This window comes from Durotheca rogersii, assembly GCF_024521655.1.
Source record: "Durotheca rogersii strain YMJ 92031201 chromosome Unknown GGS23scaffold_41, whole genome shotgun sequence".
Taxonomy (NCBI): domain Eukaryota; kingdom Fungi; phylum Ascomycota; class Sordariomycetes; order Xylariales; family Xylariaceae; genus Durotheca; species Durotheca rogersii.
In genome coordinates this window covers 221,169-293,257 of record NW_026251272.1, presented here as the reverse complement: position 1 = coordinate 293,257, position 72,089 = coordinate 221,169, and the positions used below count along the sequence as shown (strand labels likewise).

The window sequence follows — 72,089 nt, the reverse complement described above, 5'->3', positions numbered from 1 at the left end:
CCTACCGATCGGTAGCCTATCGTTTAGTACGGGTCTACTTCGAAGGCCGCCTTTTAGCCTTTAAGGTCGTAATTAATTATAGTATAAAAGACGCGGATATCTTCGTTAGTAAGGTAATCGTAACGGGCGAGGCATACGAAAGAGTTAGCTAGGGTTACCCTCGTTTACTTTTATAGCTATTAGTTTATGGTTCGGGATCGATTAGTAAATAGCCGGAAGGCCTAAGCTATATCGGATCCTAGCTCGATCGGACCCTTTCCCGAATCGTAATTATTAAAGTACTAAGCTAATATTCCTTTATATTACTCTAGTTATCTTTACTACCGTAAATCTCCCGTAGGAGTTTAATTAAGTCGGCTAGATCGGCGCGACGTACGTTTTATGAACGGAGGGAAGGGAGAAGGAGGGGGGATTCCGGCGGAGCGAGGGAAAGATATAATAAAAATAAAAAAATAAAAAAAGAATTAAGGGAAGGGGAAGAAAAGATAATAAATTAAAGGTAAAAATAAGAATTTAAATTAATAATAAGAAAGGTAGGCTAAAGATTAGTAAGAATATAATAATTATAAGGGGGGGGGTTTTCGAAATAAGATACCTAAAGAGGAAAAAGAAAGGGAGGGAGGAAGACGTATTAACGATATAGTTAGATATACCTTTACGGCTAACGCTTTAGGAAAGCGCGTTCCCCCGTATACGTATAAAGCTATAGCAGGAAACGCGTTAGCTTATAGCTTCTTATTATATGCTTTTAGTAAAGTAATAAATACGTACGTTCGTAGACTCGTAATTAAACGTAGGCTAAGGTAGGTATTATCGAGACTCTCCTAAGTACGGTACTTACGACCTAAATAACGTATTCGATTCTTTCGTTTTCGTCCGACCTTTCCTTTTATTTCTCGCTATTCTACGGTTCCGATCTACTTCCTTTCTTTTATTCCTTAGGTCCTCTATCTTCGTTTTAATTCGTTTTTCGATTTTTCTTAATTCTAGATTTATAATTTCGTCGTCCTTATCTTTCTTTCTCTTATATATATATATATAATAAATCTTATTATCCAGAAGTAACTCCTTAAACTAAACCGGGCGACCGCCTTTAAACTACTCGAATAATTAAAGGCTACGGGAATTACCGACGAAGAAATTACCGGGGCGTTTAAAAAGGCTAAGAAGGATAAGAAAAAAGCTATAACGTATTAATAGGCTAAGTCGATACCGCCGCCGGTAAACCTAATAAATAAATAGCCCGACGAATCCTTCCGCCGCCTATCCTTTACCGAGGAGTTCCGGGACGTTAATCGGCTAATCCCTAAGCCTTAGTAAGTACCGTACGCCCCGTATTCCCGCCCGTTAAACTAAAGCCCGAAAGTAATTATCGGCCGGTAGCTCCGGAACATCGAAGGAATTCGGGTAATAAACTAATAGCGCTAGGTATATAGTTCTTAATATTAATAAGATTTATTAATCGAGGGTTATATTAACTAATAATAAGATAATTCGTAACGTCCGGTTTTATTTTCTAAGTAAGCCGGCGGCCGGCCGGTATATCGTATAAGAAATTATAAGTAAGGACTTTTAGGAAGTCGCCTACCTCTAGAGCTACGTTATATCCCTCGTCCGTTACGTTTAGTTCTTTCGCCGTCGGACGTTATTTATAAAGATTAATAATAAGGGCCCGGTTAGCGAGTATTTCCGTCGGTTAGCGACGGACCTTCGTTACGTCGTTAGCTTATTCGTTTAATAATATAAGGTATTTAACGAAGTACCTTATTAGTATTACGAGCGCCGGCTCGCTTCTTCCGATACCGCTAAGTACGCGGGTATATAGCCCTTCTTTTTCTATCGATTTCTAGCCTTCGATCGCGTCTTTAGGTATTCCTACGGTATCTACCTCTTTTCTATTAACGGGATACGTTATAAATTTCGTAACGAGCGGTTTACCTACCTACGAGCGAGGATAAATCGTAATCCCCTTTTAGTAGAGGATTTAAGCTAGGCCGTATACCCGCTTATAATACGGGTAACGGGAAAGGAGTTACTATTTATAATAGACTCGAAGATCGCTACTTTCCGGGGGTCGGAAAGTAAGTAAGTTTCTGGTTTTTTTAATAATTAGTAAGTAAAAGATGGAATAAGAGGGTAAAGAGGAAAAGAGAGGTATTAATCGGCGGGTATACGTTACTTCTAGCTTATTTTTAAACGCGTATTCCTTTTTTTTCCTTTTTCTTTTACTTTTATTAATATAAATTACTTTCCTTACTTTTCCTTTAAATATTAAAATATACCTATATTAAAATATAATAGTTACGTAATACTAGGATATTAATATCTCGGATTTCTAACGATAAACGTAAAGGATAACTTATTTAAGTATAAGAACGCGTTAATCGGCGTTAATAATCTATAGAAATATACTTTTTTTTAAGGTAAGAGATAGGGGAGGGCGTATCTATTAGTATTATAATTTAGGGTACTAATTTCGTATATAGGCTACCGGTTTAATAACTATATAGGGATAATTTCTTTCCTCTCTTACTTAGGAAAGTAATTATATATTAAGCTCCTAAGCTTTATTATTCTTCGATCGGTATAGGTAGGTTATTTTAGGGTACTATGGCCTTATCGTATTATAGTAAAAAGGTTATTTATTAAGTCGGGTCGATCTTCTTAGTCCGGGTTTATCGTTAGGTATAACTTCGTATCCTTTAAGCTTTTTATTTAGTATTTTTATTATAATTCGTACCTTATCGTTCGGGGCTAATTATTCTTCTTTTTCGTCGTCGATTACTAAGGGCATAGGCTCTAGGCCTTCTTTAGCTTAGGGGTCGTTAGTAATCGTCGATTCCTAGTCCTTATATTTAATCGGTAGTAAGCGTATAGTTTATTCGTCCTCCTCCGGGTTCTTTAGTTCTTAAAATCCGTTAATATCTTAAATGAATTTCCGTAATCTATGGCCTAAAACCGGGTATAATAACGTAACTTTATTCGGTTCTTTAAGCTTATAACGATTATAGCCTAAATCTTCGGCGATTAAGTACGGTTTCTTTTAGTAGTACTTTAGTTTTACGGCTATCGATTTATTTATATATCGTAGCGTATCGTATAATAGTACGAGATCGTCGGCTTTTAGGGGCTCTTTTCGTATCCGGTAAGCGTTTTTTTCGTCCTAGTACCGGATAACTTCTTTATATTTAGCCGCTAAAACCTTAGCTACGGTTAATATATCTTCCTAGCGTCTTTCGATTAATCGTACGCGTATAACTAAAAGCGATTCTCGGTCCGAGATATTCTTTTAGTTTATAATACGCTAGGTTAAGATAACGGTTTCTATAGGAATAATAGCCTTACGCTTATATATTAATTCGTATAACGACATTCCGTATAAGCGCGTCGAAGTTTTATTTACTTATATAATTATCCTTAATAGGTTCGTTTATCCCCGATCGCTACCGTTTATACCTTTTATAAGGCCTTCGCGAATTACTTTATACCTAACCTCGATTATACCCTAGGATTACGGGAAATAAGTAGTACCGACTTTAACTTTAGTACCGATTAGCTTTATTACTTTACGGACCTTCTTTTTATTCTCGGAATTACCATTATACTTAATTATTAGGGGTACGCCGTACTATAGGAATATTTACTCTTAAAAGAACTTACCGATCGTCTTAGAATCTATCTTTCTAATGGCTCGGGCTTCGAGAAAACCGGATAATTCGTTTCGTACTTCGATTATTACGATAAATCCGTTATTTATTAATATATATTATACGTTTATTACCTAATAAGTAAGAACGTTAACTAGCTTATTATATAAGGCGGGGTCGACTTTCCGGGTATTATTTTCTTTTTAATATCTAGGATACGATTTAACCTTTCGGGCGACGTATTCGAATATACCGCGTTAGTAATATAGTTTAATTATTCGATCGTAGGTCGAAGTACGTCCCCTATAGCCGAAATCCTTATAGTAATCCTTAACTATAGCTTTACGTAATTTCTCCTAGTCGATAACTCGTCGCATACCCTTATACTTTTCGGGCTTCCTCTATAAGATATCCTCTGAAACGACGTATTTAAGCGCTTCCTTCTTAAACCGGGTTTATCGCTTTTAATATCCTACTAATCGGTTATCTTTTAATCGGCTAAGTAATTAAAATCGCGTAAGAAACGTTACTATTTCCTGCGATTTTATCGACTATTTTTCCGGCGGTTATAACGGTAGGGCTTTATCGCTAGATTATTCGACGACGTTAAGTAATACGACTATATTTACGTATATTATATTAAGCTATATATTAATAAAGTCCTCTATATCGCCTTCTTATTAATCGTCGTCGTCGTCGCTTAGGCCGCTAGGTTTACGTAAGAAACCGTCCGTAGCGGAGTATCTCTTACCGGATATATATTAAATATCGAAGCTAAATATTTTAATATAAGTTATCTACTTAATAAGGATAGCGCCCGGGAGGCTAGAGAATCCGTCGTTAAGCTAGGCGATTAATACTTTAGCGTCGGTTTTAAATACGAAGTAGATACCGTAAAGGTAGTTTCGAAGCCGTCGTAGGAATTTAACGACTCCTAGATACTTTTATTTCGTAGCGTCGTAATTTAACTCCGCCCCTCTTTAAATCCCTAATTCGTATTTCGAAGGTTTAAAGTTACCTTTATCGTCATTTTAACTTAGTACGTAGCCTTAACCGTCTTTTAATACGTCGACTTTTACTCGGATTAGTTATTTAATAATATAATTTAAAATAATTAATACCGGTACGTTAATAAGAGTAATCTTAAGCGAATCTATAACATATTATTAATCGATACCTTAAATAAAGTATATTTCCTTACGTATTAATATAAAGATAGGTTTAGCGATTATAACGTAATAATCGATCTATATCCTAAAGAAAACCGTAATACCGATAAAAGACCTTACTTCGTTTATGTTTTTATATAATTTCTATTCTAAGATCTTAATTATTTTCGCTTCCGAGGACTTCCTATCGTTTATACCGTATAAATATCCGACGATTACCGTACTACCTTTATATTAAGTAGACTTAACGGCGCTAGTAGTAGTACCGGCTAATTTAAAGTTTAAAAAGACGGCGTCGATATTCTCTAAGTACTTTAGAATAAAGCGTCGTATTCCCGGAAAAACCTCCTGGTTATTATATCTCGATACCGGTTCTTTAATACCGACGTCGTCGAAGAAGGGCTCGTACTTAATAGGAACTAAATCGTAAAAAATTCGTATAACGGCTCGGAAAAAAGCGGTAACTAAGTTCGTCGCGCCTTATAATAGAGTCGTTATACGTAAAAGGCTAATAGAAGTAGCGAACGTAGTTAGGTTACGGTTCGTTTCCGTTAGCGTTACCTAGTCGTACCTAGAGAAAAAGTCGACGACTATAAGGATTAAATATATAGCGAATTCTTAGGCAAAGAAGTCTTTATTTCGGGGTAGGAAGGCGTCGCGAATAATCTAGGGGTTAAGTTTTATCGTAGAGTTAATAAGTCGTAAACTATTATCTTTCTTTTCGATTACGAACTACGTATTTCGATAAAGGCCGTAACTCTCTTCTAGGATTCCGTTCTTTAGTCGTATACGTAAGACTTCGATTACTCGTTCCTTAAGGAATATTAAGATAGGGATATCCTTAGCTTATTAGGCGTTATATAGTACCGTTTTAATCTTATAATCGGAGTAAACCTTAGGTCGGATTTTCCCGATTTTAAAGAAATCCTAGGCTAGGGCTATCTCTTTTCGGTATAGGATCTTAATAAGTACGTTTTTCTCTTAATCGGTTAATTCCGTATCTAATAAACCTACTTTAATAACGTTAAGTCTTTCCGTTATTAATCTAGTACCTCGGGGGTTACTAGCGAATCTTAATATAATATTTTTATAGGGTTTATCGCGCTATAATATATTTAATAGCTCGTATTTCGATTTAACTTCCCCTATTACTTAATCCTTTTAATCGAATATTCCTAACGGTGTTTAACCGTCTAACGGTACGTTATCTACGGACTAAACTTTACGCGACTTAAGCTTATATATAGTATTAATTAAAAACGTACGTTTAGCTTGGTAAGCTAATTCCGAAATAAGGGCTAGGTTTCGCTTATATTATTTCGACTCTTACGTCGTATATCAAATTACTTTCGTAACGGCTTTATTAAAGACGTAGAGGAATTCTTCGTCGCTTAATCTAGCGATCGCCTTATTTCCTTTATATAGATTAAATTCGAGGGCCGACGAATCCTTAGCTTCGGAAATAAATATTACCTTTATATCGTCGTTATAAAGGCGGGTATAATTAATTTTAACTTAAAGGCTAGCGTCGGTTTCTAGGTATTCGGCTAGGAACGCGTTTTTAGGCCTATATACGTCATTAAAGCGGCCTAAGGTATTAATAGTATCTAGTTTTTTTAATCGCCGAATATAAGACTTAGTAGCGTATCGCTTCTTAAGTTAATAGCGAGAGGGATTATTATCCGGGCCGAGCTAAAGTTAACGGTTCCTATGAAGGTACTTCCGTCGAATTCGAGTTTTATACGGAACTAAAAAATAAAGTTCATACTAAGTAATAAGGAGCAACTAATAAACCTATCTTTAACGACGTAAATCGGTAAGCGAAGGTAATAATCGATAAGTTAGATAGAACCGTCGATTATTCCTATATATAAGGTTTCTATAAAGGATCTAAAACCTCGCTATATCGCCTTAGTATCGGTTATAAGGAGACGCTACTTCTTTATATAGCTTTTTACGATTATACTAGACTATGTCCTTATATCGATTACCGTAGATACGAGAGCTTCGTCTTTATTAGGTCTTACGTTAACTACTAGCTTAGGAAGAGGCCGGATATAGTTTTTAGTATCCTTCGCGATAACGGAATTTACCGTTATTTTATTTAAAGGGTTAATAAACGGGGCGGTAGTTTACGATACGCTAGGTATTTTAACGCTTTCTTCCCGATCCTTTTATACTTATTCCTTTGTAATTTTAATAACCTTAGGTTAACCTTCGTTAATCTTTATAGCGCGTATCGTAAGGTATTTAACTACTTATTCCGAAAACCCGGGTATGAATTTAATTAAGTCGTCCTACGAAACTTCGAAGCGTTTCCTGCTATTCTTATTAATCTTATCTAATTAAAACTCCCTTAATAACTCGTTAATAATCTTCGCTTTCTTAGCTAAGTCGTTCGTATTCGAAGTAATATTCTTACCGGCTTTAGTCGGTTTACGCTTAGGCTATAACGATAGGACTTCTATATCCTCTTAATCGGGTACTTCTCTTTCGATATATTCGCCGTTAGGACCTTTAGCTTACTTAATTACGTTAACTTCGACTAGGTCCGTCTTAATAATACCTTTATAATAATAGATACCTTCGTCGTCGATAAGATCCTTAATCTAATTATAACTTAAGATCCCCGTCTCGTATAATTCGTAGCTATATTTACGTTCGACTATCTAAATAACGTTAATCTCCGATATAGCTCTTAGTATTTCTTCCTACTTTAATACTACTTCCTCGTTCTTAAAGTATCGTAGGTTAAGGGGTATAAGCTTTAGCTTTCCGGTTAAGTAGTAGTATGCCATCTTACGTACTTACTCTAGAGATTCTTTACTTTAATATACGTAAAATAAGATATAATAAGCGATCGGTTCTCTTTTACGCTTAGCTTAGGTAATAATCGATCCTAGGACTAGTATTAACTCCGGCTTATCCGGGTTTCCGTTCTCGAGGTAGTATAATCGTTTATTATTCCTATAGTAGAACCGATTCTAGGTTATATTTATTAATAGCGGGTAGCGGCTATAGTTATAAAGCCGATTAAAAGTATTATAAAACTAGTATTCGAATTCCCTATAGTTACTCGTTTAGGTTAATAAAATCCTACTACGTATACCTCGGTAGTCTAGTATGGTATTACGTCTAGAACCTATTAAGGTTTTTCCGTTAGTTTATAGGTTATAAAGACTTAGGTTCCGAACCGCGTTTACTAGGAACGGGTTTTCCTATTAATATTACTAATCGGCGCCGTACGTACCCTTAAGGCTATAAGAGTTATTATTTTAACGGTAGTTCTACGAAGTTATCTTTATCTCTAGAGCGTTAAATCGGTCGTAGAGGGCCTATATATTAGCTTTTTAACTAGTACTTAGGTAGCCGTAAGAGGGTTTAGGCTACGAGAAAGGCGGTAGTAGAGGTATTTAAAGGCTAGGAGTCGCTAATCGTTAAACTATCTATATTATAGGCTTCTCGGGCTCTTTAAAAGTTACCGTTTTTTATTATCGTTATTCCTCGGCTTAGGTTCTATCGGTAATTTATATTACTATACGACGTTTTACTTACTTATAGAGCTAGGTATAAAGAGTCCGGTAATCGATATCTCCGATCTTATTATAGTTATAGTCTTCCGTTTTATAGAACTTTATAATTAAGGATATCCGGAGTTTATCGGTTAGGTATCCTACTTTCTAGGGAAGCTTTCCGTTATCGTTTATAAGCTTGGAAAGACGTTTATAGTTTATAAGATACGTAAAGATCGCCTTAGGATCGTTAATTACGTTGCCTCGTTCTAGCTATACGAGTTTACGTTTAACGTTAGCTTAGCCTGGTTTATTAGTAATCCTAAAGCGGTATTTTAGGGTTATAACGATAACTCTTTAGATCGTTTAATCCTTCGTAACGTCGTTAATACGCTTCCTAATAATCTTAATCGTAATCTATTCGCCGATCTTCTTAATCTTATCGTCGTCGCTTATACGGTAGCGGTTAAATAATCGATCTATCCTTTCTAGTTATTAAGTTACGTTATATTCGTTAAACTTAAGCCTAGGGTAATCGGTAGGGTTAGGGAATCTAATGGCTAGTATTACGATAGTCGGGATAGCTACCGGTATATTCTGGCTACTAAAGGCCCCGTTATTATTATTCTAAGATAATGCCATAAGGATTAACGGGATAAGTATAGAGCCGCGGTTAAGGAGTAATTAAATAAGAGTTTTATCGTCGTCCTCCTCCTTTTCGGGCGGATATAGGAGCGGAAAGCTAGTATCGACTCTTAAGGTCTTTATTAGTAATTTAATCTTTACTACTTTAGGTCCCGATAGCGATTTATTCCGTTTCCTAGCTATAGACTCCGTTTAGTTTAACGGTACGAGGTATAAAGTAAAAAGAAAAGTAGTAAGGATCTTATTATCTAACATAGGGGTAAAGGTACGATAGCTATTATCTATATCCTAATACTTTTCCTTTAGTATAGGTATATTATTATCTATTATATTATTCCGATCGATAGGATCCGGGTATTATACGAGCTTCTCTAGTCGGCTAACGCCTAATTAGAATACGATACGTATTCCTTAGACTAATAATTTAACTATTATAAATAAGTCGACGATAATTCCTCTTATTAAGGTTTAAAACTCCTAACGTATAACCTTCGTTAAGGTAATACGTATAAGGGATAAATCCCGAGTAAAAGATCGTATTAAATACGATACCGGTTATAGCCATAAGCCGGTTTCGATTTAACGGGAGCTATTTAATAGTATTAGCGGTATTACCGCTAGGCGTCGTTTTACGCCTATATTAATACTTCTCGCTATACTAGTTATTAATTAGTAATATAAGGCTAGCTTATATATAGGTATACCTATTAACTCGACTCTAGTTCCGTTTCCTTGATCCTTTATATTTACGTAGTTCTATTAATATTAATTCCTAGTTCTCTTTAAAACTATCGGTTACTAATAGCTATTAGTCTATTAATCCTATCTATACTATTAATGTAAATATCTATATTATATCGTATACTATATCGTCGAGTCGCTACGCCTAGGTATCCTAAAATACCTCTAGTATAATAAGTTATTAGTATTTATATATTTAATTTATATCGATTAATAAGTTTAGAGGGAAAAAGAAGCTATCGTAAGGTCGGTTAAGATATAATTACTATTAGCCTTTATCCGCTCTTAGTATTAATAAAAGAGCAGCGGGTCGTATAAGTTATCGTAATTTATATTAAGGCGCTCGTACGTTCTCTATATAGTAGGTAGATAATTATAAGGGGGCTACCCTAATCGCTATAAGCTTTATTTATTCGCACGAAATATACTATACTATTAGCGGTTCGAGGAAGCGGTTAGTATCGAAGGCTAAGTACTATCCCTAATAGCGGTAGTATTACGACGATAGTTTCCTAGGTTTTACGGGTTCCTCCGTATAGGTAGGTAAATAACGATACGAAGGATATCCTAATCGGTATAAACGCGGTTTAATCGTCGTATTATATCGTAGTATCGATAGCTTATTAATGTTATAAGTATTAAGGGCTAGGTAGTATCCTAACGGCTATAGTATCGTAGTAAAGGTTCCCGGGCTTATACGTACCTCCCCATAGTAAATAAATAACCATAAGGCGGGATACTTTATTTAACGTAAAACGTAGGCTATTTCGCGGGTTAAATAGCGGCGCCGACGGCGATCGGTATCCTCTAAATCCTAATAACGTAAGAAAAACTCCGTAGATTAAAGGTTAAGGGGTCGAAAAAGTCATAGGATAGTCGCTACTAAGGAGGAATAGAGCGTATGCGATATTAAAAACCCGGATAGGTTTATTCGAAGGTATACTTTATCGAAGACTATAGTACGTACGATAGTCTAAGATAAATAAAACTAATATCGTTATATTAATCGAAAGGCAAGGAATCTAATGTAGTTATCGTATCTTAACCGTATCCTTTAGTCGTAAAGATATAATAGTCGCTAGCCCGAAGGTATAAGAGGTAAGGGAAGAAAAGAAATAAAACGCAAAAGTTACTTATTCGGCCATAGCGGTACGACGAAGTAACTTAAGCGCCTATAACTAAAATAGATATACTAATCGGAGAACGACGAATCTAATAATAAAAACGAATCTTTAATTAAGGTAAAAATAATAAAGATAGCAATCTGGCTATATAATAAACTGGATAATAAGCATAGCATATCCCGTACTTACGGGAGCTATGGTTACTCTATATAGGCATAAGGCCTATCGTAGCGTATTACGTGATGCATTAAGAGGGCATGTCTTACCGTACCACTACATTACTAAGTTTTTACGCAGATAAGCAACTACGGATACTCTCGCTTAAAACGATAGCTCTCTTATTAAACGTAAATAGATTTCGATTCCGACCCGTTCCCTTCGTAGCTCCCGTACTCGTAATAATCGCGCCCGTAATAAAGGTAGCCGATAGCGAGCTACCCGTACTTCTCGCCGGTCCGCTCGTCTCCGTTAAAGTATATAGATTAATATTAAATAAAGAGTTACTTCGGCCTAGAGCTTTATTCCCGCTACTACTAACCCGGATATTACCGGATTAAGCTTTAAATAATTATATATAGTTTAATAATAATAAAACTAATAATACCTTAATTTCGGTTAGGTTAAATAATCTAAAGAATAAATGTAACCTTAAAAAAGGTACTAAAGCCGGTAGCTCTAAAGGTTATTAAGTTTTCAAAAGTTTTAAGAATATTATACTAGCTTTATTATATAAGTTAGTTCTTTCGTTAAAGAAAGAAGTCTTATTACGCGTAGATTCTTTTTAGATTAATATTCTTACGTCGCTTTCGAGTAAAGTATATTATTCTAAGTTAATTCTTCTTATAATTAAATTAAAATCTTACGTTACTTTCGCATTATTTAAGAGCTTTAATATCGTTATTTTTCCTTTTATATTTTAGAGGTTAAGTAACGATTTAAAGTATTTAAATAATTAACGAAGAAGAGCTTTAGTTAATTTATCCGCCGGTATTTATCTTATAAGTAGATAAAGTACCTCGAAGGAGCCCTTTTATCGCTCTTATCGGAGCTATAAGTATTATATATTTATATAACGGAGCTTTATATTAACTCTTTTCTTATTTTCTACGATTAATTTAATGGCTTATTAATTATCGCTATAAATGGTTTATAACTCTCCTAGATTTAAGGTAATATCCTTAAAGAAGCGTTTAAAAGCTATCGTTTCCTTAGTTATATACTTTAATCTTAAAAGCTTAGCTTCCGTTATCGACGTCAAAACTATAGCTTAACGAGCTACCTTCTATATTATCAGGCCTTTAAAAAGCGATATAATATAGCCTTATAACGATTTTTTAATTTTTAGATCGTTTACGAAAGAAGCGTCGCTAGCGATTAATAGCGCTTATATATTATTACTCTTACCTTTATACCTAATACTAAAGTAATACGTAGTATAAAGGTATTTAATCGCTTAATTAACGGCTTTTATATATTAAGGTTCCGGGTTAGTAAGGAAGTGAAAAAGATATAACGTAATAAAAGCTACGTCCGGGCAGATTATAATTACGCTATAGAGTAACGATCCTACTTTTTCCTAATATTCTTTAATTTATTACTTCGACGCGACGCTTATAAATTTTATAAGCTCGATAATCGGTAGTAGTATTATAGGGAATTAGTTATTATCCGCTAAGTTAAAGCGACCTACGATCTTTTCGACGTAGGCGTCGTATATTAAAGTTATCGTCTAGTTTTCGTAATTAGGTATTACCTAAATTCCTAAATACTAGCTTACTAGCCCTAGCTTTTTTTACTATATAGGTCGTTTTTTATTCTAAAGCTACCTTTTAAGCTATAGAATTATTACTCTTATCGTATATAAGTAATAAATCGTCGACGTATATTAATACGAATACTTTCCTTATTAATATATAGAATATATATAGCTCTTCCGGAGAGCTTTAAAGTCTTAAACGGGTAAGGATACTCTCGAGTTCCCTAAACTAAAGTAGGGGTAAGTCTCGGAACCCGTATACTACTTTTATAACGAGCGCGTACTTCCCTTCTTATTTAAATCCGTTTAATAGCTTAATTAATATTAAGTCGTCTTCCGGTTAAGCTACGTTAAGAAAAGCGTTCTTAATATCGAACTAATCTACTTTAAGATTAAAATAAGCCGCGATTATTATTATTATTCAGAAAGATTTTACTACGAGCGTTACTATATACGCTAATTCGAGTAACTCCTTCGGAAGGAGATCTCCTCACATAACTAAGCGCGATTTATATTTATCGAGATAGTTATCTTTATCGAATTTATAATCGAAAACCTACTTTAACGGTATTATTTTAATTTAAGCTTAGTCGTAATTAATAACTTTCTAAATCCTAGAGCTTAAGAAGGTATTTATTTCCGACCTAGCGTTTTCCTTAAAACGATTCCCTAAGGGATAGCTATTAAACTCTTTTTACGTTTTTAAAAGCTTAATTAATTTACTATAATAAATTATTATCTTACCGGGCGCTACGCTTAATCGCTCGGTTTATACTTATATAAAGATAGTTATAATAATTAAATATAACGTAATAAAAGATTAATTATCTTACGTTCCGTCGAGCTAATTAAGTAAGAATGTAGAAGTAAATTCGAACTAATTACGGTCGTTCGTTAGGTCGATTAACCTACTCGGAATTATACTCGATATAAAGAGGCCGGTATTAGCCTATCTTTTATTTAATTCCTTTTCTTCGGGACTTTTTCCTCGCTTCCTCCGGCTATAGCGCGTAGCTAGGGAATATACTTTACGGTTATATTTCTTCCGTTCTTTTCTATATAATAGGGATAGATTTAATAACTCGTTAAGCTCGGATTAAATAGATAACTTTCGATTGTAAAGGGTATTAAGTTCTTTATTAATCGTCGCTCCGTTAGGATAATATATTTTCCGATCGGTATTAGTTTCTATGCGATTCTCCGTTACGATATCTCGCTTTAATCGCGAAAGACTTCCCGTAGGAACTCTTTAACCGCTAAACCGTCCCGAAGGAGATTTTAATATTAACCTAGGACTCGGGAGCCTACTAGGTTAATCCGATTTCTCCTTACTTCCTTACTTCGTTAGCTCTAAAGCTTAAGATTCCGCCTTAAGTTATTCTTATATTTCTTTTTCTTAATCGAATAGTTCCGGGGATTCTTCTATAAATTAAATTAAAGCGTTTAAAGGCGTCTACGATCGATCGTTTAAAGGTTAATCGTTTATAAATCTAACTTTCTTTTGGATTAAAGTAACGGATTTACCTTTTTCCGGAGCTTTTTCCGGTTTAGGTTTACCTACCCCCGAGTTCGGGTTAATAAACTAAGTTATATCTAAACTATCGCTCGGAATAAGCTCGTTACTCCCGAGTTAAGATAGCTCGCTAATAAATTCTATAATAAAGAAAGCTTACGAATCTTAGATATTTAAAGCTTTAATAATAACTTCCGTTATATAATTAGTAACTTTATCCGTAAGATCGATCCGGTTTAGCTCCTCTTAAGCGAGTTCCTCGGTTTATAGCTCTTCGGACTTATCGTAAAACGTTTCTTTATCGAAAACGACGTCTCTAGTTAACATTACTTTCCCTAGTCTAGGAACTTATATACGGTATAGGTTAAATATATAATATCTAATTAAATAACCGACGTAAGCTCTTAGTTTAACTTTAAACCCTCTTCTATCGAGATCTTAAGCGCGCTCTCTTAATAAAGGGTACGCGCGATATCCGTACGTATAAATTCCGTAGTAATTTAGCCTTAAGTCGCTCGTTAGCTTCCTTATAAACGTAGGTATATACTATCTAAAGTAAACGGTAAACTAGGTATTAAGTAATTTATAAGGCAAGCGAAGATCGTATATATAACTCGAGCTTATATTTATTAGATATACTATAGCCTTTACGTACTTAGGCTATAACTTTTCTAGAAGCCTTACTCCTATCCTTATCTTAATCGATTTAACGATAATAAATTATTTAACTCTCTTATCCTTACTAGTTAGTTCTTTAGTATTCGCCGGTAGTAACTTAAGGTTAATGCCTTTTTCCTAAGCCTAGATTTTATATCCGGTTAGGGCTTTAATTCTGATTATTACTCATTCGTTATCGTATCAGAACTTATAGATCGAGAGACGGAACTATCGTCGTACCTATCTTTTAAAGAATCGAATAATCTTCGTAACTAAGTAACTTTATTTATTCTTAAGGGTTTTTACCTAAAGTATTCCGCTATATTTATCTCTAATAATTAGTATTTATTTAAAGCCGTCGTATCCTTCCGGAAAGTTAAATAAATCCTAATATATATACTAAAAAGGACGTAGCGAGCGATATAATAATAATTAGCGCGAGATTACTCTCTTACCTATCGTAAGCTTATAATACTCGTACTTAATCGTAGGTATACCGTTAATTTCGATATTTTAGGCATGCTTTACGAGTACTTTAAGCCCCTCCGGGCTAAGGTACCTAGCTTTAAGATATTAGAAACACTCGGAGCCTTCTTTCGGTTTTATTTAATCTCTCGATTTTCTTTATTAGGTCTTTTTCCCTTTAGTAATCGGAATAATAACGAACGATACTACGCTATATAGTATTATTATAAGCGTACGTAACGATATTACGGGAAGAACTTACGAATAAACGAAGAACTACTTAAATTTAAAGAACACTAGGTTATAACGACGTTCGAGCTTTCTTATAATAAACCCGTTTTTAATCGACCCTTTACGAAAGGAGTAATTAAAACCATAGTACTAGATATTAATAACAAGAAGCTTTACTTCGGAAATAATATTAATATAAAAATCTTTAATAAAAATAACATCTTTAAGCGTAAGGTCGATCGTAAGCTTACCCGACTTATCCTAAAGGTAGTTCTTAATAATGCGAGTATTAGTATTAGTAATGGAAAAGCTCGTAATACTAGCTTCGATAGTTTATCCGTCTTTAGCGGAAATAAACGAACCTTTAACTAATAGATCCCGGTTATTAATAAGGTAAATAGCTTTATAGTTATCGAAAATAATACTCTCGGAAAGGAGGTATTATATTAAATCCATAATAGAAAATACCCCTACGCTAGAGGTTATATAAATAATACGTAGGTCGATTACCGTTACGTTAATATTACCGGACTATTTATTATTTTTATTACACTTATTCCGAGGTAGGTTATTTCCGGAGGAACTACCTTAACTAGGAGCGGTAATCTTTTATCCGTCGCTCTTAATAAAAGCTCGGAGTAAAGTAAAGTCGCTTAAGTTATACCGTTATTTAATAATTAGTTTTACGTCGTCGGGTATATACGAGATTTATCGTAGCGTTTTACCGGTAATAGCGAATTATAAGTTAACGCATGCCTCCGGAGCCTAACGGTATTATTTATTATATTAATACTTATTAGCTTTAGCGTTACCGATCGAGTTACTAAAGCTATTAACGCTAGTTCCTCCGGCTTTATATCTTAAAGTAGCTCTATAATACGTAGTTAAGATATAAAGGCCCGATTTATTTATTTTCTTATCCTCGGAAATAAAAGCTCCGAATACTTTACTTAGCTCTATAAAGGAAAGTAGCTATCGTTTAAGCCGGTCTACCGTAATTAGTTTAATAGTTACGCGAGTAGCTTAGTTTAAAGCGATCTTAGCTTAAATAACTTCGAAGAAATTCTTCGCTCCGAGTACGCTTCGGATCTCGTTAATATCGTAAGCAAAAGCTCGGTAGTAAGCTTTATTCTAAGCGGTAAAGAATTACTCGCCGTAGAAGGTACCCGCCTTTACCTTTTATAAAACCTTACGGTACTTTTAGCGAATAAACGTTTACGTAATAATAAAGATAAAAGCGAGGTAATCGCGGGGTAATTTTATAGTATTTTAAACGTTCGGCTTAAGTCCTTAAGCTTTAAGTTATATATCGACGAATTCGAAGTAATTAATAAAAACCGAAGATATAATTTAATAATAAAGAGCTCGGTAACTTTTACTAGCGATAATAGCTTAAAACTTCTAAGAGCGACTTTATTTAAGTAATTATTTATATTCTTCGATAAAGAGGTAACGCGGGTTTTCGGTTAGAGCTTTTAGCTTCTTCCTACGAATCTTAGGATCTTTCTTAGTCTATTCGTAAAGAGCTTAAAGGTATTACTTCCTCGCTCGCTCTTTTTCCTAAGTAATAAACTCTTCGAGCGATAGAAGTATCGCCGAGCTTAGCTTATAATCGTTCTCATTAAGATTAACGTCTTTTTAGATATCGAATTATTCGGCGTAGTTCTAGAAAGTAATAAACTATCGTAAATATTCGTCGAAGTTACGTAAGTTAATATTAATAAGTAGCTTCTTAATAGAGAAGTTTCCGCTAGTATTAGTAGTTACTATAGATATATTACTTAAGAGAAAAACGAAAGCGTTATAGACGAGAGCGACGTTTAAAAGAAAACGATTAATCGAAAGATTAAAGAGATAGAAATAAATAACAAGATTACTTGAAAGCTTATGTAGTAAGATCTTAGTTAACTTAGCTCCTTAGAAGGACTACCGGGCTTATAACTATTACGTAGATCGGGAGAGCTACGTAGGTACTAAGGTTACTTCTTAGGAGTAACGAAAGGTAGGAAGAAGAAGGTAAATTAACTAACTATCTAAGAAGGAAGGAGATAAATAAAGGAGATACGAGCTACCTATATATAAACGATAAGGAGCTACGAGCTATATTATATAAGCGAGCTAGGAGTTATGTTAGGTAAGCGAGTAACTGGAGAAGGAGTAGGGAGCCATGTATAGGTGGCTCTCTACGTGACAATTATCTATAGCGATAACTAATAAACCATTAAACTAATTATATAAAATAAGAAAACAATTAATATAAGGCTCTGTTATATAAATATATAATACTTATAGCTCCGATAAGAGCGATAAAAAGGCTCCTTCGAGATACTTTATTTACCTATAAGATAGATACCGGCGGACGGACTAACTAAAGCTCTTCTTCGTTAATTATTCGAATACTTTAAATCGTTACTTAACCTTTAAAACGTAAAAGGAGAGATAACGATATTAAAGCTCTTAAATAATGCGAAAGTAACGTAGGATTTTAGTTTAACTATAAAAAAACTAACTTAAAATAATATACTTTACTCGAGAGCGACGTAAGAATATTAATCTAAAAAGAATCTACGTGTAATAAGACTTTACCCCTTAACGAATGAACTAACTTATATAATAAAGTTAATATAATACTTTTAAAACTCCCGAAAACCTAACGACCTTTAGAGCTACCAGCTTTAGTACCTTTTCTAGGGTTATATTGTAGTGGTGCGGTGGATCTAGGCCACGTAGCCTTTTCGATGTATATTTATATGGGTCGCGTACTTATATTTTCATTAGTTAGACTTAGACTTATAGACATTACAGCCTATAGTTATTCACTCGTTTCTTACTATGCCTTTCTAGCTATCCTCGATTACCCTTTTCTAGTCCCCTTTTCCTAGCTGCCGTTTTTAGCTGGCCGATTAACCGATTATAGCTGTTTACAGCTGTGATCTTAGTTGATCGGCACTAGGCCAGTTATTAGTAGTTAGGCAGTCCCTTGTTTCGTGCCTTCATTATAGCGTGCCTACGCTGCTTCTGTTTAGTGGCGACCACCCAGTAGCTCGTCCTTACCTTAGCCTTAGGAGCGACCTTTTGATCGACCGTTTTGTAGTTAATAGGTTTAGGATATAACGATCAGGAGATTCCCTGTTTTTTAGTTGATTAGGAGCTGTTTTCGTGGCTCCAGAGCCGTTTTTCGTGGCTTTTGGCTTTTGAGCCTTTTCAGGTAGCTGGATCAATAGGAAGGGCAGACAACCATAGCGACTATTAATAACCTACGCCCTCCTATTAGCTTTTGATTAGCTTACCTGAAAGCTCGTTCGCCGATTAGTAGATCTATCTTATCCTCGTTTCTTAATTATCTCTTTTAAAGGAGCTATACCCGTTTTTACCCGGTTTTGCCTTCGTTTTTAATAGTACCTAGATGGTAGTTTTTCGCTCTTAGTTGATCTAACTAAGTTACCGCTACTACCCCTTTTTTATAATACGCGTTTAAAGGCATCCGTTCGTTATTAATTAGTTTATTTTAACCGTAAGAGGCTTGCTATCCGATCGCCCTTGTTTTATCCCTGCTAGCTAGTTACGGTACCTAGGGAGGTTTCTCCTCCCTAACCGATAAGGTACCACGATGCCCTTAATTACCATACGAAGATACCGATAGACCTTATACCTACGCTATAAGCCTGATCGGGGACGTACCGATCAGGATTAAGAGACCTATATAGACGATACCGCGATATACGAATTAAATAGGATATTAAATAAGAAAGCCTAGAAATAGCTATAGGAAAGAAACGAGTTATAGGTTAATGCCTAGAGACCCCTCTTATCGCCCTTACCGATATATGGTTAATAGGAAAAGCCTAGAGAGCCCCTAGAACTACGTATAGAGGAGGGATCGAGGGTTAAGGGAAGCCCGGTAGATGCTGCCGAACGAATATAGGAACGGTCATACGAAACGAGTCATAGAAACGGGTATAAATAGGATATATTAATTAGTTTATAGGATTAGGATCAGTTGAAAGGATCGGTAAAGATAGCCATGAACGAGAAGGACGGAGATTACGTTATATCGTATGGGATTATTTCTTTGTTTCTTTCGGGAGCTACGCTTGTTTTACCTGCCCCGTTATAGTTCCTATTTCCTAACTATTAATCCCTATTATTTCTTAATGGCCCTAATGAACCTGGCACGCTTCCAGTTAATTAGGGTTAATTAGGAATAGGTTAATTAGGTTAGTTTATAGGTTATAGCTCCGCTAGCCTAATTCTTATTATTAGATCTTTCCTATTTCCTATTAATCGTTAATTAAACTAGCTTAGCTCCTAGTTAGTAACGATTAAATAGGTTTAGGATTAATTAGGATCAGGTATAGTCAGGCACGGTTGCAGTTACCTACCCTACTACCTACTTATTGCTGTTGCAATCGTTCCCAGTTGACCTATTTCCTAACTTATCCTATTAGCCTTTGATTAAACTGGCTAGCTTTTAGTTAATTAGCGTTAATCGGGATTAGATTAATTAGGTTTAATAGGAACGAGAGCTACCGTACTTATTATTAGGAGTTTAATTACTCCTTACGGATTAATTAAACTAGGGAGGCTATAATAGTACGGTAGATCTAGGCTACGTAGCCTTTTCGATATATATTTATATAGGTCGCGTACTTATATTTTCATTAGTTAGACTTAGACCTATAGATATTATAGCCTATAGCTATTTACTCGTTTCTTATTATGCCTTTCTAGCCATCCTCGATTGCCCTTTTCTAGTCCCCTTTTCCCAGCTACCGTTTTTAGTTAGCCGATTAACCGATTATAGCTATTTATAGCTATGATCTTAGTTGATCGGCACTGGGCCAGTTATTGGCAGTTAGGCAGTCCCTTGTTTCGTGCCTCCATTACAGCGTGCCCACGCTGCTCCTGTTCAATATTTATTCTTTAGATTACTTACCTTAGCCGGAGCTAAGATATAGCTAGTGTTATTATTATTAAACCGTATATAATTATTTAAAGCTTAATCTAATAATATCGGGCTTAGTAGTAACGAGAATAAAGCTCTAGGCCGAAGTAGCTTTTCGTTTAATATTAACTTCAGAGCTTTAACGGAAACGAGTAAACCTACGAGGGATACGGGTAATTCGTTATCGGATATCTCTACTACGGGCGCGATTATCATAAGTACGGGAGCTACTGAACAGGAGCAGCGTAGGCACGCTGACGGAGGCACGAAACGGCTACCCAACTGCCAACAACTGGCCCAGTGCCGATCAACCTAAGATCACAGCTGTAAATAGCTGTAATCGGTTGATCGGCCAGCTAAAAACGGCGGCTAGGAAAGGGAAACTAGAAAAGGGTAACGAAGAAGGCTAGAAAGGCATGGCAAGAAACGAATAAATGGCTATAGGCTGTAATAGCTATAGGTCTAAGTCTAACTAATGAAAATATAAGTACGCGACCTATATAAATACGCATCTAAAAGGCTACGTAGCCTAGATCTACCGTACTACTATAGCCTCCTTAGTTTAATTAATCCGTAAGGAGTAATTAAACTCCTAATAATAATAGGTACGGTAGCTCTCGTTTCCTATTAATCCTAAATAACTTAATTAACCTAACCCCGATTAATCTTAATTAATTAAAAGCTTGTTAGTTTAATTAAAGGCTAATAGGATAAGTTAGGTAAATAAGTAATCCTAATAATAAGAGATAATTATAACTATAATAAGTAAGTAGTGAACAGGAGCATCGTGGGCACGCTGACGGAGGCACGAAAAGGACTGCCTAACTGCCAACAACTGGCCCAGTGCCGATCAACCTAAGATTACAGCTATAAATAGCTATAATCGGTTAATCGGCCAGCTGAAAACGGCAGCTGGGAAAGGGGACTGGAAAGGTAAAGACGAGGATAGCTAGAAAGGCATAGCAAGAAACGAGTGAATAGCTATAGGCTGTAATGGCTATAGGTCTAAGTCTGGCTAATGAAAATATAAGTGCGCGACCTATATAAATATATATCGAAAAGGCTACGTGGCCTAGATCTACTGGACTACTATAGCCTCCCTAGTTTAATTGATCCGTAAGGAGTAATTGAACTCCTAATAATAAGTGCGGTGGCTCTCGTCCCTGTTGAACCTGAATAACCTGATTAACCTAATCCCGATTAACCCTGATTAACTAAAAGCTAGCCAGTTTAATTAAAGGCTAACAGGATAAGTTAGGTAGGTCTCTGGTTGATCCTGAAATAACGGGAGATAATTATAACTATAATAAGTGGGTGGTGGGGTAGGTGACTGACTGCAACCGTGCCTAACTGTGCCTGATCCTAAACCTGATCAATCCCGAACCTGTTTAATCGCTGCTAACTGGGAGCTAAGCTAGTTTAATTAACGATTAATAGGAAATAATAGGAAAGATTAGGAAAGGTCTAATAATAATTGGGCTGGCGGAGCTATAACCTATAAACTAACCTAATTAACCTATTCCTAATTAACTCTAATTAATTGGGAGCGAGCTAGGTTTATTAGGGCTATTAAAAAATAACAGGGATTAATAGTTAGGAAATAGGAAGTATAACGGGTAGGTAAAATAAGCGTAGCTCCCGTAAGAAACGAAAGAAATAATCCCCATACGATATAACGTAATTCCGTCCTTCTCGTTTATAACTAACTTTACCGATCCTTTTAATTAATCCTAATCTTATAAATTAATTAATATATCCTATTTAATGCCCGTTTCTGTAACTCCTTTCTAGTAACCGTTCCTATATTCGTCCGGTAGTATTTACCGGGCTTTCCTTAACCTTCGATCCCTTCCCTATACGTAGTTCTAGGGGCTCTCTAGGCTCTTCCTATTAACTATATATCGGTAAGGGCGATAAAAGGGGTTTCCGGGTATTAACCTATAACTCGTTTCTTTCCTATAGCTATTTCTAAGCTTTCTTATTTAATATCTTATTTAATTCGTATATCGCGGTATCGTTTATAAGTCTATCGCGCTAATCGGTAGGTTCTTCGATTAGGTTCGTAGGTATAAGGTCTATCGGTATCTTCGTATAGTAATTAAAGGCATCGTAGTACCTATCGGTTAGGAAGGTAAGGAAAGACCTCCCTAGGTACCGTAACTAATTAGCAGGGATAAAACAAGGGTAATCGGAGCTATCGGTAAGCCTCTTATAATTAAAATAAACTAATCGGTAAAGAACGGATGCCTTTAAGCGCGTACGAGGTTATAAAAAGAAGGGGTAGCGGTAATAAAGTTAGATTAACTAAGAAAAAAACTGCTATCTAGGTACTAGTAAAAAACGACGGTAAAACTAGGTAAAACAGGTATAGCTCCTTTAAAAGAAATAACTAAGAAACGAGAATAAGGTAGATCCACTAATCGGCGAACGAGCTTTCAGGTAAGCTAATTAAAAGCTAATAAGAAGGCGTAGTTATTAATAGTCGCCATAGTTATCTGCCCTCCCTATTAATTCTAGTACCTAACCTAAAAAGGCTTAATCTAAAAGCTACGAAAAACGGCTCTGGAGCTACGAAAATAGCTCCTAATTAATTAAAAAAATAGGGAATCTCCTAATTAACGAATCCTAAACCTAATAACTATAAAAACGGTCGTAAAAGGTCGCTCCTAAAGCTAAGGTAAGGACGAGTTATTAGGTAGTTGCTATTAAACAGGAGTAGCGTAGGTACGCTAACGGAGGCACGAAACGGCTATCTAACTACCAACAACTGGCCTAGTACCGATTAACCTAAGATTACAGCTATAAATAGCTATAATCGGTTAATCGGCTAGCTAAAAACGGCAGCTAGGAAAGGGAAACTAGAAAAGGGCAACGAGGAAGGCTAGAAAGGCATAGCAAGAAACGAATAAATAGCTATAGGCTGTAATAGCTACAGGTCTAAGTCTAACTAATGAAAATATAAGTACGCGACCTATATAAATACGTATCCAAAAGGCTACGTGGCCTAGATCCACCGCACCACTACACTACGAGGAGGAGGGGTCGGAATCGAAACCTATCTACGTTTAATAAGAGAGTTATCGTCCTAGGCGAGAGTATTGTAGTGGTGCGGTGGATCTAGGCCACGTAGCCTTTTCGATGTCTATTTATATGGGTCGCGTACTCATATTTTCATCAGTTAGACTTAGACCTGTAGCTATTACGACCTACAGCCATTCACTCGTTTCTTGCTATGCCTTTCTAGCTATCCTCGTTGCCCGTTTCTAGTCTCTTTCTAGCCTTCTCTTTCTTCTTTTCCTTTCCCAGCTGCCGTTTTCAGCTGGCCGATCAACCGATTACAGCTGTTTACAGCTGTGATCTTGGTTGATCGGCACTGGGCCAGTTGTTGGCAGTTGGGCAGTCCTTTTCGTGCCTCCATCACAGCGTGCCCACGCTGCTCCTGTTTAGTATCCGTAGTTGTTTATTCGCGTAACGACTCCGTAGTAAGTAGTAATATAGGCTAACGTTATTATTCGGGATAATACTAACGAAGTAGTTCCTTTATTTCCTCGCGAAGAGCGGTAGTTTAAAGTAATATAATTAGAAGAGCGATTTACGATAAAGAAAGCTCGGAACTTATTACTTTAGAATCAAGGTTTATTATTTAAGTAGCGACGAGCCGTTAAATAAAACGTATAACGCGAGGGTAATTATAATTAATTAATTTACGACGAAAGCTTATATAGCTTTAAAGGATATTTATAAAGCTACGTAAGAATAGCTACGCGAATAACGTAAGTAACGGTTAATAAAAGCTAGAGATTATAAATATTCGCCTGTTAAGCGATACTAGGTAGCGTTATTAATATACCGATAGTAGGAAATATTATTACGCAGGTCGTATTCTTTAGTAATAGTAGGAAATAGCGAGGTTATATTACTACTAACTCGGGTAGCTTTTCCGATTCTTTTAAACGTAAGCGATAATTCGATAACTTCTTAGAAATTAAATCGTATTAGAAGCTCTCAAGGAACCCGAGTAACTAAGGTAAAGCTCGGTTCGGTTAATTAACGGGTAATAATAAGAGTAACGATAGAAGCTAACTAGAATTTAAAAGCGCTATCTTTATTAGAAGCTTACTCTTTAGGCGCGAATATAAAGAATAGAATTAAGCTAGGAACGAGAATAAAGATAGCGGTAGCGTTAACGCGATAGCGCTTCCCTAGACTTAATATAGTATCGTTAACGATAAACGAGCGATTACTAGGCTATCCGTAACTTAAAAGAATAAGGAGACCGCCGGCTTTCGTTAAGCGAATAAACGTCGGCGCGACGGCGGTAATAATAGCAAGGAAATTATCCTCCCTGCTCCGAGCTTCCGTAAAAATACCTAATATATATAATAACAGCTTTATAAGTATTCGGTATTCGCCGATAATTTCTTTAGAAGCTATTAATCCGGCGGCGACTTAGGCTTTCGAAATAAGAACGATTACTAGCTCTTATTCGATTATAATAATAAGCGCTTAACGGGATCCCGGAATATTTCGAATAATTACCTCTAAGTTACTTCCGGAGTCGCCCTTTATAAAGCTATCTATAGTTTTTATATCCCGAAGTATAAACTCGAAAGTATTATTATTATTATCTAGCTTTATAACCCTTTACTCGCGAATAACGCGACGGATTCCCTCTCGCTTTAAATCTCTACGTACTTATTCCCGCTTAATATAATAAGCTCGCTACTTACGAGCCTTACCTTTAGAGCTACTCTTCTTACGAACCTACTTACGAGTAACGGCCTTAGGCTTTTATTTAACGAAGAGAGTTCGAGGAAGCGAAGGAATACGGCGGGCTATACGAAGCTCGAAGGAACGTAGCTCCGTAATATTTTATATTATAATTAAACCTTGGTCGGAAATCTAAAGTAGATGATTAATTAAAGGCTTATAGCTTATAGTAATTATAATATAAGAGTTAATTTATATACCGATAGATAAATTATTCTTCCTTATCATAGTATATAAAGAGATTAGTAATACTAACGTTAAAAGGGAAACTACTTATAATAACTACCGAGATATATATATTAATCGCGATATCGCGGGTAGAGTTATTTCAGCAAGCGATAGTAACGTCGAAGAACGTATTACTAGGTATAATAATAGGAGTAGTTTTAGCGGTACCCGGAATACTCGAAATAGCGACGCCTTCTTTTATAGCAGAAGATTAAGTAATTAGTTTTACGTATTCGGCCGGAGCTCGGTCGGATATAGCGGTATCGTAAGCTCGTTCCTTAATAAATATCTAGGCGTAGTTACGGAACTAGCTTATATCGTTACTTAATATCTTAACCGCGTTATTAATGCTAGTAAGGATTTCGTAAGAGCTAAAACGGTCGGATATTTTATCGAGCTATTAACTTTTAATTATTTATATCCGTATTAATATTATAAGAACGTAAGCTTATCTTACGCCTTACGTTTATTATATTAATATATAACTTACGTTAATAATTTAATATAAGTTCGTTACGAAAGCGAATAATAATAAGGGAGTATTATAATTAAAAGAAGACTTATTTAAATAAAGTACAGACGAATAAAGTAATATATAAGTTATATTCGTAATCGAAAGTAATAGGGAATTAAAAAGGAGCGTATCTAGTTAGCTCTAGATATGCCTTTATAGAAGAAAAGAGAAGAGGGAGAGAGCTATTACGAGAGAGTAGGAGAATTTTCTCTTATAATATAGGAGCTCGAGTATAAGGAGGAGCGTTACCGGGTATTAGCCTAGTAAAGTTACGAAAGGATTCGCGTACGATAATAATAATATAAAGCGACGTAATAAGAGCCCTTATACGCATATAACGAATACGGTAAATATACTTAATTAAAAGCTACGATATATCTCTTTTATTAGGATATTAAGAAGAGTTAATATAATAACTAATTAAGAGAATACTTTAAGTTATTAGGAGTATTATATAGAGGCGTAAGTAGCTAAAGCGACGAATATATTACCCCGGAGAGCTAGCGAGGCGAGTAAGGCTCGAATTAACCTAGGACTTCTATTAAGAGGATAGCTATGCTAATTATCGCAAGCCTTTCGGCTAAGCTATTATTATTATTTAGCTAAGCTCGCTATCGCGAGCCTAGCTAGGGGGTATATTACGTAAAGAGCTACCTATATATAGCTCCTTACTTTTTCTTTAGTTACTCGCTTACCTAATATAGCTCTTAGTTCGCTTATATAATATAGCTCGTAACTTCTTATCGTTTATATATAGGTAGCTCGTATCTCCTTTGTTTATCTTCTTCCTTCTTAGATAGTTAGTTAATTTACCTTCTTCTTCCTACCTTCCGTTACTCCTAAGAAGCAACCTTAGTACCTACGTAGCTCTCCTTATCTACGTATCATATAGATAAAAGATGATCTTTAAACGAAAAGGAACGACGTATTTTAATACGTCCTTTAACGGATTCTATCGGATTCGTTAGCGGAAAACAAACGAGGGTTTTTAAACGACGGTAAACGAACTAACGATTCCGTAGCTACGGAAGCTAAGCTAAACCTAGTAAGCGTTTATATACAACTTCGTACGTGGGGCTTTAAAGCTTTACAGTTTAATAAAAGGATCGAAACAGTAGCCATAAGGAAATAGTAATACCTTAGGAAGAAAAAGAAAGCCATGAGGAATAGTAATACTTTAGGAAACGAAAATAATAACCCGGGAAACGGATAACGTAACCCGGGAAACGAACGGACGGCGATCCTAAAGAAATAATATATCGGAGGGTTAAATAATACCCGAAGCGTTAATAATACTTTAAAAGGAGAAAGGCGAATCCCTTAGGAGCGGTAGTACCCCGGGGAACGGAAGTAGTAGCTTAAGAAACGAATAACGTAACCCGGGAAACGGACGAAGTATCCGAAGGATTCAGAGTAATCCTCTAGGTAAACGAAGAATAAGAAAAAGGGCTTTCTGGGAAGAGTCGGATATCAGAAAAGGCGTACCCTGGTAAATTAAAGCCTCCGAGAAGGAAATGGATAAGGAGGAGGAGATTCCGGGGTATAGTATAACCATTGAGGAGAAAGAGAAAGAAACCCGGCCCTACCCAGAGGGCATTAATACCTTGAGGAACGAAGGGAAAAGGAAACCTAAGGAAGTATTAATTCCTTAAAAAGCGGAGGTAATAACCTGAGAAACGAGTAACGTACCCCGGGGAACGGAAGTAATACCTAAGAATACGGTACGTATCTTAAGGCACGGAAAAACGAGTTAAGTTATTAAGGCTAAACGCTAAAGAAAAAGGTAGTAGGGCGTACTTTTTTTTTTCTTTTTCCGAGAAAGGACCTTATATAATAAGCTATACCTATTATAAGGCCTTAATTAATACTAGGGCATGGTACGTAATTAGCCTCTTAATACCTACGGAAAATAAGACTAGCTATTATAAGTACGGCCTATAGTGTATACTTTCTTTCCTTTTCTCCTCGTTTAGCTTTAACTTATTAATATACGGCTTTTACCTAGCGAATAACTCATAAAACCGTAATATAAATTAAAATATTAAACATACTTTAAAATGGTATTTCATATATTATATTTTAAAACCTTATTAAAATATTAACTTATTAAAGTATCAAATTCATAATACTAATATATAATAATATAAAAGATATTATATTAATTATCATTATTTTATAAACTTATATTTTAAAATAATAAAAGAATTTCAAAATATTATATGTATTAATTTAATTTAACTTTTAAAATATTTTAACGAGAGTAAATACTTTCATTTTAGTTTCAAGAGTTATTAAATAAATAAAATGGTACAAGTATAAAAATCAATCAAATATATATAACTTTTACTACGTTACATAACAGCTTGATGTAGGTAGTTATTTTCTTCTATTTTCTTTTACTTGAACGTTTCCGTTGTTAGAATCTCATCAAGCACCTTCTCTGCGTTAGTGCAGCTCTCATTCACCATTTTCCGTTCCCTTTTACTCTTCAAAAGGTCCGACTGGCGTACGTTTTCCCGTAGGAAATATTGAACGCCTCGTGCCTCGTCTGCGTCGAGTCCGCCAAAAACCTCCGGAAAGCCCCCCTTACACTCCTGCAACACCGATATCAACAGTATCTCGAAGAACACGTGAGCGTTTCCTTGCAGCATCGTAAGATTACGATACTTAACCACATCTGCTAACCGGAGACACCGACTGCCCACGAGAGACCCATACAGCTTGGCTGTGTTATACACCCACCGCATGTCATAGGCTATCCCGCTGTCGGGATCCAGATCATCTCTGTCCTTATTATCAATGTCCTCCTCCATTTTGCTCAGCCGTATTATTAGACAGCGTCGGAACTGAAACGATAGTTCTCGATCTCGACTGAATCTGGAGGCAACTAAGGTGTAATAGTGGTTGTAGCAAGATTGTCGCTCGCCGCTGCGCACGATTATCTCGGGGATTTCTTTCCGCTGGTGCTTGTTGAGTCTCAGATTTCGGATAAGCAGTTCGGCATTCTCGTAGTCCGTAGCTGCGTGCAAGGCCACAAATATTCGTTGTCGTATCTCTGTGTTGAAGCCTTGCTCCCTTGCTAGCTGCCAGAGATCCGGAATACCCAAACTCTCGTCCCCGGCTCGTAGACCCTTATCGATGTCTGCGGTATTCGTCTGGTCTGTTACTCCGCTTCGACCTTTGGCGCCGTCGTAACCCCCAGACCAACTCGCCCCGACTAACCACCATTTTCCATGTTTGTGCGCATCTTGTATATCCCTGAGTCCCATGCGGAAGGGTTGGACCTGCTGGTGGCCGCTTAAAGTGCCGATACGTTTCCTCAGCTGAGTCCGCTGGTCCACGAGATTTCGGTTGCGGGTTATGGCTTTTGCCTTGTTATTCTGCAGTGTTCTTATTTCGTTAACCATAAAATCTATCCTGGCTGATGTATTTCCCAAACCCGAGACTTTGATAGTATTCATGATGTCTCCTAATGAGCGAGGGTCCTCGTGCCTGAGGGATGGACCGCATAACTGGACGACCCTCAGAAGCAGCTCCGTATCGAGCTCCGAGAGTCTGCTTAGGAAGAGACGGATATAGTCGAAAACCAAGTTGCACCCAACAACTTGCATGTTGTAAAGCTCGGCTACTAGAGAAATTAGATGCTTTGAGTAGGGATCTGACTGGTCGCTCGGCGCCTGGCTATAATGACGCCCGAATATTTGAACGAGCTGTTCTATGAAGTAGGCACTGGCTGCCATCCCCGTGACTTTATGCGTCGCAGCGACAAAGCCAGATATCATCGTGAAAAACGAGTCAGGACGCTTTTCGGGTGAGCAAACCAAAGCTAAGATGAGATGCACTACGACGGAGGTAACCGTCTGTCGTGGGTGGGTATTATACAAAGCCTGAATGTCGATAATTATGCCAACCATATTATCATCTGTTAGTCGATTAATCAGACCCTGGATGCGCTTCCGGAGTTGTGTTTCTGTCTCGTTGCTGGGACCTGACGGCTTTCGGAGAGATGGTGGGAGATATTTCGCAACACCAACAGTTGGTGCCACGTAAGGATTTTCTCGTCCTCGCTGGTTTGAGTCAATTTTGCCCTCTCCCGCACCGCTTTCCGATAGGGCGCCATTTCCGAGATCTTGGGTGCTGGTGCTGGTGAAATCTGGTAGTCTGAATTTACCCTCCAAGTCAAATAGAGACCCGTTGCTAGGTATGGCATGGTCGCCTCTGCTATCATTGCCGTTACCCCAGGCGTCGGCGTTGGTGTTGTTATCCTTATCATCATCGACGTTTCCGTTGGGAATGAGTGTGAAAATAGCATCCCGGCCTTTTTGCCTCTTCTCAGCCAACCACTCGTCCGCTTCTACTTCATACTTTCTCTTCGAGCCAACCCTGGCGTCTCCCTCGTTGCTGACAAGCCCGTCCAAAAGGCTAACAAGGCCGTCGTCATGGAATGACTTTGGGAGTGACTTCCGACCTCTTAGGCCTAATTTTCTTTCCAGGTCGTCGATCTCCGCATAATCCTGTACGAGCCTTTGCCGCACAGACTTGGAGGCTTGAGGACCGTCGGGCGCTTCATCCACAGGGGTACCTCTAGTATTGTCACGTTGATGGCTGTGATATCGTCCCGGCTCTGGGCGGGCACTGAGTTGGTACCTAATATAGTTATCGTCATCCAAGTCGTCGTCGCTCCTGGGGGGAGTACTACGCAAGGAAGTGATTGTGGGAGGCGGATATAAGGGAGACTTCGGGGAAGGCCGAGGCTTGCAAGACTGCCTTCTCTGAACCCGCAGAGCCTTGCGCTGTTCTTTTCTGGGGAGCAGCCTCCTGGGCCTTGCATTGCCCGGGGAATGAAAAGACTGCTGGGTCTCCAACTGTGTTAAAATAGTCGAAGGGAGCGACAGTTTGCGCTTGGATCCTTGCCCCATTCTCCGGAATTAAATGAGAGAGATATGACGGGATTTTAAGAGACGTCAAGGGCGTCGCGAAGCAACGAAATAATTTACAGTATGCCTGTAAAGAAATGATGGACTAGTCGAATAAATTGTGAATCCACGCATAGGTCTTCAGGTAATACCGGCCCGACAGCTTCCGCCTATATTAATTTTCAAGCTCATAATCCTATCCGGAGGATACTTATAATACGTCAAACCCCTTGTCATACTAATTAATTACAAAGGCAAATAACTCTATAAATGCAGGGTCATTTAGGGGATACTTTATTTTTATTAGCTGAAAATTCGTATGCGCTATTTTAATTGGTTAAAAGTTCAGACGGCCTATTTAAAAGGAATACATATAATAAAACTACAATATACGCATCTATTACTATTTACCTATTCGCGCGTTCATTTCCTACCTATTTCAATACTATTTATATACGAATTAATTAATTTAGGTTAGTTTCTTTTGATTTAAAAGTCGATTACTAATCTCTTTTTGTAGTTTAATCTTATTTATATAGGAATTAATCTAGGTTAGTTTCTCTTCATTTAATCCAGGTTAGTTTCTTTCTATTTAATCTAAGTTAGTTTCTCTCTGTTTAATCTAGGTTAATTTCTCCCTGTTTAATTAAGAGTCGATTATTAATTAATCCCTTTTCGTAGTTAAATTAAGCGTCGATTCCTATTTACCTCTTTTTCTCTAGCCTTCAGAGAGGTACTAGGTTTTCGGTATGAAAACTTGGAAAAGCGTAGAGCGCTTTGACGTATTTTAGTATTTTAGATTTGTACTACGTATTACTTGACCACGGGCTACCACCCTGCGGGCTACTATTTAAAATACTGAAAAAAGGTTAAAACTTACTTTTTAAAAGATATTACTTTATATTAATATTAAGATAATTTGAAAAATTCTTTTATATAATATATATAAAGCTTTATAATTAAATATCCTTTTCTAAATTAAATCAAACACTATAATAGTATAGTAAAACATATCCTTTCAATATATTACGTAATACCTTAACATAGGCCTTATGTAGATATAAAGTAACTATAGTTTCTGTAAGTATAAATTATATTATAATTATTATTTAACTGGATTATCAACTTAGTTATTTATTATATTTCTATAACCAAGAGGTAAACCTAAGATACAATTACTATATTAGATTTCTTACCATTTAATTAATAAATTAATATTAACTGTCTTTATATTAGAGTGTCATACGGATTATATTTACTAATAAAAAATATTTTAATATAAATTATATGAAACTTTAGTATCATATACGCCTTGCTCCTTTTTAATAGTAATTACCTTAAGACTTTTCGAATTCTTATTTTTTAATCTATAGAGCTTTTATTACGTTATCAGGATTTAAAGAATATCAATCGCTATTGATATCGCTATATAACATATAAGTAAGCTACGTTTTATAGTGATTAACATAATCTTTTAATAGTTTTTAATTAACTTCTATGAAGATATATGTAAGCCCTAAAAGACTTTTATTATAATATTAAAAACTACAGTTGTTAGAGTATCAATAGGTATTAATAGAAGGAGCATAATAGCGCTAATAAGAGTACTAACGCTACGAAACTTCATTATTCTACTTCCTATATAGTTGACGTTTTTCTAAAGACCCGCCGTTGGAAAATAACCCGACGATCAGAAAGTAACCCAACGTTAAGAGGTTTTAAGTATTATTATATTAAAGAAAAAGAAACTTTATTAATATATTTCTTAATATCTATAAAAAATAATAGATATTTTCTTTATGAATACTTATTCCTTTTTCTTCTTAATTATTAATTTAAATATATAATTTACTTTTAAGAACTACTTAAAACTGAAATATTAAAAAGTATTATAGTGGTGTGGTGGATCTAGGCCATGTAGCCTTTTGAATGTGTATTTATATGGGTCTCGCACTTATATTTTCATTAGTTAGACTTAGACCTGTAGGCATCACGACCTTACAGCTATTCACTCCTTTCTTGCCATGCCTTTCGTACCATCTAGCCATCCTTCCTTTCCAGTCCTTTCCTAGCTGCCGTTTTCAGCTAGCCGATTAACCGATTACAGCTGTTTACAGCTGTGATCTAGGTTGATCGGCACTGGGCCAGTTGTTGGCAGTTGGGTAGCCCTTTTCTCGTGCCTCCATTACAGCGTACCCACGCTGCTCTTGTTTACTATAAACCAGTTTCGATTTAACGAAAGTTATTTAATAATATTAACGATATTATCGTTAGGCGCCGCTTTACATCTACATTAATACTTTTCACTAAATTAATTCTTAATTAATTATATAATACTAGCTTATATATAAGTATACTTATTAATTCGACTCTAGTCTCATATCCTTAATCATTTATATCTATGTAGTCTTATTAATATTAATTCTTAGCTATTTTGAAAACCATTCGTTATTAACAGCTATTAATTTATTAATTTTCATTTATATTATCAATATTAATATCTTTATATTATATTATATCGTATTTTAAATTAGTAAATCATTACGTTTAGGTATCTTAAAATACATTTAATATAATAAGTTATTAGTATTTATATATTTAAACTATATTAATTAATAAGTTTAAAAGAAAAACGAAGTTATCCTAAGTTTAATTAAGGATATAATTATTATTAATCTTTATTTACATTTAATATTAATAAGAAAATAACGAGTCATATAATTTATCGTAATTTATATTAAGGCGTTTATACGTCCTTTATATAATAAATAAACAATTATAAGAAGGTTACTTTAATCGTTATAAGCGTTATTTAATCGCTTATAATATATCGTAACGTTAATAATTTAAAGATGCTATTAATATCGAGGGTTAGATATTATCGTAAGTTATAGTAATATTATGCTGAAAGTTTCTCGCGACTTACAGGTACCTTTATATAAGTAAATAAACGACTATTGTAGTAGTACAGTAAGACATGCCCTCTTAATGCATTACGTAATAGGTTACGATAGGCTTTATACCTATATAGAGTAACTATAGCTTCTGTAAGTACGTATTATATAATGATTATTACTTAAATTATTACCTAATTAGATTATTAACTTTATTGTTTTTACCTTAATTTAAGAGTTATTCTTATCATTAGACCCGTCGTCTTCTGATTAATATATCTATTTTAGTTATAAGCGTTTAAGTTACTTTATCGTACTGTAATAACCGAATAAGTAACTTTTACGTTTAGCCTCTTTCCTCTCTTTACCTCTTTTACCTTTGGGTTAACAACTATTATATCTCTATAACCGAGAGATATACCTAAAATATGATAATTATATTAGTTTCCTCGTCTTTTAATTAATAAAGTAATTTTAGTTTTATTTATCCTGGACTACCGTACGCGCTATAGTTACCGATAGAGTATACTTTCGAGTAAGCTATTCGAGACGCTAATATTGCGTACACTCTGCTCTTTCTTACTATACGAAAATTATTTTAATTACTATAAACGCAGCTTAGTTATCATATTATATTGTAATATCGAAGGCTTAAAAGCGTCGTCGGTATTGAAAGGCTAAGCGTTATCTAACGGTAATAGTATTTATAAAAGCTTTCTTAAGACTTACGCATACCTTCCTATAGTAAATAAACAATTATAAGAAAGGATACTTTATTTATCGTAAAATGCGAACTACTTCGCTGGTTATATAGTAATACTTATAATAATTAGTATCCTTTAGATCTTAATTACGTAATAGAACTTTATAAATTAAAGATTAAATATTTGAAAAGCCGTATGGTAGTCGCTATTAAAATGAAATAGAGCGTACGCAATATTAAAATTCAGAATAACTTATTTGAAAGTATATTTTATTAGTAACTATAATATGTATAATATTTTAAGATAAATAAAATTAATATTACTATAATATATATATTTTCTATTTATTGATTTATAGTTTATATAAAAAGTGCGTAACTTATATTATAATAAATCAAAATGTATTATAATAATATTATTAATATAGTTTTTAAAAAATATTTACGAAGTTATTTTAAATTATTACTATTAAATTTAATATTTATTATATTGAAACATAGTTATAAATTTTCTTTTACGTTTTATTAAAATTTTTAAATATAGCCTTCCGTTTAATTCATTCCTTTATAGGGCTTTATTTTAATCTCTTAATACCTAGGTTAACTTTATTTACTTTCCCTAGCGGCAGCTATCCTACAGCCTTATTGTTATCAGGTGTATGAAGCAATGTTACTGGACTTGTTGATAAGTCGCGTCGTTTATATCTGTATCTGTAGTAGCTAATCCACAGACCTCGTTTCTTTCTTTGCAAGAAGACGATAGCCGCGCCTGCTAGTACGTTAATATCTAGCTTTATTTGTCTTGCCCTATCTTTTAGGTGCCTCGTTTCACTCCAGGTGCCTCAGTTCCAACTCCTAAGACTTTCTATCTTTTCATATGCTATTGAAGCACGCACCATCAGTCGCTGCGTCGGCGCAAGCCAAGCATGTGGCCTAGCAGGAGCGTATCCGGTCTTCAGAAAACATATGATGAAGCGTATCTCAAATGTTCCACAGCCGTCTACTATGAGAGCCAGGTGCGTGCCCATGAGGTCCACATATCCTTTTGAAACCTGACGTTACTGTTATTTCATCATCATTGACCGGACTAACCAGTCCTCTTGCTTGGTTCGTAGAGCGATGAGAAGGAGGCAATGCTATGCTGGAGGAATGCACTGGACCAGATACAACAGAACTCTACCACCAAGCGGCAGATGAACTACCACCCCAAGTCGGAAACCGAACGTGCCTTGCTAGACAGTTTACAGGAATTGGAGGTGCAGTGCAAGGAGAGGATTGATCTTCTAGAGGCGCTCAGGATGTCTCGCCAAGACGACACATTATCCCAAGTCACGCATGCAGAGATGGATACAAGCATAGAGGGCCTACAGCATCCAACCACGGCTGAAAGGGGATGGATTGGCAATGGGACAATACCCGCGATAACATACACGGAGCTGTCTAAACCGCCGCTACCCAAACGACCGATGCTACCTCCTATAATCCTACCCGAGCCTGGGACGGAGGGACTTCGTAGCGCCACCATCGACCAACCTTCGCCCTTGTCGTCTTTGACAACCAGACCTCCATTGCTACCTTCCTACGGTACATATATCCCGAGAAGAGGATCATCGAGAACTCCCAGCCCCGAAAAGCATATCATGAAGACAACTCTGAGGTCAAATAAGTCAGAAAGCCCCTCAAAATTGTCTCGGCATACATCATCTAAGGTCACCAAGGGCCTTGGGGCCAGTAAAGCAGCCACATTGGCTTGGGGTAGCCTCGAAAGGGTGCCCCAAGTACGTTTAAACGCAGCCGGCCCGTCATCAAGACTGCCCGGGACGCAATCCCACGAGCATGCGCGGAAAGGTTGCTCTACCACACCGCATTGGGATAGCCACACGCGAAGACTAGTAGTTTCCTCCGATATCTCTATCAACAATACGCCTACAACTGCCCGTTCGAGCACCGAGTTTTCACCGCGGATTTTGAACGAGTATTCCCCGACCCCGTCTTCGCTGGCCCTAGGCGCCGCCTCAAGTGCCCTAGGAGCGTTAGCCATACAGGACCGACATGAATCTAGTGCGGCGGAAGCCCAGACAGTCCAGGATATAATATCAAGGAAAGAAGTATGGCCAGGCTGTGGCAGACCGAACAGCATGCCGGCCCGAGCTCTGGCATCTCGAGAGCCAATTCTCCAGACCAGTCCGAAGGTATCCGCTAAGAGGAAGCCCGCGTATCACGTACCGACTAGTGCGAGTAAGCAGGCAAGCCACCAAATATCAGATGGCGGAAGAAGGGACCTGTCTTCTACCGACGAAGAGATCGGAGCTAGTTCCTTCACCCAGAGGCTGAAAGGTAAGCAGAGGGGCTCGCGGGTAGCTCACGTCGCCGATGATCGGCCCCTGGTGGAATACGGCCCCGAAGAGGGAAGGACTGTAAGTGACGAATGGGTGAAGAAGAAAAAAGCGGCTATAAAGAATTTACCGATGGGTATAGATGAGTTAGCCGCGAAGGCAATATTCAACGAAATCGTTGTCCAGGGCGATGAGGTCCACTGGAGTGATGTCGCCGGCCTCGATGTCGCCAAAACCGCACTGAGAGAGGCGGTGGTATACCCGTTTCTCCGCCCGGATTTATTCCTGGGCCTTCGTGAACCGGCCAGGGGCATGCTACTCTTCGGGCCTCCTGGCACTGGGAAGACGATGCTGGCCCGGGCTGTCGCGACAGAATCAAAGTCTACGTTCTTCTCTATCTCAGCGAGCAGCCTGACGAGTAAATACCTGGGTGAATCCGAGAAGCTTGTACGCGCATTATTTGCATTGGCGAAAACGATGGCGCCTAGTATCATATTCGTGGATGAGATTGACTCACTTCTCTCGCAACGATCCGGATCTGGTGAACATGAGGCGACGAGAAGAATCAAGACTGAGTTTCTTATTCAGTGGAGCGACCTACAACGCGCCGCGGCTGGCCGTGAGAGCACAGGCGGAGCGAATAGAGAACGAGGCGATGCGAACCGGGTGCTTGTACTAGCGGCGACCAATCTACCGTGGGCAATCGACGAAGCTGCAAGGCGACGATTCGTGAGGCGCCAATACATCCCTCTGCCTGAAGGGGGGACTAGGGCGACGCAGTTGAAGACGCTGCTTGGCCAACAAAAACACAACCTGACAGACGCCGACATCTCAAAGTTGGTGACCCTCACAGACGGTAAGTCTAGCTCGATAGAGTAAGAGGATAGCGAGGAAGCTGGCGCGATCCAAGGAAATATGCTAACTCGGCTGCCTGGCTAGGCTTCTCCGGCTCGGATATAACAGCCCTGGCGAAAGACGCGGCAATGGGCCCCCTCCGCTCGTTGGGCGAGGCCCTCCTCCATATGACGACTGATCAGATTCGAGCCATAGAATTCAGAGATTTCGAGGCCAGCCTCCGCACAATTCGCCCAAGCGTTAGCAGGGAGGGACTCCAGGAATACGAAGACTGGGCAAGGCAATTTGGCGAGCGGGGCGGGTGATATGCCGGTGAGGCGGTTAGGCCAGCTCGACAGAATTCGTACTGTGATAGGATGAGACAACACGATGCGAATGGTGATGTGACGAAGAAACTTAAGAGTGCTGCGCGATGGGCGAGAATACGATACCAAGGATTCACCGTTTGAACTCTATGAGGGTTCCGTCGACGTGGGAACAACGTCACGAGATATCGAAGGTATCATTGTACATAGGTATACTAGAGCATGAACAGGTTTGTGATTAGTAGGCCGCTGAATTTTCCCTGCGCGATCCTGGACGACAAAGCGGGATAGGGCAATGAATCGGCATTTGACTCGGAGCTTTTGTTCCTCCTTTCTCATGACGTATAGAGGTCTTGGATTCAGTCGACATTGTCGGGTACCGTAGGTGGCGGAGGTTGACTAGCCTCACGCGCCGCCCTCTTCTCTATTCTTTTCGCTTCCTTTGCAAGCTCTCGGTCAGCCTTTTCCTGCTTGAGAATCGCGGCCTGCTCAGCCCGTAGCGCGGCCTGTTCTGCCCGCAACGCACTCCTCCGCTCGTCCTTGGCAGCTCTCTTGGCTAGTCTCTCAGCCACCCGCTCCTCCAGAGTTGGTATGGGCGGGCGCTCCTCGATTGGCTCGCCATACGGCGCGATGATGTGCTTGACGACATGGCGGACATGCTGCGATATCCTCCACGTGGGTGTGATGGCCACAACGTCCCCTTGACGGACCGAGTTCCGAGGATCGTGGACAAGCTTGAATCGTGGATCCTTGAAATACTAGAGGGGAAGGACCAGCGTCAGAGTCGGGGGATCAACGGTTGGGGATTCACCGCAGGACACAGAGGGGGAGGAAAGGATAGCTTGCTTTGAGGAATAGCAGAGGATAGAGCTCGCCTTTTGCACTCTCGGCTCCCACCTGAGCCCGCCTAACTTGACCTTAACGGTCTTATCCATCAAGCCAGCTGATACTACGATGCCATGAAGCTCCTTAGCTGTATGTCGCGCCGTGGTAATGGCAGCCGTTAAAGCTTCAGAGGCCACCGATCCCATCTTTCGCTGTGCGGAGGCGGATTCGTTGTGCTGTAATGCCTATTGTGTTTGCGCAGTTAAATTTTTGAATGAGCGGCTTTCGATTTAGTTTTATATATTAGGGGGGTATTTTTTTTTTTACAGAAATAACCCGATCTAATAAATCATAGCTAGTAAGTTAGAAGGTAATAAACCAGTGTATTTTGGTTTTCTACTTTAGTATTATTAGCCTTATCTTAAACTTTTTAAAGAAAGTAATAACTTAAAATATTTAAAATATATTAATTAAAATAAAAATAAAAATTATATTTATTATAAAGTAGAATTTCATTTAAAATATTCCTATAATGTTGAAATATATATATTAAGAAGGAGCAGAGCGTACGTGATATTGGAGTCCCGGATAGGCTTACTCGAACGTATACTCTATCGAAGACTATAGTACGTACGATAGTATAAGATAAATAAAACTAATATTACTATACTAATCGAGAGACGAGGAATTTAATATAGTTATCGTATTTTAGGTATATCTCTTAGTCGTAGAGATATAGTAATCGCTAGTCCGAAGGTATAAAAGGAAAGGGGAGAAAAGGAACTAAATGTAAAAGTTATTTAATTTTAACAGTACGACGAAGAGACTTAAGCGCTTATGATTAAAATAAATATATTAATTAGAAAACGACGAATTTAATAATAAAAACGAATCTTTAATTAAGGTAAAAGTAATAAAGATAGTAATTTAATTAAGTAGTAAATTAAATAATAAATATAGTATAGCCCGTACTGAGGAGGAGCAGAGCGTACGCGATGCTGGAGACCCGGATAGGTTTACTCGAAAGTGCACTCTATCGACGACTATAGTACGTACGATGGTTTAAGATAGATAAAATTAGTATCGCTATACTAATCGAAAGATAAGGAATCTAATGTAGTTATCGTATCTTAGCTATACCCCTTAGTCGTAGAGATGTAATAGTCGCTAGCCCGAAGGTATAAGAGGTAAGGGGAGAAAAAGGGTAAAACGTAAAAGTTACTTATTCGGCTATAGCGGTACGACGAAGTAACTTAAGCGCCTATAACTAAAATAGATATACTAATCGGAGAACGACGAATCTAATAATAAAAACGAATCTTTAATTAAGGTAAAAATAGCAAAGGTAGTAATCTAACTAGGTAATGAACTAGATCATAAGTATAGCATATCCCGTACTTACAGGAGCTATAGTTACTCTATATAGGCATAAGGCCTATCGTAGCGTATTACGTAATGCATCAAGAGGGCATGTCTTACCGCACTACTACAGTACTTACGGGAGTTATAGTTACTTTATATAGGTATAAGACCTATCGTAACGTATTACGTAATATATAAAGAGGATATATCTTACCGTATTACTATAGCCTCCTTAGTTTAATTATACTGTAAGGGATAATTAAACTAAAAAGGGTAGTACGGTATGTCCTGATTAATATCTCGCTTTAAAAACTACCACGCAACTCCATTCTACCGGCCGTTATCTAATTACTAAGGCCGAGCCTTTATCTTATCGTTTAATATAATGAGGGGGCCCCTCTATTACTTTACGGCTAACTTGGTTCGGTTTACCCTTACCGAGGTAGCCTAACCAGCGTGTTCTTTCTCTATCTCGGCTACCTTATTCTTAGTCTCGGCCTATCCCTTCTAGTTAAGGGGATGGTAGGGGAGCGGGCGGAAGTTATGGTAAAAAGAATATAAAAATAAAATATAAAAATATAAAAAGAATATAAAAAAAAGAATTAGAGAGAGAGAGGGAGAAAGAAGGTAAATTAAAAGTAAAATTAAAATTTTAAATTAATAATAAGAAAGGCAGGCTAGAGATTAGTAAGAATATAATAATTATAAAGGGAGAGGGTTTCGGAATGGGATACCTAAAGAGGAAAAAAAAAGGGAAGGAGAGAAACGCGTTAATGATAAAGTTAGATATACCTTTATGGTTAACGTTTCAGAAAAGCGCGTTCCCTCGTATACGTATAGAACTATAATAAGGGATACGTTAATGTCACGTAGGCATGCACCCCTAGTAGGAATCACCTAGCTTACCTAAGCTGGTTAAGCACTACTACATATACCTATAAATTACTCCATACTCTCTAGTAGCTTTTCTTCTTTTCTAGTTAGTTAATATATACCTTCTTACCCGTATTTTATTACTCCTTTTATGCGTAACCTATTAATCCATACGTAGCTCTCGCTAGCTACGTAATAGTTATAAGCCCGGGTACTTCTAAGGAGCTATTATTACTTGAGTTATTCTAACGTAAGTAAGTAATATATATTTATCTATCTTTTAGATCTTACGATTATTCTCCCTTCTTATTTCTATACCGGTACTTTACTCTCGTATCTAGTATTAGATAATTACTTACCTATTTGCTATAACGATTAATACATCCGAATTCTCCTTAGATAAGATTTTAATTAACGTTTACTTACGAGCTTACGATAAATAGCTACGTTAGTTTCTTGCGCTTAAGTCGATAGCTACTTAGTTTAGTATTTAAAAGAACGTTAATTTAAATAGAGCTAAGTTTAACCTTAGTCGAGTTATAGTAGGTATCCTTAAGGAGTATATTACTTAAGAAAACGAACTCCTTAAAGAAAACTATAAGAAAGCGGTTTACGAATAGGTATCGATCCTAACCGAAAACCGAGGAAATTAATTACTAAGGCCTAAGGCTCGAACTCGAAAGTAATAAACGGCTTTATATAATAAGTTCGTTTTCTAATAAATAACGATTAAGGCTTAGGTTATAGCTATTAATAAGTAATATAAGGTCCTCTATAGCTAGATTCTCGCTTTTATTTCTATAAGATTTCTTAAGGTAGTTAATATAAAGATATAGTTCCTAGACCTCGACCCGATTATTTAAAACCTCGTAAAGATCTTCCGTAAATAAATTACTCCTACCGAAGCCGTTATTAAGACGCTAGTTAAGCGAAAACATCAAAAGGTATTCTAAAGAATAAAGGTAAGTACCTATAATCCCGAGTAATTCTACGCTACGTAGTAATATACCTTCCTTCGTACTCGCGTTTATTATATTAACGAAATTAAAGGTAATATAAGAGTAAAGAATTTCCTTGAAGTAATTAAGGCTAAGATCGTAATCGATTAAGTTACTCGGGTATTAATCGCTTTTACGGAAGCTAATAAACTCGGCGAATAACTAAAGATCCTTAAGTAATTAGGTATCGTATTTAACGCTTTCGCTACCGAGAATAAGTAGAAAGGTAAATTAGGTTATAGAATTTTCATAATAGCCTACTAAGGTTTAATATTAGAAGCGAAATTAAGTAATAATAGCGGCTAAGGAAAAGTAACGAGCTATGAATATCCTTATAAGTCTAGAGGTAAACTATATATATAATTAATTCGCTCTTATAGAATCCTTTAGAAGTCCGTTATTAATTAGACTATACGCTACCTAAAGCCTATCCCGGCTAATATTATAGGAAGAATTAAGGCTAAATACGAATTACTTAAATACGTTAAGTTTCGAAATTAGATTAACCGCTAAGGGTAAGACGTTCTCGTAAATAATATATCTAATAATCGCTCCGGAAATGGGAGAGGAAATAACGCTACTATATAATTAGCTAATATTAACGTAATAATTATAAACCTACGTACTATATATATATTTACTTAAATTAAGATTTATTTTATAATAGATTTAATCCGATACTTACTATCGGAAAGTACCGTTTTCGATAATTATAGAGTTATTTACCTTATTAATAATCGTAACCTTTTAGTAGAGGGGTCGTTCGTTACCGTTAGAAACGGATGAATAGTCGAAGCCGGTACTATAAGCTTCCCTATTATTAGCACGGGTCGTAGGATTATCGAGAAATATATCTTAAATTAATTTAATAAGCCTACCTTTAATCTAAAGCTTTAGAACGTCGTACTTATTAAAGATTTCTACGTTAATATTATCTTTAAGGCGAAACTTTATCCTATAGGTATTTAGTTTTACGGTTTAAATTATACTTTAAGGAATAAAACTCTTAAGAAAAGTACTATAGTAAGAAAGCTAAAGCGACGCTTTAACCTAGTCTTTTTCGAATTTAAGTAATTCTTTTCTTATTCGTAAGTCTTACTTATGATATTATTTATAATACTATCGAATATTCTACGTAACGTAGCGTCGATCGTAGTAGTACCTTATTTCCCGGAAAGAAACGTCCCGTAAAGAAGATCGAGAGATACTACTAAACCGAGAGAAGATTCCGAGGTATTTTAATACTAACGAGTAAGGTATCTTAATTCTAAGGCCCTTAGAGCCTTCGTTAAAAACGCCCCAAATATTAAAATTAACGATATATCTATAAATAAGTATGAGTATTATAGTTAAGCGATAAGTAAGAGAGTAATCTCGCGCCGTTTATTAATATATCGCTCGCTACGTTCTTTTTAAAATGTATATTAGGATTTATTTCATTACCCGGAAGGTTATGACGGATCTAAGTAGCTTATCATAATTAAAGATAAATTTAACGGAATGTTATATATTAAGACCCTAGAGAGTAAGTAAGGTTTACTAGTAATAAGAACTCTTCGATTCTAAAAAATATAGGTTTGGAAGTAATTCCGATTCTTAATTTATAAGATACGTTATAATAACGAGCGTTTAATAATAAGCATTAAAGGTATATCCGGATATAAGATCTAGGTAATAAAAGAAGGCATTAATTTCGAACTCCCGCCGGTTAATATTAAGGAGCTAACCGGTAAGAATAAGAGAGTAAGATAGATTATTATCGTTAAGTCGATTAAAATAAGGATTAAAGTAAGGCTACTAAAGAAACTATAACTAGAAACCGTTAAAGCCGTAGTATATCTAATTAATATTAGCCCTAGTTAAGCTTATAATCTTCATATACCTTACGAGCTCTTAAATACCTGGTTTAAATGATACTTTAGATAATATACTCTAGAGATAATAAGGAAATTAACGAGCGACCTACGACCGGATTAGAACGGTATCTATATATACGGGTATCGCGCGTATCTCTTAATAAAAAAGCGTACTTAAGATCTTAATAAGAGAGGGTTTAAAGTAAACCTATAAACTTATATCGCGTATTTAATAAGATATTATACTAATAACCTATACCGAATTTAAGTTCCTAGGCTAGGTAAAGTAATCCTAACTAAGGATATAATCTTTAACGAAGAAACGTTTTATAGCTAAATAAATAAATTAAAAGTTTAGTAATTAAAACGAAAAGAAATTAATCGAATAAATTTCTCGATACGTATAAGTAATAACGTTATTTAATTAATTATCGAAGTATTAAACTTATAGGATTCGCTCGTATTATTTAATCGAGAGTTAAATAACGAGCTAACTTCCCTCGGGAGTAACGAGCCTACCTCGAGTAACGAGGATCTAGATACGACTTAATCCGCCGGTCTTAACTCGGAGGAGGGATAGCCTTTAAAAGAAGAACTAGAAATAAATTCCGATAATTTAAAATACGAAACAGCTAGGTCTAAAGACGAATAACCGTAAAAGGTAATAAAATTATTCGAATTAATCGAGCAAGAGATATAAGAATAACTCGAAGCGGAAACCTAGGAAAAATTAAATAAGGAAGCGGATATACCTTACGGGCTCCCGAGTTTAAGACTTACTCTAATCGTACCCGCGGAAGTAACGGAAAGTAAGAATATTCCGATAAGAAGTATAAAGTAACTAAAGTTAGATACGGCTATTAATAAAAGTACCGAAAGTCCAGAGCGGCGAGTATACTTCGCCGACGGAATAAATACTCGGGAATAGCCTTTAAAGTAATTAACTAAAGAAATTCCTACTTCCTTTAAAAAAAAAGAATAATATAGCTTATCCCTATAAATTATTTAGCGTAAGTAGCGTACGAAAAAGGGTTTTCCTTCTATTATTTATTATTATAAAAAGAAGAGAGAAGAAAGCCCGGAAAGGGATGGAGTAATAGGTAGCTTAAGTACTAGAGCCTATGTAATATCGGATAACCTAACGGCTAAGAGTAACCTCTTAAGAAATCGCTAATTCGACTTCGTAATAACCTTTTAGCTTAATTAATTAAAAAGGTAGTAAGTAAAAAGCTACGATAAATATATTATGCTATACTTAGTTTTCGTAATAGCCGTTAATTAAATAAAGGCCGAGCGATTAAGCGTATCGTTTAATAAGATAAGAATTTACCGCGACGATCTACTTAAACCGCTAAAGATATAAAAGGACCTAGATAAGTATTCATTAGGAAAGCGATTTAAAAAAAACGCTAGATCTAAGATTAAAGCCTTCTTACGTATTAAAGTATAGCGTATTATTAATCGCGAATAGGTAAGAATAAAGCTAATTCTATTAATATAGGTCTTTAATTATAAATTCGACGAATATAATTTCCTTACTACTTATAAGTCGCGCTTAATAACGCGAGGAAACGTATAGCCTAAAGAATTACTTGAGAGTACTTACGTAACTACGTTAATAGCGAAATCGTTCCGTATAATAATAGCTATCGTAGCCTAATTCGACCTCGAAGTTAATTAGTATGATATTAAAAACGCGTTTCTTAACGTAGTAAGACCGGAAAGCGACCTTATACCTATAGAATTATTAAATAGATTTAAGGAAGAGGAAAAATATACGCTCGTTATGAAAGTAGTATACGGGTTTAAAGATTTACTTCTATTTTGGTTTAAGGAAATCGAAAGTACCCTTAACCGCTTAGGACTCTAGAGCTCTTTAGAGGAGCCGTACTTATTCTATATAAAAGGACGAGAAATCTTAGTATTAATATACGTAACCGATATATTAGTTATAAACTATAAAAGCTTAGAGGCGATGGTATAAAAGGTAGCTTAGGGATTAAAGGATACCTATGAAACGAAAGAGCTAGAACTAGTAAAGTAATATTTAGAGATTAAGATAATACGGAATCGTAAAGTACGAACTATAACCTTAATATACGACGCTTATATCGAGAAGATTACTAAACGCTTTAAACTAACGGATAAAAATTAATTTCTGATAATATTATTATTAATTACCGAGCTAGTAAAGTATATAAGTATCGCTTCGAAATAATAAGTTAAGAAATACTAGGAAAAAGTAGGATTACTACTCTATAGCGTAATTATAATACGCCTAAACGTCGCTTTCGTAGCGTCCTAACTATCCTATTTCCTAATTAATCTAAGACCTTAGTACTTTAAAGCGTTTAATTAAACGATTAAATACCTATATACCACTCGCTTCCTTAGCATTAGGTATAGGGGTAAAAATAATAACGCTTAGGTACTCTTAATTAATAGTAACGCTTCGTTTATAAACGATTCCGAATTAAGAAAGTCGTTTTAGGGATACGTTATATCCCTATTTAAAGGTTTCATTATATAAAAAGCCGCTCGCTGGGATATAGTATCGATATCGATAACTAAAGCTAAACTACTTGCTCTAGAATATATAGGTAAGTAAATGATAACTCTTAAACGTTTCTTTAGGGATATTACCTTAAAGTTAGGAGAACCTTAGAAGGTATATAGCGATAACTAATAAACGATTAGACTAATAATAAGAAAGAAAGAAAGGATTAATACTAGGTTACGCTATATAGATATATAAAATATATAATTACGCTAGGAGTATTAAAAGGATACCTTCGAAGTAATCTACTACCTTAAAATACGTCGAAGCGCTCCGCGCTTCTCCAGGTCTTCGTGCCGAAAACCTAGAACCTCTCCGAAGGCTAGGGAAAAAGGGGTAAGTAGGAATCGACGCTTAACTCAACTACGAAAAGGGATTGATTAGCAATCGACTCTTAATTAAACGGGGAGAAACTAACCTGGATTAAACGGGGAGAAACTAACCTGGATTAAACGGGGAGAAACTAACCTGGATTAAACGGGGAAAAACTGACCTAGATTGAACGGGGAGAAACTAACCTGGATTAAACGGGGAGAAACTAACCTGGATTAAACGGGGAGAAACTAACCTGGATTAAACGAGAAACTAACCTGGATTAAACTACGAAAAGGGATTAGCAATCGATTTTTGAACGGAGAGAAACTAACCTCGATTATAAATAGGATTGAAATAGGTAGTGTAGTGGTGCGGTAAGACATGCCCTCTTGATGCATTACGTGATACGTTACGATAGGCCTTATGCCTATATAGAGTAACTATAGCTCCCGTAAGTGCGGGACATACTATACTTATCATCTAGTTTATTACCTAGCTAGATTACTATCTTTGCTATTTTTATTTTAATTAAAGATTCGTTTTTACCATTAGATTCGTCGTTCTCCGATTAATGTATTTATTTTAGTTATAGGCGCTTAAGTTACTTCGTCGTACCGTTATAGCCGAATAAGTAACTTTTACGTTTTGCCCCTTTTCTTTCCTTACCTCTTATGCCTTCGGGCTAGCGATTACTATATCTCTACGACTAAGGGGCATAGCTAAGATACGATAACTGCATTAGATTCCTTGCCTTTCGATTAGTATAGCGATATTAGTTTCATCTATCTTGGATTATCGTACGTGCTATAGTCTTCGATAGAGTGTACTTTCGAGTAAACCTATCCGGGTCTCTAGCATCGCGTACGCTCTGCTCCTCCTCAGTAGGAAATAGGATTAAACGCGTAGGTAAATAGATGGACGCGTATGCTGCGGTTTTATTGGATGCATTCCTTTTAAGCGGGTCATACGAACTTTTAACTAATTAAAACGGCGTATACGAACTTTCAGCCAATAAAAACAGAGTTTCCCCTAAATGATACCCCTTTACAGGGTTATTTACAGGGGTATTTAACCCCGCAATTAATTAGCATAACAGGGGGTTATGCGTATTATAACTATCCTCCGGATAGGATTAATTAAATGCTAGTAAACGAACTTACGAAAGCTCTATTACGTTAATCGTTCGAATACTTTAGATCTTTACTTGACCTATAGGATACTCGCGGAGAAATAATTACGATAACGTTTAAAAAGTCTTAATAAGTACTGAACAGGAGCAGCGTAGGCACGCTAACGGAGGCACGAAACAAGGGCTATCCAACTGCCAACAACTGGCCTAGTGCCGATTAACTAAGATTACAGCTATAAATAGCTATAATCGGTTAATCGGCTAGCTAAAAACGGCAGCTAGGAAAGGGGACTAAAAAAGGCAATCGAGGATGGCTAGAAAGGCATGGCAAGAAACGAGTGAATGGCTATAGGTCGTAATGTCTATAGGTCTAAGTCTCGCTAATGAAAATATAAGTACGCGACCTATATAAATATACATCGAAAAGGCTACGTGGCCTAGATCTACCGTACTACTATAGCCTCCTTAGTTTAATTAATCCGTAAGGAGTAATTAAACTCCTAATAGTAACAGGTGCGGTAGCTCTCGTTCCTATTTAACTTAATCCTAATCCCGATTAACCTTGATTAACTAAAAGCTAGCCAGTTTAATCAAAGGCCAATAGGATAAGTCAGGAAACAGGGCTAACTAGGAACGATTGCAATAGTAACAAGTGGGTGGTGGGGTGGGTAACTGTAACCGTGCCTAATCCTGAACCTGATTCCTAATTAATCCCGAACCTATTTAATCGCTACTAACTAGGAGCTGAGCCAGTTTAATTAACGATTAATAGGAAATAGGAAAGATCTGATAATAAGAATAACTGGGCTGGCGGAGCTATAACTATAACTAACCTGATTAATCTATTCCTGATTAACCCTGATTAACTAAGAGCGAGCTAGCTTTATTAGGGCCATTAAGAAATAATAAGGATTAATAGTTAGGAAATAGGAACTATAACGGGCAGGTAAAACAAGCGTAGCTCCCGTAAGAAACGAAAGAAATAATCCTCATACGATATAACGTAATCTCCGTCCTTTTCGTCTATGGCTATTACCGATCCTTTTAATTAATCCTGATCCTATAAACTAACTAATATATCCTATTCATACCCGACTATTTCCGTTTCTAATTATTATTCGTATAACCGTTCCTATATTCGTCCGGCAGTATCTACCGGGCTTCTCTTGACCCTCGATCCCTCTCCTGTACGTGGTTTTAAGGGCTCTCTGGGCTCTTCCTACTAACTATATATCGGTAAGGGCGATAAGAGGGGTCTCTGGGCAATACTATAACTATAGCTGTTCTATAACTGTAACTGTTTTTTTTTTCTAGGCTGTCTTGTTTAATATCTGTTTAATTCGTTCGTATCGGTATCGTTTATAAGTCTTTCGCGTTAATCGGTAGGTTCCGATTAGGTTCGTAGGTATAAGGTCTGTCGGTATCTTATTATAAGGGCATCGTGGCACCTATCGGTTAGGGAGAAACCTCCCCAGGTGCCGTAACTAGCTGGAAGGGATAAAACAAGGGCAATCGGAGCTATCGGTAAGCCTCTTGTAATTGAAATAGATCGATCGGTAAAGAACGGATGCCTTCAAACGCGTGTTGTAAAAAGGGGTAGTGGCGGTAACGAAGTCAGGTCAACTAAGAAAACGGCCATCTAGGTACTTGAAAAACGACGGAGGTAAAACCAGGTAAAAACGGGTATATCTCCTTTAAAAGAGACAATTGAGAAACGAGGATAAGATAGATCCACTAATCGGTAAACGAGCTTTTAGGTAAGCTAATCAAAAGCTAATGGGAGGGCGTAGTAATTAATGGTCGCCATGGTTGTCTGCCCTCCCTGTTGATCCTGGTGCCTGACCTAAAAAGGCTTAATCCAAAAGCCACGAAAAACGGCTCCTGATTAACTAAAAAACAGGGAATCTCCTGATCGTTATATCCTGAACCTATTAACTGCAAAACGGTCGATTAAAAGGTCGCTCCTAAGGCTGAGGTTGCGGCTCGGGCTACTAGGTGGTCGCTACTGAACAGGAGCAGCGTAGGCACGCTAACGGAGGCACGAAATAAGGGCTATCCAACTACCAACAACTGGCCTAGTACCGATTAACCAAGATTACAGCTATAAATAGCTATAATCGGTTAATCGGCTAACTGAAAACGGCAGCTAGGAAAGGGGACTGGAAAAGGCAATCGAGGATAGCTAAAAAGGCATGGCAAGAAACGAGTAAATGGCTGTAGGTCGTGATATCTATAGGTCTAAGTCTCGCTAATGAAAATATAAGTACGCGACCCATATAAATACACATCGAAAAGGCTACGTAGCCTAGATCCACCGCACCACTACAGTACTAACGCTACGTAAATTTCTCCCCTTAAGAAGTTAATATATAAGTATAAAGTATTATTATTATATAGAGATAGCTCTCCTTACCGCCGAATACCGAACTAGAATTACTTTCGGATCTTAATATATCAAGGTTATTTTAAGACTAAAAACTTAGTTACGAAAGTTGCAAGTAAAGCTAGACTGACGGAATACGCGAGTATTAGTAGGCTTATTTTAATACTTTAGAATTTCTTCGTATAGATAGTTGGCTTATCGGTATAATACTCTATATAGGTATTACTTGAATAAAATTTAAGGAGGGTCGCGAGCGACCTCGGATTTTACTTCCTCGGAAGATTACTCTTCGTTATCGGAAGATTACTCTTCCTTTCCCTCGCCTCTTACGTTTTTTATTTCTACGTCTAATTCTTACTTTAAGACGGTAATCGACGAGGCTATTCCGGATACTACGGTCGATAAACTAGCGGAAACGTTACTTACGTTAGCTAAAGTAAACGAAGGATTAATAAATATAAAGCTAAAGGCGGTTACGATAATCGATAGTCCGGTAGCTAAGGAATTTACGCTTAGCTAAGTAAATTAATCGTAGTTAGTTATTCTTCGTTATAACTTTACGGTCTCGGGAACCGTAGGTATTTCCTTTCTATCCTAGTAGAAAGTTAGGAGCTCCTTTATTATAATCGCGAGCTTAAGGGCTTATAAATAACGTTAACGAATATGAAAGAACGCGGAATAAAGCTTATACGTTAGCCGAGGATTCGATACGCGCGACGATAAAATGGATAGCCGGTAGAACTAAAGCGTCGGCCTTACGTAAAGTTAGTTCTAGACCTCGACGTACGGAGGTAAGAATACCTATAGAGATACGTAGATATAGCCGGACGAATAGCGATAATAACGACCGGTACTTTAGAAAAATCAAAGTATTTTTTAATTAATTTAATTTAAGCCGTATTACGTATATAACTTAAGTAAGGGACTATACGATAAGCTCCGTACTTTCGATTATGGATAACTAAGGTAGTTTTTAAAGTAATAAAAATAAGAGCCGGAGCGACCGGCGCGACGGAAGTATTAAAAGAAACCGCCGGAACGGCTAGATTAAAGGAAATAATAAGATCGGTAGTTATTTCGGAAGCTGATAAAACGTTACGATTACGTCTTTATCCTCGTTTTTATTTAATAATATTATTACGGATCGAAATAATAATAATAACCGTCGTTTAGGAGATTAAAGTAATAACTATATTACGGCCAGAAGATACCACCTAACGGATTCGAATTTACGAGCGGGTTTTACGCGAGGAAATTATACGAGTAATAAGCGTAATAAAGCGGTCGCTTTTCTCGATTACTTTCTCGTATAAGGAGGAGGAGTTTTCCTTAGAAGATTACTCCTTAAAAGATAGGTCGCTAGAGAGTTCGATAGCTTTAAACGTAATACCTTAGGAGCTACGAGTAACTAAGGCCGGGATACGTCGCGCTAAAAAGCTAGGTATAATTATATCGATATTTCCGTCGATAAACGGATCCTTAAGAGGCTAAGCGATAACTAAGGCCCCGGATCCGGGAGTAAAGGATATCCCTCCTCCGCGAGCTTAGCTACCGGCTAAAGGTCTAGCGCTACCTCCCGTATATATAACATACGCTTAACTACCGGCCGGAATACGGGAGATAAGAGGCTAAGTATTCGTAACGAAAAGGCCGAGCATCCTTTACTTTAACGAGGTTACGATACCTTAAAGCGTTAATACGATTTAATGTAATTTTTATATATTAAATATATTAAAAGATCGTTAATTATAATATTATATTACTACCGGTAAATAACGAATAAGTAATAAACGAATTTTTTTTAAATAATTTCTTACTTATTAACCTAAAATAATTAATAATTATTTTATTATTTTAAGTTACCTTAATACGAAAAGTAATATATTAATTATAAATAATAACCCTTACCGTAATAAGTTAAGTATTTATCTTCTAATCCTTTAATTAAAGTATATTAGGATTTATATAATACGCGATTTACGTTTTACGTAAACTATAAAAGAAGTAAACTTATCTTACGATAATAATTAACGAAGCTTTATTAATTATATTAGCTTACGATCGCGTAATTAATGTAATTATTTAATTATAGTTAGGTATATATACCTACGATAAATAACTTAAGAAGGAAAGGGAAAGAAAGAGGTATACTTAATTCGGAAGCGAGAAATCTTAGATATATTTACGCTTAACCGTCTTTATAAAAGAAACGGTAAAATCGGTTAATAAGGGTAACGCGCGCGAACGCGCGACGGTAATAAAGGAAATTAAATCCTAGTATTAATACCAGAGCGATTATTACTATATTATATATATAGCTAACTACCGCTTAATCGAAAGCGAGTAATTACGTAAGTAATTATTTCTATTTATAATAGATTATAGAATACTAAGTAGGAGGTATAAAGAGTATATAACTTAGGAAAAAATACTACTAGTAATAAACCGAAGCATATACGGATAAGGAAATATAAGGGAGCCCGAGATAGGGTACCTAGTAATCGATTAACCTTAACGAGGCATAGCGAGACTAGGAAGTAACCCCCTTAGGCTACTATTGTGAGCAAAGGACTATAGTTAACCTTATTATCGTAAACTTAACTAGGGGGTATATTACGTAGGCATATACCCTTAGTAGGAACTACCTAGCTTACTTAAGCTGGTTAAGTACTACTATATATACTTATAGATTACTCCATGTTCTTTAATAGCTTTTCTTCTTTTCTAGTTAGTTAATATATACCCTCTTACCCGCATTTCATTACTCCTTTTGCACGTAACCTATCAACCTATACGTAGCTCTCGCTAGCTACGTAATAGTTAACTTATAGCTTCTTATTATATTAAGGAGGAGCAGAGCGTACGCGATACTAGAGACCCGGATATGTTCACTCGAAAGTATACTCTATCGAAGACTATAGTACGTACGATGGTCTAGGATAAATGAAACTAGTATCGCTATATTAATCGAGAGGCAAGGAATTTAATGTAGTTATCGTATCTTAGCTATGCTTTTTAGTCGTAGAGATGTAATAGTCGCTAGCCCGAAGGTATAAGAGGTAAGGGGAGAAAAGAAGTAAAACGTAAAAGTTACTTATTCGGCTATAGCGGTACGACGAAGTAACTTAAGCGCCTATAATTAAGATAGATATATTAATCGGAGAACGACGAATCTAATAGATAAAAAACGAATCTTTAATTAAGGTAAAAATAATAAAGATAGTAATCTAGCTAGGTAATAAACTAGATAATAAGTATAGCATATCCCGTACTTACGGGAGCTATGGTTACTTTATATAGATATAAGGCCTATCGTAGCGTATTACGTAATATATTAAGAGGTATGTCTTACCGTATTACTATAGCCTCCTTAGTTTAATTATACCGTAAGGAATAATTAAACTAAAAAGGGTAGTACGGTATAGTCCGATTAATATCTCCCCTTAAAAACTACCGCGAAACTCTATTCCTCCGGCTATTATTTAATTATTACGGCCGCGCTTTAACTTCTCGTTTAATATTATAAGGAAGCCCTTCTATTACTTTACGGCTAACTTAGCCCGGTTTATCCTCGCCGATCTAGCCCGATCGGCGTTCTTCTTCTTTATTTCGGCTACCTTCTTCTTAGTTTCGTCCTAGCCCTCCTAATTAGGGGATAATAAGGGAAGCGGGCGCGTCTTAAGGATTAATTAGGTATCTTCCCTTCTACCTATACGGTATAAAGGTTTCCCTCCGATTAAAAAGCCTTAATCCTTTTTAGTCCGGGGGAAGGAAGGGGACGCGTTATAACCTTAACGAGGTTATTATAACGGAGGTTTACGTCCGCCGATACGAGAAAGTAAGGGGAATTAGGTATTAAGGCTATAAAGGAACGACGGACTTCGGCTTATGCGATAAACCGAACGAAGGATTTACGGCTAGGGAGGCTCGCCGATCGGCGTACTTTAGGCGGACTATATAGCGTTAATAAGGTTAATTCGCTTTTAGTAATTTACGGCTTACCGAAGACGCTTAACGATACCTATCCTTCCTTTTAAAACTTCGAACGCTATAAAATTACTTTACTACCTCGGCGTATTCTTTATAGTATTAAGGAAATCGAGCCCCTTATTTTCTTAGGCTTAACGCGCGACTTCGATCGGTCGTTTAAAGATAAAATACGGTAAAATACCGCTTTAAAACCCGTAGCTAAAGTTATTTTATTAGTTTATTAACGCGACGTAGTAAGTAAACTAAGGGGTTATATTAAGCTCGAGATTACCGTTTTCTTATACTCGCCGTAACTAGCCGAGCGCGTACGCCGCTCGATCGAAGGCGCCGTTTTAACTATATTAAAGCTAAATAATCTCCGGGGCTTAAGGAGGTATAATACTACGGCGAAGTAGGCTTAGGAGAACTTTAAGGGGTCGGTAATAATTCGTTCGGGTTTATTAGATCCGTATAGATCGTAAAAACTTAAAGTAAAGGTAGGGTTATCGAAGGAGGTACTAGCGGGTTAAGAAGTTAAACGATCCTATCGATCGGTAGCCTATCGTTTAATACGGGTTTACTTCGAAGGCCGCCTTTCGGCCTTAGAGGTCGTAGCTAGTTATAATATAGAAGGCGGAATATCTTCGTTAGTAAGGTAGTCGTAACGGGCGAGGTATACGAAGAAAGTTAGCTAGGGCTACCTTCGTTTATTCTTATAGCTATTAGTTTATGGTTCGGGTCGATTAGCGGATAGCCGGAAGGCCTAGGCTATATCGGATCCTAGCTCGATCGGAATCCTTTCCCGAATCGTAGTTATCTAGAGTACTAAAGCTAATATTCTTCTATATTACTTTAGTTATCTTTACTACCGTAAATCTCCCGTAGGAGTTTAATTAAGTCGGCTAAATCGGCGCGACGTACGTTTCTATAAACGGAAGGAAGAGAGAGAAGGAGGGAGGGATTCCGGCGGAGCGAGGGAAAGATATAATGAAAAATAAATAAAAAAGAATTAGGAAGGAGGAAGAAAAGATAATAAATTAAAGGTAAAAATAAGAATTTAAATTAATAATAAGAAAGGTAGGCTAGAGATTAATAAGAATATAATAATTATAAGAGGGAGGGTTTTCGAAATAAGATACTGAAAAAGGAAAAAGAAAGAGAGGAAGGGAGACGTATTAACGATATAGTTAGATATACCTTTACGGCTAACGCTTTAGGAAAGCGCGTTTCCCCGTATACGTATAAAGCTATAGTAGGAAACGCGTTAGCTTATAGCTTCCTATTATATACTCTTAGTAAAGTAATAAATACATACGTTCGTAAACTCGTAATTAAACGTAGGCTAGGGTAGGTATTATCGAGACTTTCCTAAGTACGGTACTTACGACCTAGGTAACGTATTCGATTCTTTCGTTCTCGTCCGACCTTCCTTCTTATTTCTCGCTATTCTATAGTTCCGATTTACTTCCTTTCTTTTATTCCCTAGGTCCTTTATTTTCGTTTTAATTCGTTTTTCGATTTTTTTTAATTCTAGATTTATAATTTCGTCGTTCCTATCTCTTTCTTTCTTATATATATATATATAATAAACCCTACTATCTAAAAGTAACTCCTTAAACTAAACCGGGCGACCGCCTTTAAGCTACTCGAGTAATTAAAGGCTACGGGAATTACCGACGAAGAAATTACCGGGACGTTTAAAAAGGCTAAGGAAAATAAGAAGAAGGCCGTAACGTATTAACGGGTTAAGTCGATACCGCCGCCGGTAAACCTAATAAATAAGTAGCCCGACGAATCCTTCCGCCGCTTATCTTTTACCGAGGAGTTCCGGGACGTTAATCGGTTAATTCCTAAGCCCTAGTAAGTACCGTATATCCCGTACTCTCGCCCGCTAGACTAAAGCCCGAAAGTAATTATCGGCCGGTAGCTCCGGAATATCGAGGGAATTCGGATAATAAATTAATAACGCTAAGTATATAGCTCTTAATATTAATAAGATCTATTAATCGAAGGCTATATTAATTAATAATAAGATAATTCGTAACGTTCGGTTCTATTTTTTAAATAAGCCGGCGGTCGGCCGGTATATCGTATAGGAGATTATAAGTAAGGACTTTTAGGAGGTTACCTACCTTTAAAGCTACGTTATATTCCTCGCCCGTTACGTTTAGTTCTTTCGCCGCCGGACGTTATTTATAAAGATTAATAATAAGGGCCCGGTTAGTAAGTATTTCCGTCGGTTAGCGACGGACCGTCGTTACGTCGTTAGTTTATTCGTTTAATAATATAAAGTACTTAACGAAGTACCCTATTAGTATTACGAACGCCGGCTCGCTTTCTTCGATACCGCTAAGTACGTAGGCATATAACCCTTCTTTTCCTACCGATCCTTAGTCTCCGATCGTATCTTTAGGTATTCTTACGGTATCTACCTCTTCTTTATTAACGGGGTACGTTATAAATTCCGGGACGAACGGTTTACCTACCTACGGATAAGGATAAATCGTAACCCCCTCTAATAAAGGATCTAAGCTAAGTCGTATACCCGCTTATAATACGGGTAACGGAAAAGGAGTTATTATTTATAATAAATTCGAAGATCGCTACTTTCCGGGGGTCGGAAAGTAAGTAAGTTTTTAGTTTTCTTAGTAACTAATAAATAAAGGATAAGGTAAGAAGATAGAGAGGAAAAGAGAGGTATTAATCGGCGGGTATACGTTACTTCTAGCTTATTTTTAAACGCGTATTCCTTTTCTTTCCTTTTTCTTTTACTTTTATTAATATGAATTACTTTCCTTACTTTCCCTTTAAATACTAAAATATACCTATATTAAAATGTAATAATTACGTAATACTAGGATATTAATATCCGGATTCCTAACGATAAACGTAAAGGATAACTTATCTAAGTATAAGAACGCGTTAATCGGCGTTAATAATCTATAGAAATATACTTTCTTTTAAGGTAAGAGAGATAGAGAAGGGCGTATCTATTAGTATTATAATTTAAGGTATTAATTTCGTATATAGGCTACCGGTTTAATAACCATATAGGGATAACTTCTTTCCTTCCTTACTTAGAAAGAGCGATTATATATTAAGCTCCTAGGCTTTATTACTCTTCGATCGGTATAGGTAGGTTATTTTAAGGCACTATAGCCTTATCGTATTATAATAAGAGGATTATTTATTAAATCGGGTCGATCTTTTTAATCCGGGTTTATCGTTAGGTATAACTTCGTATTCCTTTAAGCTTCTTATTTAGTATTTCTACTATAACTTCGTACCTTATCGTTCGGGGCTAACCATTCTTCTTCTTCGTCGTCGATTACCGAGGGTATAGGCTTTAGGCCTTCTTTAGCTTAGGAGTCGTTAGTAATCGTCGATTCCTAGTCCTTATATTTAATCGGTAATAGGCGTATAATTTATTCGTCCTCCTCCGGTATTCTCTAGCTCTTAAAACCCGTTAATATCTTAAATAAATTTCCGTAATTTATAGCCTAAAACCGGGTATAATAACGTAACTCTATCCGGTTCTTTAAGCTTATAACGACTATAGCTTAAATCTTCGGCGATTAAGTACGGTTCCTTCTAGTAGTACTTTAGTTTTACGGCTATCGATTTATTTATATATCGTACGTATCGTATAATAATACGAAGTCGTCGGTTTTTAGGGGCTCTTTTCGTATTCGGTAAGCGTTTTTCTCGTCCTAGTACCGGGTAGCTTCCTTATATTTAATCGCTAGAACCTTAGCTACGGCTAATATATCTTCTTAGCGTCTTTCGATTAGTCGTACGCGTATAGCTAAAAGCGATTCTCGGTCCGGGATATTCTTTTAGTTTATAATACGCTAGGTTAGAATAACGGTTTCTATCGGAATAATAACCTTACGCTTATATATTAATTCGTATAGCGATATTCCGTATAAGTATATCGAGGTTTTATTTACTTATATAATTACCTTTAATAGGTTCGTTTACCCCCGATCGCTACCGTTTATACCTTTTATAAGGCCTCCGCGAATTACTTTATACCTAACCTCGATTATATCCTAGGATTACGGGAAATAAGTAATACCGACTTTAACTTTAATACCGACTAGCTTTATTACTTTACGGACCTCCTTTTTATTCTCGGAACTACCATTATACTTAATTACTAGGGGTACGCCGTACTATAGGAATATTTACTCCTAAAGGAACTTAGCGATCGTCTTAGAATCTATCTTTTTAATGGCTCGGGCTTCGAGAAAACCGGATAATTCGTTTCGTATTTCGATTATTACGATAAATCCGTTATTTATTAGTATATATTATACGTTTATTACCTAGTAAGTAAGAACGTTAACTAGCTCGTTATATAAGGCGGGGTCGACTTTCCGGGTATTATTTCCTTTTTAATATCTAGGATACGATTTAACCTTTCGGGCGACGTATTCGAATATGCCGCGCTAATAATATAGTTTAGCTATCCGATCGTAGGTCGAAGTACGTCCCTTATAACCGAAATCCTCGTAGTAATCCTTAATTATAGCTTTACGTAATTTCTTCTGGTCGATAATTCGTCGCATACCTTTATACTTCTCGGGCTTCCTCCATAAAATATCCTCCGAAACGACGTATTTAAGCGCTTCCTTCTTAAACCGGGTCTACCGCTTCTAGTATCCTATTAATCGGTTATTTTTTAATCGGCTAAGTAATTAAAATCGCGTAAGAAACGTTACTATTTCTTACGACTTTATCGATTATTCTTCCGGCGGTTATAACGGTAGGGCTTTATCGCTAGATTATTCGACGACGTTAAGTAATACGACTATATTCGCGTATATTATATTAAGCTATATATTAATAAAGTCCTTTATATCGCCTTCTTATTAATCGTCGTCGTCGTTACTTAGGCCGTTAGGTTTACGTAAGAAACCGTTCGTAGCGGAATATCTCTTACCGGATATATATTAAATATCGAAGCTAAATATCTTAATATAAGCTATCTACTTAATAAGGATAGCGCCCGGGAGACTAGAGAATCCGTCGTTAAGCTAGGCGATTAATACTTTAGCGTTAGTTTTAAGTACGAAGTAAATGCCGTAAAGGTAGTTTCGAAGCCGTCGTAAGGATTTAACGACTCCTAGATACTTTCGTTTCGTAGCGTCGTAATTTAACTCCGCCTTTCTCTAGATCCTTAACTCGTATTTCGAGGATTTAAAGTTACTTTTATCGTTATCTTAACCTAATACGTAGCCCTAACCGTCTCTTAATGCGTCGACTTTTACGCGGATTAGCTATTCGATAATATAGTTTAAAATAATTAATACCGGTACGTTAATAAGAATAATCTTAAGTAAATTTATAGCATGTTATTAATCGATACCTTAGATAAAGTATACTTCCTTACGTATTAATATTAGGAGGAGTTTAGCGACTATGGCGTAATAATCGATCTATATCCTAAAGAAAACCGTAATACCGATAAAAGACCTTACTTCGTTTATATTCTTATATAACTTTTACTCTAAGATCTTAACTATCTTCGCTTCCGAGGGCTTTCTACCGTTTATACCGTATAGATATCCGACGATTACCGTACTGCTTTTATATTAAGTAAACTTAACGGCGTTAATAGTAGTACCGGTTAATTCGAAGTTTAAGAGAACGGCGTCGATATTCTTTAAGTACTTTAAGATAAAGCGTCGTATTCCCGGAAAAGCCTCCTAGTTATCGTATCTCGATACTAGCCCTTTAATACTAACGTCGTCGAAGAAGGACTCGTACTTAATAGGGATTAAATCGTAAAAAATTCGTATAACGGCTCGGAAAAAAGCGGTAACTAAGTTCGTCGCGCCTTATAGTAAAGTCGTTATACGTAAAAGGCTAATAAGAATAGCGAACGTAGTTAGGTTACGGTTCGTTTCCGTTAACGTTACTTAATCGTACCTAGAAAAAAAGTCGACGACTATAAGGATTAAATATATAGCGAATTCTTAGGTAAAGGAGTCTCTATCTCGGGGCAGGAAGGCGTCGCGAATAATCTAGGCGTTAAGTTTTATCGTAGAGTTAATAAGTCGTAAATTACTATCTTTCTTTTCGACTACGAATTACGTATTTCGATAAGGACCGTAACTCTCTTCTAGGATTCCGTTCTTTAGTCGTATACGTAAGACTTCGATTACTCGTTTTTTAAAGGATATTAGGATAGGGATGCCCTTAGCTTACCAGGCGTTATGTAGTACCGTCCTAATCTCATAGTCGGGATAAACCTTAGGTCGGATTTTCCCGATTTTAAAGAAATCCTAGGCTAAGGCTATCTCTTTTCGGTATAGGATCTTAATAAGTACGTCTTTCTCCTAATCGGTTAGTTCCGTATCTAATAAACCTACTTTAATAGCGTTAAGTCTTTCCGTTATTAATCTAATACCTCGGGAGTTACTAGCGAATCTTAGTATGATATTCTTATAGGATTTATCGCGCTATAATACCTCTAGCGGTTCGTACTTCGACTTAACCTCCTTTATTACCTAATCCTTTTAATCGAGTATTCCTAGCGGTATCTAACCGTTTAACGGTACGTTATCTACGGGCTAAACTTTACGCGACTTAGGCTTATATATAATATTAACTAAAAACGTACGTTTAGCTTAGTAAGTTAATTCCGAAATAAAGGCTAGGTCTCGCTTATATTATTTCGATTCTTACGTCGTATATCGAATTACCTTCGTAACGGCTTTACTAAAGACGTAAAGGAATTCTTCGTCGCTTAATTTAGCGATCGCTTTATCTCCCTTATCTAGATTAAGTTCGAGGGCCGATAAGTCCTTAGCTTCGGAGATAGGTATTGCCTTTATATCGTCGTTATAAAGGCGGGTATAATTAATTTTAGCTTAGAGGCTAGCGTCGGTCTCTAAGTACTCGGCTAGAAACGCGTTTTTAGGCCTATATATATTATTAAAGCGGCTTAGGGTATTAATGGCATTTAGTTTTCCTAATCGCCGAGTATAAGGCTTAGTAGCGTATCGCTTCTTAAGTTAATAACGAGAGGGATTATTATCCGGGCCGAGCTAAAGTTAACGGTTTTTATAAAGGTACTTCCGTCGAATTCGAGTTTTATACGGGACTAAAAGATGAAGTTTATATTAAGTAATAAGGGGTAACTAACGAACCTATTTTTAACGACGTAAATCGGTAAGCGAAGGTAATAATCGGTAAGCTAGATAGGACCGTCGATTATTCCTATATATAGGGTCTCTATAAAGGATCTAAAACCTCGCTATATCGCCTTAGTACCGGTTATAGGAAAACGCTACTTCTTTATATAGCTTTTTACGATTATACTAAACTACGCCCTTATATCGATTACCGTAGATACGAAAGCTTCGTTCCCGTTAGGTCCTACGTTAACTACTAGCTTAGGGAGAAGCCGGATATAGTTTTTAGTATCCTTTACGATAATAGAATTTACCGTTATTTTATTCGAAGGGTTAGTAGACGGGGCGGTGGTTTACGGTACGTTAGGTATTTTAACGCTTTCTTCCCGATCCTTTTATACCTATTCCTTTGTAATCTTAATAACCTTAGGTTAACCTTCGTTGATTTCTATAGCGCGTATCGTAAGGTACTTAACTACCTATTCCGAAAACCCGGGTATGAATTTAATTAGGTCGTCCTACGAAACCTCGAAGCGTTTCCTATTATTCTTATTAATTTTATTTAACTAAAACTCTCTTAATAGCTCGTTAATAATCTTTACCTTCTTAGTTAGGTCGTTCGTATTTAAAGTAACGTTCTTACCGGCTTTAGTCGGTTTACGCTTAAGTTATAACGATAGGACTTTTATATCCTCTTAATCAGGTATTTCTCTTTCGATATATTCGCCGTTAGGACCTTTAGCTCGCTTAACTACGTTAATTTCGATTAAGTCCGTTTTAATAATACCCTTATAATAGTAGATACCTTTATCGTCGATAAGACCCTTAGTTTAATTATAACCTAAGATTCCCGTCTCGTATAATTCGTAGCTATATTTACGTTCGATTATTTAAATAACGTTAATTTCCGATATAGCTCTTAGTATCTCTTCTTACTTTAGTACTGCCTCTTCGTTCTTAGAGTATCGTAGGTTAAGGGATATAAGCTTTAGCTTTCCGGCTAAGTAGTAGTATATTATCTTACGTACTTACTCTAGAGATTCCTTACTTTAGTATACGTAAAATAAGATATAGTAGGCGATCGGTTCTCCTTTACGCTTAGCTTAGGTAATAATCGATTCTAGAACTAGCGTTAATTCTAGCTTATCCGGGTTTCCGTTCTCGAGGTAATATAATCGCTTATTACTTTTATAGTAGAACCGATTCTAGGTTATATTTATTAGTAGCGGGTAGCGGTTATAGTTATAAAGCCGATCGAGAGTATTATAAAACTAATATTCGAATTCCTTATAGTTACTCGTTTAGGTTAGTAGAATCCTATTACGTATACCTCGGTAGTTTAATATAGTATTACGTTTAAAGCCTACTAAGGTCCTCTCGTTAGTTTATAAGTTATAAAGACTTAGGTTCCGAACCGCGTTTATTAGGAACGGGTTTTCTTATTAATATTATTAATCGGCGTTATACGTACCCCTAGAACTATAAGAGCTATTATTCTAACGGTAGTTCTACGAAGTTATCTTTATTTCTAGAGCGTTAAATCGGTCGTAAAGGGCTTATATACTAGCTTCCTAACTAATACTTAGGTAGTCGTAAGAGGGTTTAGGTTACGAGGGAGGCGGTAGTAAAGGTATTTAAAAGTTAGGAGTCGCTAATCGTTAAACTATTTATATTATAAGCTTCTCGGGTTCTTCGAAAGTTACCGTTTTCTATTGTCGTCGTTCTTCGGCTTAGGCCTTATCGGTAATTTATATTACTATACGACGTTCCGCTTACTTTTAAAGCTAGGTATAAAGAGTCCGGTAATCGATATCTCCGATCCTATTATGATTATAGTCTCTCGTTTTATAGAACTTTATAATTAGGGATATCCGGAGTTTATCGGTTAAGTATCCTACTTTCTATGGAAGCTTTCCGTTATCGTTTACGAGCTTAGAAAGGCGTTTATAGTTTATAAAATACGTAAAGATCGCCTTAGGATCGTTAATTACGTTACCTCGTTTTAGCTATACGAGTTTACGTTTAACGTTAGCTTAGCCTGGTTTATCGGTAATCTTAAAACGATACTTTAGGGCTATAACGATAACTTTTTAAATCGTTTAATCCTTCGTAACGTCGTTAATACGCTCCTTAATAATCTTAATCGTAATTTATTCGCCGATTTCCTTAATCTTATCGTCGTCGCTTATACGGTAGCGGTTAAATAATCGATCTATCCTCTCTAGCTACTAGGTTATATTATATTTATTAAACTTAAGCCTAAGGTAATCGGTAGGGTTAGGGAACCTAATGGCTAGTATTACGATAGTCGGGGTAGCTACCGGTATATTCTAGCTACTAAAGGCTCCGTTATTACTATTCTAAGATAATGCCATAGGAATTAGCGGGATAAGTATAAAGCCGCGGGTAAGGGGTAGCTAAATAGGAGTTTTATCGTCGTCCTTCTCTTCTTCGGGCGGATATAAGGGCGGAAAGCTAGTATCGACTCTTAAGGTCTTTATTAGTAGTTTAGTCTTTATTACTTTAGGTTTTAACGGCGATTTACTCCGTTTCTTAGCTACGGATTCCGTTTAGTTTATCGGTACGAGGTATAAAGTAGAAAGAAGGATAGTAAGGGTCTTATTATCTAACATAAGGATAAAGGTATAATAGCTATTATCTATATCTTAATACTTTTCCTTTAGTATGGATATATTACTATCCATTATACTATCTCGATCGATAGGGTCCGGGTATTATACGAGCTTCTCTAATCGGCTAACGCCTAACTAAAGTACGATACGTATTCCCTAAATTAATAATTTAATTATTATAAATAAGTCGACGATAATCCCTCTTATTAAGGTCTAGAACTCCTAACGTATAACCTTCGTTAAGGTAATACGTATAGGGAATAAATCCCGAGTAAAGGATCGCGTTAGATACGATACCGGTTATAGCTATGGGCCGGTTTCGATCTAACGGGGGCTATTTAATAATATTAGCGGTATTACCGCTAGGCGCCGTTTTACGCCTATATTAGTACTTCTCGCTATACTAGCTATTAGTTAGTAATATAGGACTAGTCTATATATAGGTATACCTATTAATTCGACTCTAGTTCCGTTTCCTTGATCCTCTATATCTACGTAGTCTTATTAATATTAATTCTTAGTTCTTTTTAAAACTATCGGTTACTAATAGCTATTAGTTTATTAATCTTATTTATGTTATTAATATAAATATCTATGTTATATCGTATATTATATCGTCGAGTCGCTACGCCTAGGTATCCTAAAATACCTTTAGCATAATAAGTTATTAATATCTATATATTTAGTTTATATCGATTAATAGGTTTAAAGGGAAAAAGAAGCTATCGTAAGGTCGGTTAGGGTATAATTACTATTAGCCTTTATCCGCCTTTAGTATTAGTAAGGGAGTAGCGGGTCGTATAGGTTATCGTAATTTATGCTAGGGCGTTCGTACGTTTAGTCTATATAGTAGATAGATAATTATAAGGAGGCTGCCTTAATCGCTATAAGCTTTATCTACTCGTACGAGATATACTATACTATTAGCGGTTCGAGGAAGCGGTTAGTATCGAGGGCTAAGTACTATCCCTAGTAGCGGTAGTATCGTAGTAAAGGTTCCCGGGCTTATACGTATCTCCTTATAGTAGATAAATAACCATAAGGCGGAATACTCTATTTAACGTAAAACGCGGGCTACTTCGCGGGTTAAATAGCGGCGCCGACGGCGATCGGTATCCTCTAAATCCTAATAGCGTAAGAGAAACTCCGTAGACTAAAGGTTAAGGGATCGAAAAAGTTATAGGGTAGTCGCTACTAAGGAGGAGTAAAGCGTACGCGATACTAAAAACCCGGATATATTTATTCGAAAGTATACTCTATCGAAGACTATAGTACGTACGATAGTCTAGGATAAATAAAACTAGTATCGCTATATTAATCGAGAGGTAAGGAATTTAATATAGTTATCGTATCTTAGCTATGCCCCTTAGTCGTAGAGATGTAGTAGTTACTAGCCCGAAGGCATAAGAGGTAAGGAGAGAAAAGGGGCAAAACGTAAAAGTTACTTATTCGGCTATAGCGGTACGACGAAGTAACTTAAGCGCTTATAACTAAGATAGATATACTAATCGGAAAACGACGAATCTAATGGCAAAAAAAAACGAATCTTTAATTAAGGTAAAAATAGTAAAGATAGCAATCTAACTAGGTAATGAATTAGATAATAAGCATGGCATATCCCGCACTTACGGGAGCTATGGTTACTCTATATAGGCATAAGGCCTATCGTAGCGTATCACGTAATGCATCAAGAGGGCATGTCTTACCGTACCACTACAATATACTCGTAATAAAGTAATAAATACATACGTTCGTAGATTCGTAATTAAACGTAAGTTAGGGTAGGTACTATCGAGACACTCTTAAGTACGGTACTTACGACTTAAGTAACGTATTCGACTCTTTCGTTTTCGTTTAACCTCCTCTCTTATTTCTTATTATTCTATAGTTCCGATCTATTTCCTCTCTTCCTTTTCCTAGGCCCTTTATCTTTGTTTTAATTCGTTTTTAGATTTTTCTCGATTCTAAAATTTATAATTTCGTCGTTACCCTTTTCTTTCTTTTATATATATATATATATATACTAAAGATCCCGTCCTCGAGAGAGAACTTAAGAAATTAAACTAGAAGGCCGCCTTTAAGTTACACGAGTAGTTTAAGGCTATGGGAATTATCGACGAAGAGATTACCGGAGTAGCCGGGAAGGTTAAAAGCGACGAGAAAAAGGCCGTAATATATCAACGGGTTAAATCGATACCGCCGCCGGTAAAGCCGATAAATAAGTAACCCGATAAGTTATTCCGCCGGTTATTCCCTACCGAGGAGTTCCAGAACGTTAACCAGTTAATTCCTTAACCCTAGTAAGTATCGTACGTCCCGTACTGTCGCTCCTTAAATTAAAGCTCGTAAATTATTATCGGCCGGTAGTTCCGAGGTATCGAAGGAATTCGGGTAATAATTTAATAACGTTAAATATATATCTCTTAATAATAATAAGATTTATTAATCGAAGGTTTAATTAATTAATAATAAAATAATTCGTAACATCCGGTTCCATTTTCTAGGTAGGCCGGCGGCCGGTCGATACGTCGCGTAGAAAATTTTAAATAAGAAATTATAAGAGATTACCTATCTCTAGAGCTATATTACGTCCTTCGTTTATTATATTTAATCTTCCCGTCGTCGGACGTTATTCGTAAAGATTAATAATAATAAAACCAATTAGCGAATATTTCCATTAATTAACGACGGATCCTTATTACGTCGTTAGTTTATTCATTTAATAATACGGGGTACTTAGCGAAGTACCTTATTAGTATTACGAACGCCGGCTCGCTTCCTTCGATACCGTTAAATACGCGGAGATATAACCGTTCTTTTCCTATCGTTTTCTAGTCCTTGATCGTATTTTCGAGTACTCCTATAGCGTCTATCTCTTTTTTATTAACGGGACGCGTTACGAATTTCGGGACGAACGGTTTACTTATTTACGGACGAGAACGGATCGTAACCTCCCTTTAGTAAAGGATTAAAACTAAACTACGTATCTGTTTATATTACGGGTAACGGGAGACGAGTTATTAATTATAATAAACTCGAAGATCGTTACGTTCCGGGGGTCGGAAAATAAGTAAGTTTTTAATTTTCTTAATACCTAACGAGTAAAGGATAAAGTAAAGAGATAAAAAAAAAAGGTATTAATCAGCGGCTATTGAACAGGAGCAGCGTGGGCACGCTGACGGAGGCACGAAACAAGGACTGCCCAACTGCCAACAACTGGCCCAGTGCTGATTAACCTAAGATCACAGCTGTAAACAGCTGTAATCGGTTAATCGGCCAGCTGAAAACGGCAGCTAGGAAAGGAAAGAAGAAGAGAAGAGAGAGACTAGAGACTAGAAAGGGGCAACGAGGATAGCTAGAAAGGCATGGCAAGAAACGAGTGAATGGCTGTTGGCTGTGATATCTACAGGTCTAAGTCTAACTAATGAAAATATGAGTGCGCGACCCATATAAATACGCATCCAAAAGGCTACGTGGCCTAGATCCACCGCACCACTACACTATACATTACTTCTAATTCATTTTTAGACGCGTATTCCTTTTCTTTCATTTTACTTTTACTTTTATTAATGTGAATTACGTTCCTTACTTTTCTTTTAAATATAAAAATATATCCATATTAAAATGTAATAGTTTTATAATATTATATTACGTAAAGAGCTACCTGTATATGGCTCCCTGTTTCTTCTCTAGTTGCTCGCTTACCTAACATAGCTCCTAGCTCGCTTATGTAATATAGCTCGTAGCTCCTTATCGTCTATATATAGGTAGCTCGTATCTCCTTTATTTATCTTCTTCCTTCTTAGATGGTTAGTTAATTTACCTTCTTCTTCCTACCTTTCGTTACTCCTAAGAAGTAACCTTAGTACCTACGTAGCTCTCCCGATTTACGTAATAGTTATAAGCCCGGTAGCCCTTCTAAGGAGCGAAGTTAATTAAGGTCTTACTATATAAGCTTTCGAGAAATCTTATTATTTATCTCTACTTCTTTAACCTCTCGATTAATCGTTTTTTTCTTAAATATCGCTCTCGTTTATAACGCTCTTATCTTCCTCTCGAGTAATATATTTATAATAACTACTAGTATTAACGGAGACTTCTTCATTAAGAAGCTAACTATTAATATTAACCTTCGTAACTTCGACGAATATCTACGATAGTTTATTACTTTCTAGAATTACGCCGAGTAATTTAATATTTAAAAGGATATTAACCTTAATGCGAACGATTATAAGCTAAGCTCGACGATTCTTCTATCGCTCGAAGAGTTTATTACTTAGGAAAAGAAGCGAGGGAGGAAGTAATACCTTTAAGCTTTTTACGAATAGGTTAAGAAAGATCCTAAGACTCGTAGGGAAGAGCTAAAAGCTCTAACCGAAAACCCGCGCTACCTCTTTATCGAAGAATATAAATAATTACTTAAATAAAGTCGTTCTTAAGAGTCTTAAGCTATTATCGCCGGTAAAAGTTACCGAGCTCTTTATTATTAGATTATATCCTCGGTTTTTATTAATTACCTCGAGCTCGTCGGTATATAACTTAAAGCTTAAAAACTTAAGCCGAACGTTTAAAATACCATAAGACTATTTTACGACTACCTCGTTCTTATTTTTATTACTACGTAAACGTTCGTTCGCTAGAAGTACCGCGAGGTCCTATAAAAGGTAAAGGCGGGTACCTTTTAAAGCGAGTAATTCTTTACCGCTTAAAATAACGCTTACTACCGAGCTCTCGCTTACGATATTAACGAGATCCGAAGCGTACTCGGAGCGAAGGACTTCCTCGAAGCTATTAAAACTAAGATCGCTTTAAACTAAGTTACTCGCGCGATTATTAAACTAACTACGGCGGACTGGCTTAAACGATAGCTACTTTCCCTTATAAAGCTAGGTAAAGTATTCGGAGCTTTTATTTCCGAAAATAAGAAGATAAGTAAATTAGGCCTTTATATCTTAATTACGTATTAAAAATTTACTTTAAGATATAAAGCTAAACGGACTAACGTTAATAGCTTTAATAGCTTTAGTAGCTCGACCGATAACGTTAGAGCTAATAAATATCTATATAATAAATAATACCGTTAGGCTCCGGAGATATACACTAACCTTTAATTCGTTATTACCGGTAAAACGCTACGATAAATTTCGCATATACCTAACGACGTAAAACTAGCTACTAAATAACGGTATAACTTAAGCGACTTTACCTTATTCTAAGCTTTTATTAAAAGCGACGGATAAAAGGTTACCGCTTTAAATTAAGGTAGCTCCTCCAGAATTAATCTACCTCGGAATAAGCGTAATAAAAATAATAAGTAGTCCGGTAATATTAACGTAACGGTAATCGATCTACGTATTATCTATATAACCTCTAACGTAGGGATATTTTCTACTATAAATTTAATACGATACTTTCTTTCCGAAAGTACTATCTTCGATAATTACGGAGCTATTTACCTTATTAATAACCGGGATTTATTAATTAAAGGCTCGTTTATTCCCGCTAAAAACGAATAAACTATCGAAGCTAATATTACGAGCTTTTTTATTACTAGTACTAGTACTCGCGTTATTAAGAACTACCTTTAAGATAAGTCGGGTAAACTTACGATCGACCTTACGCTTAAAAACGTTATTTTCGTTAAAGATTTTTATATTAATATTATTTCTAAAGTAAAGCTTCTTGCTATTAATATCTCGTATTATAGTCTTAATTACTCCCTTCGCCGGAGGTCGATTAAGAACGGATTTATTATAAAAAAGCTTACACGTCGTTATAATCTAATATTCTTTAAATTTAAGTAGTTCTTCGTTTATTCGTAAGTTCTTCTTATAATACCGCCACGTACGCCTATAATAATATTATATAGCGTAGTATCGCTTATTATTATTCCGATTATTAAAGGAAAAGAAACCCGATAAAGAAAGTCGAGAGATTAAATAAAACCGAGAAAAGGTTCCGAATAACTTTAGTACCTTAGAGCAAGGTACCTTAGCCCGGAAGCGCTTAGAGTACTCGTAAAGCATGCCTAGAATATCGAGATTAACGGTATACCTACGCTTAAGTACGAGTATTATAAGCTTATAATAAGCAAAAGAATAATCTCGCGCCGATTATTATTACATCGCTCGCTACGCCCTTTTTAACGTATATATTAGGATCTATTTAACTTTCCGGAAGAATACGACGGCTTTAAATAAATGCTCGTTATTAAAGATAAATATAATAAAATGCTCTAGGTAGAGATCCTTAATAGTAAATAAAGTTACTTAGTTACGAAAATTATTCGATTCTTTAAAAGATAAGTACGACGATAATTCCACCTCTCGATTTATAAGCTCCGATACGATAACGAACGAATAATAATCGAGATTAAAGGCTTAACCGGATATAAGATCTAAGCTTAGGAAGAAGGTATTAATCTTGAGCTATTACTAGCGAATATTAAAGAGCTAACTAATAAGGATAAAAGAGCTAGATAATTTATTATCGTTAAATCGATTAAGATAAGGATAAGAGTAAGGCTCTTAAAGAAGCTATAGCTTAAGTACGTAAAGGCTACGGTATATCTAGTAAATATAAGCCCGAGCTATATATACGATCTTCGTTCGCCTTATAAATTACTTAATACCTAGTTTACTATTTACTTTAGATAGTATATACCTACGCTTATAAGGGAGCTAACGAACGACCTAAGGCTAGATTGATACGAAATCTATACGTACGGGTATCGCGCGTATCCTTTATTAGGAAAGCGCGCTTAAGGTCTCGATAGAAAAGAATTTAAAGTTAAACCGAGAGCTTACGTCGATTATTTAGTTAGATATTATATATTTAACTTATACCGTATATAGTATAGTGGTGCGGTAAGACATGCCTTCTTAATACATTACGTAATACGCTACGATAAGCCTTATACCTATATAGAGTAACCACAGCTCCCGTAAGTACGGGACATATCATGCTTATTATTTAGTTTATTACCTAGCTAGATTACTATCTTTATTATTTTTACCTTAATTAAAGATTCGTTTTTATTATTAGATTCGCCGTTCTCCGATTAATATATCTATCTTAGTTATAAGCGCTTAAGTTACTTTGTCGTACCGCTATAGCCGAATATGTGACTTTTACGTTTTACCCCTTTTCTCCCCTTACCTCTTATACCTTCGGGCTAGCGACTACTATATCTCTACGACTAAGGGGCATAACTAAAATACGATAACTACATTAGATTCCTTATTTCTCGATTAATATAGCGATACTAGTTTCATCCGTCCTAGACCATCGTACATACTATAGTCTTCGATAAAGTGCACTTTCGAATGAATATATCCGGGTTTCCAATATCGCGTACGCTCTGCTCCTCCTTAATAGGTTCCTAAACTAAGAAGAGTAATATTAACTAGAGACGTCGTTTTCGATAAAGAAACGTTTTACGATAAATCCGAAGAGCTATAAACCGAAGAGCTTACTTAAGAGAAGCTAAACCGGATCGACCTTACGGGTAAAGTTATTAATAATATAACGGAAGCTATTATCGAAGCTTTAGACATTTAGGATTCGTAAGTTTCCTTTATTATAAAGTCTATTAACGAGTTACTTTAACGCGGAAATAACGAGCTTACCTCGAGCGATAATCTAAATATAACTTAGTTTATTAACCCGAACTCGAGGATAGGTAAACTTAAACCGAAAAAAGCTCCAGAAGAAGAAGAATCCGTTACTTTAATCTAAAAGAAAGTTAAATTTATAAATAATTAACCTTTAAATAATTAACCGTAAACGCCTTTAGACGCTCCGATTTAATCTATAAAAGAATTCCCGGAATTATTCGATTAGGAAAAAGAGATATAGGAATAACTTAAAGCGGAATCCTAAGCTTTAAAGCTAACGGAGTAAGGGAATAAGGAGAAATCGGATTAACTTAATAAGCTCCCGAGTCTTAAGCTAATACCAAAGTCTTTTTCGGAACCGTTTAACGGCCAAAAAGCTCCTATAGGGAGCCCTTCGCGACTAAAGTAAGGCATCGTAACGAAAAATCGCATAGAAACTAATACCGATCGGGTAGTACATTATCCTAACGAAACGACGATTAATAAAGAGCTTAGTACCCCTCGG

General features: G+C 36.4%; 3 protein-coding genes across 3 annotated transcripts; 1 reads left to right on the top strand and 2 right to left on the bottom strand.

The window, feature by feature from the left end:
- Positions 1–28,225: 28,225 nt before the first annotated feature.
- On the bottom strand, positions 28,226–31,035 carry GGS23DRAFT_588344 (uncharacterized protein). Its single transcript, XM_051517543.1, has one exon. It carries the CDS (start codon positions 30,834–30,836, stop codon positions 28,314–28,316), a length of 2,523 nt encoding a protein of 840 aa, XP_051367596.1. The 5' UTR covers positions 30,837–31,035; the 3' UTR covers positions 28,226–28,313.
- Positions 31,036–35,356: 4,321 nt separating this feature from the next.
- Positions 35,357–38,475, top strand: GGS23DRAFT_617622 (AAA-domain-containing protein; the record flags this gene model as incomplete). Its single annotated transcript, XM_051520885.1, has 3 exons — positions 35,357–35,446; positions 35,546–37,622; positions 37,706–38,475. The coding sequence occupies 3 exons, from the start codon at positions 35,357–35,359 to the stop codon at positions 37,924–37,926; spliced, it is 2,388 nt and encodes a 795-aa protein (XP_051367595.1). The 3' UTR covers positions 37,927–38,475.
- Positions 38,286–38,957, bottom strand: GGS23DRAFT_607929 (nucleic acid-binding protein; the record flags this gene model as incomplete). Its single annotated transcript, XM_051520123.1, has 2 exons — positions 38,286–38,684; positions 38,802–38,957. 2 exons carry the CDS (start codon positions 38,955–38,957, stop codon positions 38,286–38,288), a joined length of 555 nt encoding a protein of 184 aa, XP_051367594.1.
- Between the last annotated feature and the right edge of the window lie 33,132 nt (positions 38,958–72,089).

What these genes read in the sequence shown, in the direction of transcription:
- GGS23DRAFT_588344 (XM_051517543.1), bottom strand. Translation starts at nt 30,836, where the DNA reads ATGGGGCAAGGATCCAAGCGCAAACTGTCGCTCCCTTCGACTATTTTA.